Source organism: Schistocerca americana, chromosome 2 (genome assembly GCF_021461395.2).
Source record: "Schistocerca americana isolate TAMUIC-IGC-003095 chromosome 2, iqSchAmer2.1, whole genome shotgun sequence".
In the NCBI taxonomy this organism is placed as follows: domain Eukaryota; kingdom Metazoa; phylum Arthropoda; class Insecta; order Orthoptera; family Acrididae; genus Schistocerca; species Schistocerca americana.
This window is the reverse complement of record NC_060120.1, coordinates 488,331,003-488,403,091: the sequence shown is the minus strand read 5'-3', so window position 1 is coordinate 488,403,091 and position 72,089 is coordinate 488,331,003.

The following is a 72,089-nucleotide window of genomic DNA, read 5'->3' as shown; positions in this document are numbered from 1 at the left end:
TTAGAACTACTTAAACCTAACTAGCCTAAGGACATCACACACAACACGCCCGGGGCAGGATTCGAACCTACGACCGTAGCAGCAGCGCGGTTCTGGATTGAAGCGCATAGAACTGCACGGCCACAGCGGCCGGCCATGATGCTGCCACATGGCCGTCTGGAGCCCGGACTTCTTGCGTCCGTACATTCTCGTGACCACCGCTCCCAGTAATCACCTATGGTGTCTACATTCCAGTCAAGTCTTTCAGCAGGATAGCAGAAGGAACATGCAGCTTCTCGTAGCCCCATAACACGATCTCGTTCAAACTCAATGGTGTGTTGATAATGGCGTCTTCGTCGCCATAATGGCATTCTTGACTAACATCAATTCATCACGTCCAATCTCAGAGGTAACTAACGCTCATGACCGTTACAGTAGTACTTAAAGCATACCTTATTTACATGCTTATAGGTCCGCTACTAGCGCCACTTTTACGTGACTAGCACTAAATTTGGACAGGTATCATCTTTCAGATGTAGAAACACGCCTATCAACTTTCGTGTACGTCATACAACTTCTTCTTGGTGTTGAGACATTTTTTCCGTTTGGATTTGGAAAGTGGGTTAAACATTTCAAGCAGTCGTCACGTGATCGGTGTATTCCGATCAATGAACAATCTGGCTGGGTTGAGGTTTAACGTCAAGTCGCTGAAGTCAGCCATGCTGTTGCAAAGGAGCCACTGAAAAGTATGTGTCGTCACACGGCAGCAGATTGTGCGCTGCTGTTAAACAGCCTGGCGGTTTAAATCTGTGAGCAGGGCCAGGACTCGAACCAGGAATTTTTTCTGTCATGGGCAGTCTTCTTATTGACTGAACTCTCCAGAAATGACTGACAGATCGCTCACATAGCTTTGACGGCGGGTCATGTGTAGTAGCTCCAATCCCGTCTAGGAGCCAGGGTACAGTTATCTGCATGTAACTCTCGAAACAGGTTAAAACCTGAAAATGAATCTATAGAAGACACATTCAAGCCAGTAACATTAACACCTAATGGAACAAAATATTGGGAAAAAACTCCTTTTGAAATGAGAAAGAAAATGGACTTAAAATACACATGAGAAGGCAGAGGAGACAAGAGGTTTTTTTAGGTGTTTTATTAATTGTACAGTTTTCAATAGTTGTTAATCTGCTCTTTAAGTTTACTAATTATTACGTAAATAGTATGTAAACACGTCATAGGAAATTAATAAGCAAGAAGTAAATATAATTTGTTTTTAAATACAATTTTTAAAATAATTTCTGTCTATTTAACGTCAATAACTAGAAGGATGTATGGGTAATCATTTTTATGATATGTCGTAAATGCGTGCGTGGTTCATTCTATTTCAGAGAAAGTCAAATAGTACAGGTGATAAGAGCACTAGTCATGAAACACTAGATTCTCGGTTAGAGTCCTGGTTTGTCAACGAGTTTTAGTCTGCCAGGAACTTTCAGCAGTACAATATTTTGAACTGCCTAATTTAATACAGACATTAACGTTGTTGACATCACTACACAAGCCACCCTAAACACCAAACTTTAAAAAAAAAATGTTTCGGACCTAGTGACCAGCCTGGGGGCGAAAGAGATTTGTGATGTCACTGACAAGAACATGTGCAGTTCAAAACCGACAACAAAATACTTGCGACTGTTTGGATAAATGATCCGACGCGGTCAACAGTAGCCCTAGGTCGTTAGCATAAAGCAGAAAATCGTGCCGGCGGCTCTTTCCACGCGACGGAAATGCATGCATCTAGTCAGGCGATGGTTTCCATACGTTCTCTGTCGCTACTGCGAGGAAAGAACTTTGGAAGCGGAGCGCCAGATGGTAGGCGACAGTCTGTCCGGTGCCGCTCGGCCGAACTTTTAGGAAAACGGTTGTCTGCAAGCGCCGTGTCCGGTGGAGCGCGGCACAATTGGAAAGCGAGGAGTGACTGCGAATGGTGAGGGTGGGAGGAGATGAGAAAAAGGGGGGTGCAAGGGGTGCAGGTACTTTGAGAACGGGGAGCATGGCCGAATGTCAACCGCACGTTCGGCTCAGTTCTGGGGAGAGACGGAGTGCGTTGCATTATGGATGTGGCTGCCGGGGCGATACCCAACAGCGTCCCCGCAAACACTACGAATTCCAGAGGAAGCGTATTCGCAAACGAAGAGCCCGCACGGAGAAGCACTAGCGGAACTTCACGTCCGCCGCTGGGTGGCAGACAGAAGGCGACTGCTTTGAGCTTTACGTGAGCAGTTGCGTGGGCGGGCCGCCAGGGCGTCAGCTGGCGACAAGGGAAGCCGCGAGACGGTGTATCTGAATGTGTAGCGCGCACCGTTCTATGGTAGGCTGAAATGGCCTCCAAGGACGTATACTTCCCTATCTTACAAGTCCCATCATAAGCTCGCCGGGGAAAATATTGCGCGTCCCATTAAAAGATCATACTAGCACATTGGTGGCTTTGGAGAACTGGTACCAAGCGATCATGTGAATCTCACCCAGCTGACTAAGCCATGGCAGTGAAATGGTATTTGTGTGCCAGTCGTTTGTACAGAATCAGCGCAGTAAGTTGGTTCGATACAGTGCGGAGGTTATCACAGTGGGTTCGCATTCGGGTTCAAAGCCCCGTTAGGTCATCCAGATTTAGGTTTTCCTTTACTTCCCTTAAGTCCTTAACGCAAAAGCCGGGATGGTACCTTTGAGAAGGGCACGACCGATTATCTAATCCGAGTTTGTTCTCTCTCTCCAATGACCTCGTTGTCGACGATACGTGAAACGGATCTTCCTTCCATCCTTCCTTCGACATGGAGTCGTCACACAATGACAGAAAGGAGCTGTCGTCTGTGAACGTGCCCGTGACCAAATTGCGAATGAAGTAGCACGATTTGTTAGTGTAGCGATGCGGTCTGTCTAATGTGCAGACACGTAACACTGTGTAAGAACAATAGTCTAAAAAAGTCCTGCAGGCAGGGATGGGAACTACTCTTCGTCAAAGACGGTCCGTTTCAAATTGGCGCTATCAGTGAATGCAGGTCAGTCTCGACTAGTTTCCGAGAGTATATTCCCTCGGGAGCAGTATAAAATGAACATTTGGAGTAGAGTACCTCACAAAAGACCATTTCTCACAGCGGTACTTAAACAGTTATGTCTTTAAAAAGTCAAACAAGAAAGGAAGCAAATTTTCTGCATAATCTTTATAGAATTTCGCAGATATGACTTCCGCTCCAGATGCTTTTCAACTTTTAAGCATCTTTAGTTGATTTGTATTCCATCTACATATCTCCATTTTTGGCGTTTGTGCGGAGACTGGAAGCCAATGATTAACCGAGCGGAGACGTGTAGGCTGCGGAAGTGAGATGGGCACTACGTGTCAGACAGATGAGATTTTACACTGTTAGTACTAAGATGGCAAGATATTTATTCCGAACACAGCATGTTGACGATTCTCCAGCTAGCAGCAAACTGTTATTGATTCATCATCATGCGCAAACAACTTTTCGAAAGGGCAGACTACTCGAGTTAGCGTCACACCTTCAGAGACCAGCAAATGACCTGCTATTTTTGTACTTCTGTCGATACCTCAGCGTGCAAATTTAATTAGCTGTGAACGTGCAGATATTCACACAAGCAGTAAGGAAATGGTTGCGTGTCAGGAGTTGCCCGTTGCAATGTCGCGCAGTTGAGCTTAAATGAGTGGAATAATACGATTAAAAATTCATTACAGTATCTGGCTTCAGCAGCTATTAATCACAGAAATAAAAATTTAATCAGCGTTCCAATACATCATTTAGGATCTGACGTGAGCTAGGGTAGGGCTACAGTAAGCTGTCAATATGTGGAGAGTTGTGTTGTATCTGTTATAAATGGTCTTTCAGGTTTCTGTGTACTGATGCCCTCCTAACTAGTCTTAAATATTTCTAATGGAAGACAGGTTGTTGTGTAACTGTCTTGATTTGCTAGTTAATGTTATGCACTTGACTAGTTACGTTTTGCTATCGAATTTGATGTTGGGCAGAAAAAAGTATGGCTCTAAGCACTATGGGACTTAACATCTGAGGTCATCAGTCCCCTAGAACTTACAACTTCTTAAACCTAACTAACCTAAGGACATCACACACATCCATGCCCGATGCAGGATTCGAACCTGCAACCGTAGCGGTCGCGCGGTTCCAGACCGGAAAAAAGTATGTAAGGATGTTTAAGTAATGAAGATTAAGTAATCTTTGCAAATAAAAGATGGAAATAATTGTACAATTAGAGTAGTTAATAATAAATATGCAGTAACTTGGGCTACAAAATCTTGTTTCAACACAATTAGATTTTAAAAACGTGTAACAAACTACATGTTTATAATTTGAAAATATGATTTTATTCGATTAAAAATAACATACTCTGTGTCTATGAAAGAGAAACTATGGACAAAGTTGCATTTATTGAAAATGTTAGTTTGATATTGTTATTAAATATACTAATATGCATTTAGTGGAAAATTTGGTTTAAAAGTTATTATTTGCATAATTGATTGGCATTTTTAGGGGAGATGGCGACTTTGTTACAACATGGGAAAATGTCTTTTTGTCTGTGTTGCTGAAAACACTGCAAGAAGTTTACGTGATTCGTGATTCTGTAAAAACTATATAAAGTGAATGGAGCTGAAAGAAAATGTTCGTTGTGTCGTGCCCGATGGACTCTGATTCCTGATCTTGCCCCAGTGAATTATTTGCGCCAGACACACGCAGTGAATGTTAGTGTGCACTCGGGTAGGAGCTGTTGTTGAAGAACGTTGATTTATAAAGTTTATCAGGGAATGAGAAGTTACCAGGTGTAAGGATTTGGAGGTGTTGGTGGTAGTGTATCTCTAATGCAGTCGAGAGATACTTGCACTGTAAGTGTGGCATTGTATTTTAGGAACAGCTGATATTCGAAGAGGAGTCCAGGTGACCACAGTGGGAAGAAAATATTAACTGTAGAATTCACCGTTGGCATTGTAATATTGTGAAATCAATATATTGCTACCTACCCTCCAGAGGGTGAGTGCACATAGTTTATATGGCCAATCTGCAAATTATCGTTTCGGTTGAAGCATAGATTATTCGTACGACGTACCTAGCGGCCAGTCAGTGAACAGTTTACAAAAGCACATAAATAGATGAGTAGATTATTAAATAATGAAAATAAGAAAGGAATGCTCTCCCAGGATAGCGATGTAGCCTAACCACAGGATTAACCTTCACTATCAACTTACTGAGTTACTTCGAATGGTGACCTTTCACGGATTTATATTTAAATAAAAACGAGATAATTGTCGTGTCAGAGCAGGCGGAGCGTTCGCAGGAAATAACGAGTGTAAGCCAAAAGCGTTGTTCAGTGCAGCAAATTACTAAAGTTTGATTAGTCCGTTCAAGAGTATATGCAATTACCAAATACCATAGCAAAGTTCAGTCACTGATAGCTGTACTAACACCCACTGTTCAGATAATTCCAAAGCCTCCTCCCCTCCCCCCTCCAAAAAAAGAAACTAAGTCCCTAATAAGATCACATCCCTGTGTCAAAACTATCACTTAACGACATCGGCTTGCTGGTCACCCAGACCTTCCCAACAACCTTGCACTACAAGACACGAACATCAAAAGATTCTGACCATGCTATTGTCGCCTGTTTATAACTTCTCTCGCGTAACCTACCATTACAGTCAAGTAAGCGTCTAGGAAATAGGCCACCATTCTAACCAGTACATATTTTACAATCTTTACCTATCGCAAACGTATATAGTTTACATTCTTAGACGAGTTGCAGACAGATATTACTCTATTACACGTTGCACATTGTAAAATAAACAACTGTGATTTATGTTTTACACATCACAAAACGGAACTACATGTGCTAGCCAAACTCATAACATTATTCCGCTTGCCGCTGTCATGTTATGCTACTCAAATAACTCTAACAAACATTACTTTATTAAAATTCTTGTGAAACAGATATAAACAAATTGGAATAATAAGGCAAATCATTTATGCTTGTGCTAATCTGCTACGTACCCGTGAAGAGCTCTTCGGTTCGACACTGTTAAAAACTATTAAATAAACTGTTTATAACAATGTGTTCGTTCAGTATTAAGATAAATACGGTAATTTTATAGCTAACTTCAATATCTGTCTACGTCTGGAAGTGGGTTTCATATTTTTAATGAATATTCGAAAGCTTTTAATGTTGAGACTAGTTAGACCTACGTACCCTTGTTTACAAGTATTTGGCGGTGCAGTTCTACTTTACAGATACGGGAATTTCAAGTTACATCCACCCAGAGGCCACCCACCCTCTCTCGTGACTCACGGAGCGAATCGGGGCACTGTCCAGCTTTCGCTCACCTACCTGATCCAGCCACCTTACGGCAACCAGTCAGCTACGTGCTGCTCAGTCATACCTGCCGTTTTTAGGACACCTTGCATAGCGGCCACGTCTCTCAATGGCGTCTCTCCTCTGATAGCCACCTTACAAGGAGAGTGCTAAAGACAGACTTGCAGAGGTATGATTTAAGGACACTTATTTCTTGAATAAATTTCTTTTACTTCACGTCTATGGCCACAAAATTTTTTTATCATCAGACTACCTGTTTCGGTCTATAATGACCATCATCAGATCTGTTTTATAAAAACATGACCTAATACACTGGAGCCATAGTGGCATCGTCAAATGTTAAACACAAAATCTGCAGTATATTAGGACATGCTTTTATAAAACAGATCTGATGATGGTCATTAAAGACCGAAACCTGTAGTCTGATGATAAAAACTGAAGTAAAGGAAATCTGTTCTATATTCGGGTCACTGTTTTATTCGTGATCATGTCGCAGCTTGCGAAACTTTCTTATTGACTGTATAGTACGCATTTCTGTATGTTATTACTTGCTGCTCTTGTCTAATGAGACGTCGCCGAGAGGAGATTACATTCTTATCTTCCTCTGTTCTTGAATTAAAAATCTGGTGGCAAGGAACATCTTACTGTTAATATTTTCAGCTGTTTTTTCTCAGTTGCTGCCTTCTTTACCTCCTCGCAGATACGAACAAAAAACAAACTACGGGTTTAGCAACTGAATGTTTATTTAGTTTTCAATTAAATTTGTTTATTCGTATTAGATATCATCCATGGCCTATAAACAAAAGATAATTGTTTAGTTATACACATTTTATTATGAGACATGAAACGTTTGTTAATAATAAATTTGCATTATCTTACTGTCTACAAACAAAAGATTGTGATTTATTGCTTAGTTTTATGTTTTCTCTTCTTTTAGTGTGTCCACTGGCTCTTGTGTAGGTACTGCATAAGCACAACATAAGTTTGCGATTAACTGTTTGTGACAACTACGCATTTCACTGGACATAACTGTGCCAATTCAAAAGTAGCCACTGTTGCGACGCAGTCAACTCCCGGGCGCGCTGTAGGGCGGCGCTGTGGGCAGTGCGACTGTGGCGCCTCTAAACGAGGCTGCCCGCCGTCTGGTACGGTGTGACAGCAGCAGTTCTCTTCCACCACCAGCTTCGAACCTTAGCGACCGTCGATGGAGTCTGCCCCGCAGGAATATATTTGTTTTTCTGGCACTGCGTCGTCAAAGGCGGCGTCTACCATCGAGTGATCGTGTGTTAATGGTCGAATATTTGGGGTTGTGAGCCCTGGTATAGCTCGTTCAATGCGTGAAAGTGCTGGGTGGCCTTATTTGTTATTCAGAAAGGCTCTGACGGTGAATCATAAGACTATGGGAGTGGCTGGCCTAACGCAAGTTAGCTGTCATAAGTTTATGAGCGCGGTGGCTCCAATGTCGATTGTTTGCTACATTGAATCGGAGCTCAATCACGGGGACAAGTTATATGTATAATTTGTATTAACTGTGTTAATAAGTGCAGATGGCTGTTTGTGTATTTTTTCTATTTTATTGAGGCAGCTCCTATGGTTGTGTATGATATCATTGGCTCAATTGTGTAATAAGTATTTGGAAATGGAAGAGGGACCCAAGGAATGAAAAATCTCTAAGAAAGGGAATCGGCAGCAATGTGGAAATTACGGGGGCATAAGTTAGTTGCCATCAGTAGCACGATTACACCGGTGAATCTTAAAAGAAATAATAGAGATGTAGGCTATAATATGTGAAGAACAGAATGGTTTTAGTCCAGGGTGCCCACGTTTTGATGGAATATTCACATTACGGAATCTAATTCGAGAAGAGAATATATATGTATATATATACATACATATATATATATATATATATATATATATATATATATATATATATATATGTGTGTATGTATATTGGCCGATGACCTGGTCATCGTAGCAGGAGACCAGAATCGTTATGACTACATGCTTAGGAAGTTAAAAGACGAGTATGAGAGATGGTGTCTCACAATATGCATGACAAAAACTGAATATCTAAAGATTGGCCACAGTACCGGAGAGGAAGTGGAGGCTGAAGCGAGTAACATAGGGTGATGTGAGACGTAAGTATCTGAGGGTTATGAGGTCATCAAACGTAGAAATTGAAGATCACTTAAATAATAAAATAGGGCAGGGCAGAATAATAAAATAACAAAAGATGTCCAAACAGGTGATGGTTGGTTTGTTGGTTGGTTGGGAGAAGAGACCAAACAGCGAGGTCATCAGTCTCATCGGATTAGGGAAGGACCCAAACAGGTGAAAACGTCGCTATGTACGGAGCAGAAACGTGGATAATACAAAAGCGTCAGAGAAACAAGTTGCTCGCACTAGAGATGGACTTTTAGAGACGAAGTTGTAGCATCTCTGGGTTGGATCTTCTACCAGCTACCAACATAAGAGAGGCTAAGAGTGTCGATAGATCAATAATAGAAAGCAGAGATGAAAGGCCTGAAATAGCATGGGCATCTGGAAAGTATGGACGGTAGCCGATGGCCAAGGAAAGTGTTCCAGTGGACCCCAGTGGAAAGAAGAAAAAGCGTGGACGACCTAGGGGGCGCTGGAGCCGAGACGTCCGGGACACGATGCATTCCAGAAGACTAGAAGGAGGAGACAGGTGTGACTGAAGGAAGTGGCAGTATACTCGCAAAATGACGATGAGTAGTCTTAATGCCGTTCATGTCACAGCAGTATTTGAAATGAATGGATGATGCGGCATTTATAAATTTGTTTCATTATGGTGCCTTTCATAAATTATTGTAGCTACATTTTGTGATTGCCGAGGACGTTGTGGGATATATCCATTTTACTGTCTAAAATTGTCTATATATTGATTGTATGAGACTTTTGAATACTGTTACTGTTTTTTTTAATAGGAGTTTTTTAGTACAAGTTTAAAGTGTTCTTATGAAAAGTACCGCATCCACTTTATCCTAACCGTTCCACTCACTTATTTCATAGTACAGAAAAATTGTTACTATTAATTGCACTTAACATATTCCAGGGTTAACTGAGGGACCATGTGCACTGTAGAGGGAAGCAGTGGAGTGGGATATTGGGGTTGGTGGTGTGGTAGTGGGATTGTGTGTAACCTGTGCTTGCATTTTTTAATGTGTATAGTGGAAAACAAAATAAACATTCAGTTGTTGAAGAGAGAGAAATTTTTTGCAGTTATTTACTTGTTCGGCATAACAGAAGCATTTTAGTTCATACTTTGTAAGTAATCAGACACTTTTTAGTTCTCAAGTGTTACATACTCGAGTCTCACCCAATCTTTCTTGCACTATATCTCAGAAATCTTTTTACATGTTTCAAATAGAATAGAATAGCTACAGCAGATCACAATTTCCAGTGGGCTGGCATCGTTAGCGTTGGCGCGAATGAGCGGTTCCCCTACTTTGCACGGCTGGTTGCAGAGTCAACAGGCGCTCCGGCAGACGTGCGGAGGCAAACAGCGCCCGGCGCTTTCGCTCTCCGCCCCACCGCTGGCTGTTGGCGCGAGTCCCAGTTAAATGCCGAGGACGAACTCATTTCAGCTCTCGGCTCCCCAAGTCTGCAGAGATCATCATACCTCCTACTGTTCCTCATGAGCGCCAACTCCAGCAGTCATGTACGAAATACGAGCTGTGAAGGAAAACACGTTAATCGTCAGGGACGATTATTTTGGCCAGTGTACATGTCGAATAATGGCAAATAATTCTAAATAGGAATCATTGTGATACTGCACTACCAACTAACGGAATATGAAGAAGCTGATATAAAGTCAAAGAATCTGCTTTAAGTATTTGTCATTGTGTATCTTACGCAGAAGAAGATTGGTTTCCTACCGTTACAATACTTTTGGCCCTTTTTGAATCTTACAATTGCGGGATTTATGACATCTTTGTAGAAGATGACGACAACGCCCGGTGTTGAAAAATGTAAACATTTAACGTCTTCCAACAAGGGTTCGTAGCCTTCTGTACACCTGAACTATAGGAGAGCCGCCAAAGCCATCAGGCTTCACAGCTTCCGACAAACTTCCAGCTACCAACTTCAACAACAGTTCGTACTAAAAGAATGGACTAGCAGAATGACAAACCAATATCCTTAACGACGGCTGTTGCAGAATTCTTGAACGTTTCTAATTTCGAATGCACTAAATTTCCTTGTGAGGGAAAATCAATACGGACTTAGAAAGTATTTCTCGAGCGAAACTCAACTTATTTTGCAGGTCATGGGTGAAGGGCAGCAGGCAGATTCCTTATTCCTAGATTTCCGGAAAGCGTTTAACACAGTGCCACACGGCAGACAGTTAAAGAAGGACGGATCGTCTGGAAAAAGCTGACATAAATGTGACTGGCTCGGAGATTTTGTAAGTAATAGAACCCATTACGTTATACAGTACGCGGTGTGATTATTAGAGGCAAGGATATTGTCATGAGTGCCACATGGAAGTTTTATAAGACCGCTGTTGTCCTCTATCTACACAATAGACTGACGGATAGGGTAAGCAGCAATCGGCGACCGTTTGCTAATGATGCTGTAATGTTTGGCAAAGTATCATGTTTGGGTGAGTATAGGACGACACGGGATGACTTTGGTAGAATTTCTCTTTGGTCTGATGAATGAAAGCTTCCTCTAAACGTGGAATAATGTGAGTCAACGCAGATGAGTCGGAAAAAAATCCTGTAATGTTCGTCCACAGTATTACTGGCGTCCTGCTTTATACAGTCATCTCGATTACATGTGTACGAGTAACTCTGCAAAGCGACATGAAATGCAACTGGCACGCAAGGTAGATTGTAAGGTAGGCGAATAATCAACTTAACTCATTAGAAGATTTCTGGCAAAGTTTAACTCAGTTATAAAGCAGACTGCGTACAGAACGATAGTACGACCCATTCTTGAGTACTTCTGGAGTGCTTGGAATTCCCTCCAGACGGATCAAAAGAAGATATCGAAGCAATTGAGACACGTGTTAATAGATTTGTTACCGGCAGGTTCACTCAGCACTGAAGGAAATCGAAAAGCGCGCAGAGAGACGTCAACATTACTGAGAAGTGAAAAGAGAAAAAAAGTAACAAAAGTACTTGAAAATGTGGAACTGAATAGTCGAAAGTCGGATAGCAGAAGATGCTGCAAATGTGTGAAAACAGAAAGAAAAGGGTTCAATACAAGGACTCAGTACATCAGTGACAAGAATGGAAAAATGATTGTGGATGCTACATCAGTCTTAGAGTGATGCGAAGAGTATTTCATCGACCTACTCAACTGCCTTAACCCAGAGTTATGCAAACCAAGAAAAAACAAATGACAGAGACTGACATCACAGTGGAGGACATAATGAAACCATATGGAAGATGAAAAGTAATAAAGCGCCAGGACAGGACATCGTCTACGCAGGAATGTCGAAGTGTGGAGGATGCACACTACAGACCGAACTGCGCAAACTCGTTCTACTCATTTGAGAGACCTAGTTGTTACCGGGCAACTGGAAGACAGCAGTTCAAATGGTTCAAATGGCTCTGAGAACTATGGGACTTAACTTCTGCGGTCATCAGTCCCCTAGAACTTAGAACTACTTGAACATAACTAACCTAAGGACATCACACACATCCATGCCCGAGGCAGGATTCGAACCTGCGACCGTAGCGGTCGCGCGGTTCCAGACTGTAGCACCTAGAACCGCTCGGCCACACCGGCCGACGAAGACGGCAGTCATTTGTCCAATGTACAAAAGAGAAAGCAAGATGGATTGCTCTATCGAGGAATCAGTTTACTCAAGGTGGCATAAAAGGTCTTTTCTACAACTATTTTAGAAAAGCTAAAATCATTTCCAAAAAATGTTATGAGGAACGCTAGACAAGATTCCATTCAAACTGTTCAACTGCTGACAATGTGTATATTCTTAGACAAATTCCTGAGAAATATTGGGAAAGACATAGAAAAGCCCAAATATTTGTCATAGATTTTCAAAGATCTTATGGCATTATTCATCGGGACATCCTATATAAAATCCTAAAGGAATTCCAAATTCCAAATAAGCTCGTTGACATACATACATATGAGTGAATCAAGAGTGATAGTAAGAACTGGTGCAGCATTCTCACAACCTTTCCCCAAAAGAACTGGATAAAGACAGGCAGATGAACCGTCATGCGTACTACTTAATCTCACACTGGAGAAAGTCGTAAGAGGGAGCGAAATTAAAGAGTGTAATGGGCTACCGACGGAACGAGGCAGGTTCCAGATATTTATTTACGGAGACGGCATAGTGTTAATGAGCCAGAGTTAACTGTTGATGAGTTCAAGTACCTGAGAAGTTGGTACAATCGTTGTAATAAAGCACCTATAGATGTAAATGAAAGACTTTCTGCTAGCTCCAGACGTCTTTATTCCTTCACAGATACATTCATGTCTAAAGCCATACCATATTTTGCAAAAATGAAGATTTGCAATGCCGTTATACGCCCCATTGCCTTCTATAGGTCAGAAAGCTGGAGCGCAGTTATTAGCACATGGACTCGCAGTTGGGAGGACGACGGCTCAAATCCGTGATTTCCGTAAAATCATTTGAGGAAAATGCAGGGATGGTTCCTCTGTAAGGGCAACGCCGATTTCACTCCCAATCCCTCCCTAATACGAGCTTGTGCTTCGTCTCTAATGCCATGTTTGTCGATGGGGCGTTAAACACTAATCTCCTCCAAAAGGCTGGACGCTAACTAAAGGAAGACTCAAGAGCTTCAACATTTGAAAGAAAGGCGACGAGAAGAATCTGAGGCCCGGTGAGAGACCGAGATACGTGAAGACCAAGAAAGAATAATGAAGTTTATGAGATCATGAACCAGTGTAACGTTTTACAATATCCAAATAGTAGATGACTCTAGTGGGCAGTCACGTAATCCGTACGCCATCTTAGCAAACTTTCATTGCCCACATTACAACAAAAAGTCCCTTTTGTGGGCGAAGAAACGGTTGGGAAGACGAGGTAAAAAAAAAGTTGCAGGAGCTCTGAATGTTGTCGATTGGGAGGAACCAGCAACAGACAGAGTGCAAGGGAGATTGGTTGTCGATGCAGCGTGTGGTATATAGGGCCGGTGACCGCGGGATAAATGAGTAAGTGAGTGAGGTTCGATCAACACGCGAGTACTACGAAAATTCACAATGAACTCGAATGTGAATCTCCGGAAGATTGAAGACGCTTATTTCACAAAATGCTTTTGTGTAAGTTTAGAGAACCGGTATTTGCGAAAGACTGCATAGTGATCCAACTGCCATCAAGCTACATCTCACGTAAGGACCACAAAGACAAGATAAGAGAAATCAGCTTTTGCACAGACGCATGCAGACAGTCGTTTCTCCATTAATCCATTAGCGAGTGGAAGAGGAAAGGAAATTACCATCAATGGTACACAGTATCCTCCATCGTACACCATACGATGGCTTGCGGCGTATAGACATGTAGAGGTAGAAACTACTCTTTCCCTAATTTACATATCTCTCCGCTCTTCGTCAAACCTTCGCTCCAACCTTCAGTTCTCCCTTCTCCAAGCCAGAAAATCATTTTTCCTTTTTGATGTTTCCGTGTAAGGAGATATTTGAAGAGGATTAATTGAAAATTTGCCTCCTATCAGCAAACGGGATTAATTATACATCTATCAATAGGCCGCAGGTGGTAACATCTGCGATAAATAATGCACGAATAAATTAGAAGAATCTGTTGTCAAATGCAAAAGAATGTACATGGTAATTGGAGTTTAATATTAAACAGTTGAGACAAAGTATGATGCAATTTAAACAAAAGTTTGCACGCTTGTTAATAACAGCCGTTTTAGCGATAATTTCCTGATGTGCTACTACTGCAGCCTTGCAGGAAATCCTTTCAAGCGCTTAGAATATATCTAGCGATTTGAGTAACAACATCAAGCTTGGTGTTAGCTTTAGGGCGTGTTCAAATAGCTCAGTTGGTAGTGCGTTGATCCGAATTCCGATCAGGCGCATTTCAAGCCCTCACAAACGTTTAGTATCGATATCTCCATAAAAGCAGAACCATAAGGACCAGCTAATTTGTTTGTACTTTCTTCATTGTGTTCAATGTAGAGCAAACGGTTTTTCCAGTTCCAAGAGATGGATGGTCAAGCTGCGTTTGGATGGAGCCTGTATTTCCGAATTAGCGAAGTTAGTGACTGTTCTCTGGCATCTGTTCTGTGGCGACACAGACCTTCAAAATGTTACTAAACAAAATACAAGATACATATAAAATAAAACTGAACAGGTTTTGGTATCAATGAAAGACTTTTTTCATAAGTAATGGGCATATGAATGATTGCACAACAGTATGAGAGCTTCACATGTAAATACATTTACTTACAAAAATCCAAATAAATTTATCGTAGCTGCCCGGATTAATGAAACAGGGCTTGTTTTCCATGGAACAGGTGACAGTATAACAATCATAAACTAAAAGGCCACAGAGTGAATCTGTTTGAAGAGTTTGAATTTTTCAAGTGCAACAGAAAAAAAACGAACAGAATGTACTTAAAGCTGAGACAATGGGAACGTACTTTTATAGAAGGTTCTCGAGCATGCTAGGCGATACAGAGTAATTTATATCGCTACTTATTGTTTAATGACTTAAATTATGGAACCATAAACTCAATACCCAAAGCATCAAACCTATTCTGTGAGAAGAGCTTAAGGTGTAAAGGTTTTATGTACATTGTCTGTATCTTTGATTCGCAATGTAAGATCTTTGATTTACTAGGCATTGTATATGTGTTGCTCATAATGTACAACTTGTTTTTGATAATAAGTATCATATACTAACTACTGTGAATGAAATGTAACACAAGCCAGACAACTGGCTACATCCAGCAAAGGAAACACACATGTGAACCACTGATCCATCCAAAAATGAGAGTGTTAAGCCCTCTAAAACCATCGTGCTAGAAAATAAAATGAATTATACATATAACTGCTTTAATGTGCCTTTCAACTCATGCAAATAATGTGATCGGAGTTTGAGTTAATATAACTTGATAAACTTATACTCTTATTATTAGAGTTGAACAATTATTATTCTCTGATTAACTTAATTTGTAATATCTACATTTTATAAATATATTATTTTGTAATCATCGATGACGTCGTCTTTGATAAAGGATTTTTCAGTTATTGTGTCAGAACAATTTGTGCTGCTGATGTGAAAGAGTTTCTGTGGCACATTTTTCCTAGACTGTAAAATGGCGTTAGCTTCTGCTGGTAGTTCACTCTCACAGATTAAAAACAGAAACATTTCATAGTTTTAGTAGCAAAATGCATAAACGCATTGTGACATGTTGCAGACATTTTCAATGCACTCAAAAACTGATATTAGTCTTGATCACTGTATTTATTAATCTTATACTACCTTACGCGTTTCGGCCTTATCATTCTCAAAGGCTCAAAATATCTATAAAATATTCTTAGGCAAGAAGAAACTGAATTTATAAAACATGCATACAAAGTATCTAGGCTTAATTATCTGATGGCAAATGAGTGCAAATTGAGTTTACAGAAATCCACAGAGGACAAGATATTGAGGTGAGGACAGAGAAGCTAAAGAAGAAAGGAAGAATCGCTTCTGGGCTTCTAAAAAGATCAATGTCTGGTTTATCTAACCATTTGCTACACCAGTAAGTTCTACAGATCCTCGATGTACCCTCGGCCTGTTCTCGGCTGACGCTACAGATCTTAGCTACTATTATACTCAGTCATATCACCAACTAACTTTTAGTATTTATTCCAAGTAATTGACGGACTGTCTCTGACATATGTCATTCAGGTTATAACTGTTCTGAAATATCAGTATAAGATTTTTTCTCAAGTTATGTAACGCGATGCATCACTGTATTCAGACGCCTTCGTGTCTTTTACGTAGCGTCCAAAAGTAGACGGGACAGAAAGCCTGTCATTGGTGGGGATCTTAAGAGGAAGAGTCAAACAGCGTCTCTTTATGTTATTTTATAAACTCTTTAGCTCATAATAAAATATAGAAAATATATACTACATTTCAATAATATTCTGAACCATGCGAGGTTGTAAAGATATTAAGTAGATGAGTAGGTCGAAAACCAACGAGTGGAAAGCTTTTTGATGTGAGCAGGAGCTGCGGAGGGACGCGTGAGCGCGTCCTTTGTGACACTGAGGCAGGCAGAAGACTGCCAGAGACACAAGCACGACAATGCGTGTGAACGAGCTTTGCCGTGGCCGGGACAGCCAGCAATGGGCTGCCTAGCTAATGTGGCAGAGTGACCGACCACGCGGTCGGACACTGCTGCCGGAAACATTCTGCTGCCGTTCTGGAGATTCCAGCTAGAGCTACGAACTAAGTTAGCTCGCAGCGTCCAGGATGCGTGGCTGCTAGTCTCAAAAATAGAGATGACTGCCACTCGATGTGCCAGATAGAGATCACCATAGTCTTAGGAAACTACATGTAAATTCATTGCTGAAGCGCTATTCAGTAGCTGACATTATGTCTGAGGTAACGGTTCATAATTGATTTTTTATCTGTGTTAGGAATCTAATATTCGAAAAGATTTTTGAACCATTTATTTGACATCTTTCGAAGCCTTGGAAATCATTGGCTCTATGCGTTACAAACTTTTCACTAAAGCTTTAAATGAGGAACAATATCAGATGAGGAAGCAAACTGCCCAACGTTCTCTCGCCAAAAGTAGCACTGTAAACACCTCAAGCAGCGAATTTTATATAACTGCTTAAAACTTTGGTTATCGCAGTTACATACCAACAGACTTTCACTTTATTAATTACGTCACCACTGAAGCTTACTACTGGTACTAGGAAAGATAAAATCTCTCAGTAGTATTATATCAGTAACATTAACAGTAACTTTTATTACCTTGCTTTTCCTTATACAGGTAGTCTCGACTTCTTCAATGTTGAGAGTTGGCTTTCAGCGTTGTCCTGTAAATAACGCTGAGGTCTCGTTTATCTATTCGAAGAATTCGAATTTTCATTCGGAATAGAGAAAATGAACGGAATGTACTCGAAGCTGAGAGAATGGCAACGTACTTTTATAGAAGCTTCTCAAGGTTGATAGACGATACACAATGATTTATACAGCCATCTATACCAATGACTGAAATTATCGAAACCAGCACTCAGGGCTGTAATAGGATAGTTAATAGGGTAGTTAATGAATGCTTCAAAAGTTTACAAATTGTATGTTACCCGATACATGAAACGCAATCGACAGAAGTTAGAAAGTTTGTTTTTCCACCATTTTTATCAGAAAACTAAACTGTATGGCTAACTTATATACCGAATCAACATCATTAACATCATTTCAGATTATTTAGGTGTAATTGAAAGAAAGTTATAATTAGTTAAAAAATCTAATGTTATGAATGAACGTACTGTCGTAAATTTGAGCAAAATTTATAATTTCATTCGTGACTGCGCTATTACATTCCTATAGAAAGTTTAGGAAAAATATCTGTAACGTAATCAGGTCAATAATTACTTAGAAAAATTCGTGAATTTCAAATTACTCAAAAAACAGACTTTTGGAACATTTGTCAGTCATCTGATGTATTAACGTGACTTGTGCACTTTATGTGTCATGTCAGTAACGAAGAACCAATTAGATCAGTCGTAATGAACCTTTTAATGAACGATTATCGAAAATCCTGATGTAGACACTATTGATTTTCAATCATTTTGATACTACGAAATTATCATACGCAACTTTAACCTGAAATTCCGTTTTGGCATTTTGTACTGTTCTTCAATTAATTTTAGGAATAAAATCCAACATGAAATCGAAATGTAATTACTGATTTTACTGTAGATATTATCATTGTAACCTCATAACTAAATTTACATACAAAAATCAGAAGAAATATATTCAGAATGAATCATCATTCGTTTCCTTTAAAACTGTACTAACAGTCTGTCGTAAATCATTAACATTTCATTATAGATCGGCAAATCCAATTGTTTTTGACAACAGGCCAAAGAACATACATTGTTAAGATAGGGTATATATTGAGCGGTGCAAAGCACGAGAAGTCAGTTGCAGTTTGGCCAATGTAAGGACGCGAAGTCTTAACAGTTGATGGTTTGTGTGAACACCTTTGTAAATGGTTATGGAAAATATACCTGTTGTTAGAAGGGTTCATCAGCGTGTTGTAAAATATTATTTTAACATCCAAGTTTTTATCACGTCCGAAATCCAGGCAAATCTGCAATATACTTCCCCTAATGGACTTTATCGGTGGAGGAGATTCGACGGTTCAAAGCTAAATATTCCACTGCAGAAACTATATGACTCTCTTACTACGATGAATCTCTCATAATGAGAAGTATTTTAGCCAGAAATGCAGTCAGAGTAACATTAGAGTACCTAAATCATCAAACCAATTCTGTGAGAAAAGCTTATGATGTAAACCTCTTATGTACCTCGTTCATATCTTTGGTTAAAAATGTAAGTTCTTTGACTTACAAAGCATTATTTTTCTATAGCTTACAATGTTTGACTTTGGGATCACATTTTGATAACATTTACAACTTCATATCTGCAGCTGTAGTCTTAAGCTATAAATTTTTAACACGCTGCGACTGAGTTTGCGAATCTGAGGCAGAGAGTTAGAGAACGTGGCTACAGAGAGGGAATGTGCTCACGGACGCGGCCTGCTGCCAGGGACTGAGATTTTATGTGGGGACGACACGACTCTTAAGTGTGAGGTACAGAGAGATGCCAGCTGGCAGTTTAACGTGCGCCTTTCTGTCGTCAAAATATTTTACTGGAACATGCAAATATGAGAATAACATACAGAATTGTTGCAACCTGAAGGAAAAGAGAAGGCTGTTACGTGACAACAACTGTCTGGTGCATTACAGGTCGCAAATTACCTTATCCAAAGTGCTAGAGAGCGTTACAAGGTGCTTTGGGGTTGATGAAAAGTGATGAGAATAAGTATCCACTGAGGCTTCAAAATCGGAAAGGACGACTGAGCTCCGTGGTTGCTGTAAACGAAGAACTAAACACAGTGAAGAAAGATCACTGAAGTTCACTGCAATGCAATCTGTCAGGAGCTATAGGGCTCTTGAAGAATCAAAATTAGCGGCAAAAATGGAGTTTACGTATGGCTGCTGCGGAAGCTCTACGGCATGACATTAAAAACTTCAAAATAATCAAACACGCAAAAATATAAAACTGTAACGATTACCAAGAATTAGTGTTACATTTGGGTGGTAGCTGCATTTAGGAATCGAAGGTGTTAGAAAGATAGACAGAGAGACTCACAAAAACCATTGCTGCTGATTGTAATTGCAGCACTATGAAGGCACATGCAATACATTTCAAACTGGCGTTTAATACAGTCTAAAGCTTGATCTTCACACAACGTTGTGTCGTGAGTTTGGCATGATCATACCAAATTTGTCAAATTAAGCGTCACGTGTGGACGGAAGTTTGACAGTCTTGGATAAACTGAATGAAGTTGGACAAAGATCCAAACGACTGATGGGCTACAGCCTTCTACACATTCAAGACTCCCGACAAGTCTGTGTATGCAGACGCACATCAGTCTTATTGTTCAAATTTAGCACTACCTGCAGTCTACTTTCGCTGACTCTAGAGCTTCGTGTAGTGGCGAAAGAAAATGGCAGACTTACGCTACTGGACTCGTGAACTTTTCACTGAGTTCAGAGAGCTGTCTCAAAGTTTTCCTTGCTTTTGGCAAATAAAATCTAAGGATTACAGAAACCGAAACGTCAAAGACCAGGCTTATGACGCTTTGGTTAATAATAAGAAGGAAGTCGATCGTAAAGCAACGAAAGAGTTAATCAGCAAAAAGACCAACTCTCTTCGAACAGTTTACCGCAAAGAGAGTGCGAAAACAAAAGCGATCATGCGATCTGTAGTAGAAACGGAGGAAATTTATAAACCTTCTTTGTGGTACTTCGATTCACTTTCCTTATTGAACGTCGAAGACCGATACCAGAAAGATCACAGTGAAACATAGAATATTCTGAAAAAGAGGTAAGTATTTAAAATTAATTTTAATTTTTGTGGAGAACAACCATTATTTACTGCATCACTCATACAAAATTAGGCACTTTGACTTTTCTAAGTCCCATTTTAAGTATTATGTACAGTGTTAGTTTTTGTATGTTATAGTGGAGTTTCTACTGTATTTTTAACAAAAGAAAATTGTGTGCAGCGTAGTTAGCAAACAACACAACAGAGTCAAAAGTAATCTCTGCATCGATTTTTTCTAATTAGTTTCAAACTTTTTAAAGCAGTCAGACAATAGTGAAAATTAGATAGATGTTTCGTTTAGTTCTTGTTTTGAGTCATAGATAAAAACAAGTAGGTTTGTTTTATTTTATTTAGGAGGAAGATGAAAAAGGGTTGGTAAATGAAGAGGAATCGTAAATAGAGATTGTATTCCCACCTTCACTAAGAGGCACAAGGGGGAGAGAGGAAACTGCAAAGAAAACTGTATCAAGCACTGACACACCATCGTCCAGTGACCAGTCTTCTATTAAAAGTCAGAGAATCCATTTTAAAATCAGTGGTATAGACAGAAGTACTTGCACTAGGCGGACAGAAACTGAAAGCTATTCGTTCTAACGATTACTCTGATGACTATGGAAAACATATACCACATAAATTACTCGATCTTAAATGGACCCAAAATATACTTGCGCGTAAGCTCATTGATAAAGTCAAATTTTAAGCTGAACTGGAGGGATTTACGAAAGACTTCGCAGTGTCAACTGTACTGATTCTTCCAAAGGACAACCAACCTCTTCATGTCCTCGGTTATCTGCTGGATGTATTCCAGTCTCTGTCTTGTTTTCCAGTTTTTCACTCTGCAGCTCCCTCTAATACAATGGACGTTATTCCGTGATGTCGTAACAGAAGTCCTACCAACCAGACCCTTCTTCTTGCCAGTGTTTCCCTTACATTCCTTTCCTGTCCGACTCTGAGGAGAACCTTCTCATTGACCACCTTATCAGTCCACTTACTTTTCAACACTCTTCTGTAGCACTAAATCTCAAATACTTCGAATTTCTTCTGTTCCAGTTTTCCCATAATCCACCGTACAATGCTGTGCTCCAAACGTGCTTTCACACAAATTTGTTCCTCAAATTAAGGCCTATGTTTGATATTAGCCAAGAACCTTCTTTTTGCCAGTGTAAGTCTGCTTTTTATGTCCCACTTGTTCCGTCCGTCATAGGTTATTTTGCTCCGTAACTAGCAAAAATGTTCAAACGTGTGTGAAATCTTATGGGACTTAACTGCTAAGGTCATCAGTCCCTAAGCTTACACTCTACTTAACCTAAATTATCCTAAGGACAAACACACACACCCATGCCCGAGGGAGGACTCGAACCTCCCCCGGGACCAGCCACACAGTCCATGACTGCAGCGCCTAAGACCGCACGGCTAATCCCGCTCGGCTGTAACTAGCAGAATTCCTTAACTTCATGTACTTCGTGATCACCAGTCCTGATGCTAAGTTTCTCATTGTTCTCATTTCTGCTTCTTCTCATTACTTTCGTCTTCTTTCTATTTACTCTCAGTCCACATTCTTTACTCGTTAGACTGTTCATTCTCTTCTACAGATCCTGTAATTCTTCTTCACTTACACTGTCGATAACTATGTCATTAGTGAATCTTATCACTGATATCTTTTCACCTTTAATTTTAATTCCACTCTGGAACCATTCTATTACTTCCATCATTGTATCTTCGACTGAAGAGAGGAGGTCAAAGACTACAACTTTGTTTTACATCAATTTTAATCTGAGCACGTCATTCTTGGTTTCGCACTCATAGCATGCCCTCCTGGCTCTTGTACACACTGTATACTACCCATCTTTCCCTGAGGCTTACCCCAATTTTTTTCAGAATTTCGACAATCTTTCACCTTTTGACACTGTCAAACACTTTTTCCAGGTTAAGAAATCCTATGAAAGTGTCTTGACTTTCCTTTAGTCTTCCTAACGCCAAACTGATCGTCATCTAACACATCCTCAATTATTATTCTGTATATTATTCTTTTCAGCAACTTGGATGCTTCAACTGTTAAGCTGATGGTGCCATAATTCTGACATCTGTTAGCTCTTGCAATCTGCAGAATCGTGTGGACGATGTTTTTTTCCCGAAGTCAGACAGTATATCGCCAGATTCATGTTTTCTACACAACAACGTGAATAGTTGATTTGTTGCCACTTCCCCCAATGATTTTAGAAATTTTGATGGAATATTATCTATCCTTTCTGCCTTATTTGATCTTAAGTCTTCCAAAGCTCTTTTAAGTTCTGATTCTAATACTGGATCCCTTATCTCTTCTAAATACACTCCTGGAAATGGAAAAAAGAACACATTGACACCGGTGTGTCAGACCCACCATACTTGCTCCGGACACTGCGAGAGGGCTGTACAAGCAATGATCACACGCACGGCACAGCGGACACACCAGGAACCGCGGTGTTGGCCGTCGAATGGCGCTAGCTGCGCAGCATTTGTGCACCGCCGCCGTCAGTGTCAGCCAGTTTGCCGTGGCATACGGAGCTCCATCGCAGTCTTTAACACTGGTAGCATGCCGCGACAGCGTGGACGTGAACAGTATGTGCAGTTGACGGACTTTGAGCGAGGGCGTATAGTAGGCATGCGGGAGGCCGGGTGGACGTACCGCCGAATTGCTCAACACGTGGGGCGTGAGGTCTCCACAGTACATCGATGCTGTCGCCAGTGGTCGGCGGAAGGTGCACGTGCCCGTCGACCTGGGACCGGACCGCAGCGACGCACGGATGCACGCCAAGACCGTAGGATCCTACGCAGTGCCGTAGGGGACCGCACCGCCACTTCCCAGCAAATTAGGGACACTGTTGCTCCTGGGGTATCGGCGAGGACCATTCGCAACCGTCTCCATGAAGCTGGGCTACGGTCCCGCACACCGTTAGGCCGTCTTCCGCTCACGCCCCAACATCGTGCAGCCCGCCTCCAGTGGTGTCGCGACAGGCGTGAATGGAGGGACGAATGGAGACGTGTCGTCTTCAGCGATGAGAGTCGCTTCTGCCTTGGTGCCAATGATGGTCGTATGCGTGTTTGGCGCCGTGCAGGTGAGCGCCACAATCAGGACTGCATACGACCGAGGCACACAGGGCCAACACCCGGCATCATGGTGTGGGGAGCGATCTCCGACACTGGCCGTACACCACTGGTGATCGTCGAGGGGACACTGAATAGTGCACGGTACATCCAAACCGTCATCGAACCTATCGTTCTACCATTCCTAGACCGGCAATTTAACTTGCTGTTCCCGCATGTATCCCGTGCCACCCGACGTGCTCTAGAAGGTGTAAGTCAACTACCCTGGCCAGCAAGATCTCCGGATCTGTCCCCCATTGAGCATGTTTGGGACTGGATGAAGCGTCGTTTCACGCGGTCTGCACGTCCAGCACGAACGCTGGTCCAACTGAGGCGCCAGGTGGAAATGGCATGGCAAGCCGTTCCACAGGACTACATCCAGCATCTCTACGATCGTCTCCATGGGAGAATAGCAGCCTGCATTGCTGCGAAAGGTGGATATACACTGTACTAGTTCCGACATTGTGCATGCTCTGTTGCCTGTGTCTATGTGCCTGTGGTTCTGTCAGTGTGATCATGTGATGTATCTGACCCCAGGAATGTGTCAATAAAGTTTCCCCTTCCTGGGACAATGTATTCACGGTGTTCTTATTTCAATTTCCAGGAGTGTAGTTTTCTGTTTCTTCTTCTATCACATCAGACAAATCCTCCCCGCCTTCAGTGTACCCCTTCCGCCTATCCGGTCTTCCTCTGCGTTTAACAGTAGAATTACCGTTGCACTCTTAATGTCACCACCCTTGGTTTTAATTTCACTGAGGGTTGTTTTGACTTTTCTGTATCCTGAGTCAGCCTTACAACAAATACTTCTTTTTAGATTTCTTCATATTTTTCATGCTTCGTTTTAGCTTCCCTGCGCTTCCTACTGATTTCATTCCTCAGCGGCTTGTCTTACCCTATTCCGAAATTCCCTTGAACGTTTTTGTACTTCTTTCTTTCATCGATCAACTGAAGTATTTGCTCTGTTAGCCATGGTTTCTTCGCAGTTACCTTCTTTGTAACTATGTTTTTCTTTCCAACTTCTGTTATTGCTCTTTTTAGAGATGTCCATTCCTCTTCAACTGTACTGCCTACTGAGCTATTCCTACTGCCGTATCTTAGAGAGCTTCAAGCGTATCTCGTCGTTCCTTAGTATTTCCATATACCACTTCTTTGCGTACTGATTCTTCATGACTAACCTCTTAAACTTCAGCCTACTCATCGTCACTAATACATTGTGATCTGGTTCTATATCTGCTTCTGGATACACCGTGCAATCCGATATCTGATTTCCGAATATCTCTCTGACCATGATGTAATCTAACTGAATTCTTCCCGTATCACCCGGCCTTTTCCCAGTATACCTCCTCCTTTTGTGATTAGTGAATAGAGTATTCGCTATTACTAGCTAAAATTTATCACAGAACTAAATTAGCCTTTCTCTTGTCTCATTCCTAGTACCAAGCCCATATTTTCCTGTGATCCTTTCTTCTACTCCTTCCCCTACAATCGTTTTACAGTCCCCCATGACTATTAGATTTTCTTCTCCCTTTGCATAATGCATTAGTCGTTCAATATCTCCCCGTACTTTCTCTATCTCTTCGTCTTCAACTTGAGACGTCGGCATGTATACCTGAAGCATCGTTGTCGGCGGTGGTTTTGCTGTCTATTGTGATAAAAAACAACCCTATCACTTAACTGTTCACGATAACTCACTCCCTGCCCCACCTTCCTATTCCTACTTCTGTTATAACACTTTCTGCTGCTGTTGATATTACTCTTTACTCATCTGACCAGAAATCCTTGTCTTCTTTCCATTTCACCTCACTGAACCCCACTATATCTAGACTGAGCCTTTGCATCTCCCTTTTCAGATTTTCTAGATTCCCTGCCGAGTTCAAAATTCTAACACTTCACGCGCCGTCTCGTAAAACATTATCCTTTCGTTGGTTATTCACTCTTTTTCTCGAGGTCACCGCCCCGTTGGCAGTCTTCTACCGGAGATCCAAAGGGGGGTTAGTCCGGAATCTTGTTCCAAAGGAGCTACCATCACATTTTTTTCAGTTACAGGCTATATGTCCTGTGGATAAACATTATGTGTCTTTAATACAGTGATTTCCATTGCCTTCTGTATTGTGTCCTCATGCCGTTGATTACTGCTGATACAGTGACCTTTAGGGGCAGTTTCCCACCCCAAGTACAAGAGATGCCCTGAATCTGTGTCCGCTCCTCTGCCCGCTTCAAATAGCAATATAATAAATGCAGATAATTCCTCGAGCGTACAAGGAATTTCTAAGTACTTTGATAATTTCAGAACAATACCTAAAATCATGCGGACCATAATCTTCCTATAAAACACTTTCTACATATTTTATTACTTCGTTTGGTTTAATTTTTCAAGAAGATAATGTTTACTTTAAGGTTTTACTTAACGTTACGAGTTGTTAATTTAATAATATTTTTGCTAAATCTCCATTATTTTAATGAAACTCTTTTCGTTTAAAAAGCGAGACATTCGTCCGTTTTATTAACGTATCTTCAAATATTTCTTTTTCAAAACATTCTATGTAGCATCACAGGTTTCTAGCATGATGCGGCTAGAAGCTTGTTTCGAAAGAATAGTTGTAAATTCAGGGTCCTTGTAGCTCCTGCCAGCCACAAGAACCCATGCTTTAACGTTACGGCGAGTCTCTCGTGAGGGCTGATAGCCGCTCTCGTGACCTATCTTCTTTTTCAGTTTCTGGGGTTACAAGCGTTAACGGTTTACGGTACTTTCAAACGTTCATACGTAAGTAACTGCCCCAATCATCTGGTTCAAATGGCTCTGAGCACTATGGGACTTAACATCTATGGTCATCAGTCCCCTAGAACTTAGAACTACTTAAACATAACTAACCTAAGGACAGCACACAACACCCAGCCATCACGAGGCAGAGAAAATCCCTGACCCCGCCGGGAATCGAACCCGGGAACCCGGGCGTGGGAAGCGAGAACGCTACCCCACGACCACGAGATGCGGGCCAATCATCTGGTTCCTGCTGTAGTACTCGGAGAAGATTCCCTTAGAGAACGTCACCTCTTAAATGTCCAATCCGGGTGTAATATCCACGACACTATGTTCTAGCCACAAGATGTTAAAATGAACTAAGTGCACAAACTTCAACAAATATTATCGATAATACGTATAAAAAGACTGTATCGTATAAAAATGACGATAATTATTTCATTATTTCTGTAATAATTTAATTTCTGTGTGAATTAAAACTATTATCAGAGAACTACAACCATAGACAACGACAATTATAATTTTTTTTTTTTTGTTATCTGTGATAATTGTGGTTCAGTTATTCTTCCTGTTCGGACGTGAGACGTGTAAGTTCTGTAAAGTGAAAGCCTGTAACTATAGTGTTAATTATTATTTGAAAAATAGAGTCGCTATTGTCTAGACGTGGATTTGTATTTATTTCAATTGTATTCCAATCTAATTAATGTTTTAAGTGTTAATTTTCAGCTCCGCAGTTAGGAGCGCAGCCATTAGCGCTACAGTAACTTACATCGGAGTTTACTAGTAGCTGGTATAAAAAATATGAAGTATTTTTGATTGACAATAATTTTAAATGCTAAAGAATAGAGAGCAAAAGGCTTAAGGACTTATATCTAAATATATTAACTTGATATAAAAGGAATCGACAATAACAATCGACAAATTGACTATCGTTTGTCTGCCGCCGTCTTAGCAAAAATATCTCCGCGGCAGTTTTGAATCGAGAATTTTAAGAAACATAAATGTCGTTAGATATAAATGAATGGAAGTAAATGTGCACTGATGGTCCCGAATCTACTTTAAAAGACAGAATTCAACTCAGATTGAATCTTTAAACATAGTGCTCACAGCACGTTACATAATATTAATTTCTTATTTGCTGATGTATGAAGCCTAATTTTTTCGAACGATTTACATCAAATATTTTAATAGAAGACATACGTCAATGTTGTGCGCGGGTAGTTTTTGTGACTAGACGTTCCTTTTGCTAGAGAAAAGTGCTTCCATATTAACAGTTGTGTAAAATCTGATAAATGATATGCAATTTAGTGCCACTCACACGACTTTACAGACAACATTTCTACACAACGTCAAGGGGAGATCTCTTTTGCAGAGTGAAAAATGTTAGCTGGGATAATCATTTTTGAGATTAAACGAATTGTTACGCTGACAATAGGTAACTGGTTTTATATTTTTTTGATCTACCTGAAGTATCATTTTTAAGTAATTAGAGTTACTAAATACTATAAACCGTTTCCGTCACACGGGGATCATGGTGCACGACGTGTAGACTATACTTTCTTCTTCAGTTTAAGAGGAGCTAACACAAACGTCGACACTGAAAACACTTCTTTCTCCACGACAATTTCGGAACGACGGAATGATTGACTGAGAGAAAGACCGAACGAAATTTTGAATAGTGTAGCTGCGCGATTTGTGTCAGTCTTGAGAAAACATTACGCGTAAATCAGCCTTCAGATATACAAACGAATGGTATTTCTGTGCTTCACAAAGTGCACAGGGCTAACTGCATCTGTATTTCGAATATTAGGAAAGATTACGCAGCAGGCTTTCCGTTCAGAAGTAGCATTTAAATTTTTATTGGATGTGAGACAATCGTGGTATGTCTCGAGTGGGAAGGAGATTCGAATACCAGGAAATTTCGTATTGCAGCAGCGCTATGTTGTATAGCCTGCAGTTTACCATTTCCAGATATTGGTGTTTTTAATAGTCACGGGACCACAAGTGGCATGCAGATGTGGAATCTATGGGTCGAAGTGGGACGTAATCAATGCAATGAAGATCCTCAAGGGCACTAAGTGACTAGTGCCCGAGGAGCAGACATTTTGTTCACTGGGCCATCCAGGAATCTTCAGTCACATCCCCAACCTTGAGTCAGGAAATGGACTTGTTCGTAAAAATATAAGAATCAACACGGACAGTCTGACGACCTCTGGAATACAACGGACTGTCAAAGTGGCGACCATGATTCTGGCTTCAATTGACGTGCAGGCAGAGAGAGGCTCGCCGACAACATTACGCCCAACACAGTTATGGACACGGATGGGGCATCACGCCGTTTTTTCAGACGATTCCCTGTCGTGCATAAATTATCACGATGGACGTATTTTTGTGCGCAGGATCCTAGGAGAAAAAACGCTGTGGCATTGGATTCGTCACCGACACATGGACCAAGCACCGGTGTGTGGATATGCCGAGGGGTGTTGTAGGGTACACAGCACGATCACGTGCATTTTGCACAAGCAATAGTTTGAACTCTAGCTTCCTGATAGCATAAGGCCGGTGGTGTCCTATCCTGGAGGTCTCCAAGACGTTATCTTTCAACAAGATATCACAAGATCACAAGTTGCCCTTAGTGTCGACCTACAGAAGTTCTGTTGGCGTAGGCAGCGCGATCCCAAGGTCTCTCACAAATTGAAAAAAAAAGCTGTTGAGTTCCAGTGGGCTGCAACTGCACCACTCGCCACCCGCTGCGATTGGTGAATTCAGAGACAGAGCTGATGCAGCAAAAAAAATTAGTAGATGGGTTTTGCCATTTGCACACCAAAGTAAATGGCAATAACCAAAGTGGAGAGGATATAAAATGGGCCGGCCGGAATGGCCGAGAGGTTCTAGGCGCTACAGTCTGGAACAGCGCGACCACTACAGTCGCAGGTTCGAATCCTGCCTCGGGCTTGGATGTGTGTGATGTCCTTAGGTTAGTTAGGTTTAAGTAGTTCTAAGTTCTAGAGGACTGATGACCTCAGAAGTTAAGTCCCATAGTGCTCAGAGCCATCTGAACCATTTTTGATATAAAATGCAGACTGGCGATATCAACGAAAAAGTTCTGAAAAAGAGAATTTTTTAAAATATTGAATGTAAATTTAAATTGCAGGATGTCATTTGTCAAGTTACGTCTCTGGAGTGTAGCTTTGTAAAGAAGTGAAACGTGGACCATACACAGTTCAGAAAAAAAGTGAATAGAAGCTGCAGAAGAAAGCTGAAGATTAGATGAGCAGATTGGATAATGAGAAGGTTCTGTACCAAACCGAGAGAAATGAAATTTATGACCAAAACTGGATTAAAAGAAGCCACCGATTGTTAAGGCACATTCTGAGACATCAAAAAATCGTAAATTGGGTAATAGAGAGAACTGTGGGATTCGGTTACAGCAAGTGGGTTAAAATGCATGTACGTGGTACCAGCCATGCAGAGATTAAGAGGCTTACACAAGACAGAATAACATAAAGTGCTGCAGCAAACCTGTCTTCTGACTGAAGACCGCAACAATAATGTCACAAGAATAACAGAAATATCCCAGTCTTGAAGGCAGTCAACTTCGAAATTTGTGGAACCTAAGAAAAATTCTATCATGTAATTTGTGTCACAGAGGACTATTATGTTGTAGCAAGTAAATAGAATTTGCAAAGAAAGAGTAAAAGGCTGATTTTTTTTTTGTCAGCGATCAATGAAGCAACGAAAAAATCCAGTTTTTCACCATCTCCTTGCGACTATTCGTTTAAGTCAAAATTTATCAGCAATACAGTTAACCTGCAAAGCATACAGATGAGGTTATAGAGCTGGCATGCAAACAGGAATTAACAGTAGGTAGGGTTTAGAACGTGTTTTATCTTTAGCCTGTCAGATTTTTCCCCCTTCAGACATATCGTCCACTTGCCCCCCTCACCCCTTCCCGTGTCTGACGTCAATCAGATAGTTGTTCGAGGTGTAAAAAATAGGATGCGCAGTATTCTAAACAATAAAATGTGCAAGAAGAACAAGAAAAAATACGGAAGTGAGGGATTACGTGCTGCATATTTACTATGACATCGTGGAAGATACCGGGGCAACTCGTCGTAAGTTACCAGTAGGGAAGCAACGCCAGGAATTGCGAGCTATAAAAAAAGCGTAGAGATCCGCCAGACAGATTCCGAAGCCGTAGGGAGAACATCAGCAAAGCCTTGGCAGAAAATATCAGAAAAATACGCTTGTAGAGTGCTGGATAGAAAAGACGACACAACAGCCACAGGAAAGCTTTGTTTACGTCTCTCTAGTTAGAAAGAAAAAAATTATGGAGTTAATTGGAATCTTGCCGTATGACATAAACAGCACGCACGTCAGGCTCTAAAGCACAGTCATTGCTTAGAAAAATCCGTGTTCGAGCATTCCGAGAAAGGGAGCTGCACAAATAACATTGTGACTAATTCATTTGGTGATGAAAATAGCGGCTGGATGCAGAGTACAAATTTCGTTTGACAGTGTTCTGACAGTGAGAACGGATGCAGGGTATTATAAAATGACTCAAAATACGATATTATGAAAGTGCAATTTGCGTCCATCTATAAAATGGTTCTGCTTGCGTTAGATACATTCTTCGTTCGCGGAAGATAGAACGGTAAATAATGAACCAGTACAATAGTTTCCTATGTACAGAAACATGTGAAACAGTTGTATCCAACTGAGACGTTGAAAAACTGCCAACTTTTGTGTGTTCGATATAACGTTTGCCTAACTCTTTTTTGCGTGGTTAATATAATGGCTTTTACCAGTCCTTGATTCACGACACAAACAGTAATAACTTAGAAAAAGGTGAAGAAACGAACACAGAAGTAAAGCATGTTCTTACCATATACAGATTAGTAGCACTGTGATCAGCACCTACTACGTGCACGCACATAAGAGTATTTTGGAGTACGCCGGCTGTTGTTGGCATAAGAATAAGAAGAGACAGTCGGAATAATCAACTTGGTTAGGCGATTTTACAGCACAAACTATCAGGCGACCTGCAGTCGACTGCAGTTGGGAAATCGAAAGCAGGTCAAAATCCAGCGCAGCGTTCCGTGTGTCAATGTTCTAGCATAATTTCGGTACCTAGAAAGTATGGATTACCGGTACGCGACTGCTTATTGTCCAGTCGCTAGTATGTGTATTGTTTCTGGATACTTACACAGCCATAACAAAACGTTCCGAAACGTTCCTGAAATTTCAATGACGTCAGCGCTGAAACTGCGGTGGCTGCTTGAACTAACAACCGTAAACCACGAATGTGCATTCGACCAGTCAGCTATGAGCTGTCATGGTTAAGTAGTGGACGTGCGCACGTAATGTGTCAACGTTGTATCACAAATTGCTATGGGGCAACATCTCTAAATCAAGTGTTCAAGACTTTCTCCAAAAACTTTTGCAGAAGAGAAATTGTGCGCAAAGTTTGTACCACAGACCTTGGCTCTGAAACAAAAACAGCGATGCGTGGACGCTTACCTCAACTTGATTTAAATGAAAAACGCGGACAGTTCTTTTCCGAATAAAATAAATAAATAAATGACCACGGGTGACGAACCTACCAAAAAACGACAAAGTGCAGCATGTGTCTCAGATGGTTTACCAAGATCAAAGAAAGTGAGAATGTGACGAACGAGTTCAACAATATCCTGAAGAAGGAACTCTCTGACACATTCACGCGGTTGTATGAACGTTCTATGCATTGTTCTCAGTTTTGGAGTGAATGAAGGGGAGGAAGGGGAGAGACTATGTAAGACACCTGAAGCATTAAAACCACCATATGAACATATCTTTATTTATTATTAATACAGTCTCGAAACTTTTTCAACAAACAAAGTATTCTGTGGTTGTGCCCGTTTAAGGCTATGCTTTGTTTAAGCATGTGTTGCAACTGATTTTTGATGTGTACGTACGATGCTCATGTGTCCTGTGCTTTGCGGCGTCATTGGAGGTTGTATGGAGGAGCAAATGGCTCTCCCACACGTGTTGCAGACTTCCCAGAACGTCAAACCGCTACTACTCAGTCAAGTAGCTGCCCGATCAGCATCACGAGGCTGATGAGGGACTGACCCAATCCGACATGGCAAACCTACTCTGAACTTTTTTTATGAGGGAGGCATACAACGAAAGAAACACAATATCAAAGCTTTACTGCTAGTACACACTAGAAGTTTTTAAGAACGATGTAGAAAGCTGCCAAATTCATAGCTCGTCAGGTAGCTGGAGCAGGTACACTCCTACTAGGCACATAGCCATGATTACGTCACATCAGAAAGCAAATAACGTGATCGCAGTTCTTAAAAGCGAATTTCAGTTTTCATTGATAGTTTCTCTGACCCAGTTGTTCGCAGTTACTATTAACTAAAATCTGCAAGTCATTTAATATACATAATAATCAGCATCGTATCGCTAATTGCTAACGATGAAAACAAAACTGCTTTAATGTTCTTTGTTTTCTTTGTATATGGTGCTAATAGCGTCTCTCTTTGCACAGGTTGCAGAGTTTCACGGTAATGTGGAATCCAATTAATGTTTTAAATCTTGCAAAAGATGAAATACGAAGAACATGATATACAATCGAAATCATCTACTTCACCTGAAGACCTACATATGTATTATTTACTGGTTTATTTCTTGGATATTAATTCGAATGATGTCAACATTTAATTAAACAATGTGGAAGCATTAGAAGAAACAGGAAATGACTGACAAATCTGTGAACGCTTGTTCGATGCTAAGTAAAGTCCAAACCAAAAATACAGTACCTTCCTGGGCCAAAGAAAATATGTACAGTAATAGCTTTCAGTGATAAACAAAAAGCTGTAAATTTTTGGTTAAACGTACCTTGGAGAAAATGTTTGAAGTTACGCTGTGTACAAGGCCGATTTTGTTTCATAAAATCTGAGCGTGAATTGTGTAAATGGAAAAAAGATTTGCATAAGGTATGAAATATGTACCTAAATAAAATCGATTAAAGGTAATTTCCGAAGTACCCCAAGGAAGTGCAATAGTAATGCTACTGTTTACAAAGTAGGTAAGTTACCTAGTATAAAGCGTCAAATGTTTTTTAAGACAGCTTGCAAATGATGCGGTTGTCAGTAATGGAGTAGCAACGCCAGAAGACTATCGATTTGCAGAATGACTTGCAGAGGGTTGATGAATCGTGCAGGCTCTGGCAGTTGACCCTGAACGTAAATAAATGGAGCGTATTGTGCGTAGTTAAAAAAGAAATCCACCACTGTACAACTGCACTATTGATGACAAATTGCTGGAAACAGTAAGGACCTATAGGAGTCTAGTCCCAGACTCCTACAGTCGTCAGGAGAGAGCTGGGATGGATGCGGTGGTATAGAACCAGCTACGCTAGAGAGGACAAAGAAACCATCATTACAATAACACATTTCTTAGGCAGTAATTCAGGATTGTCTTCCGGCAGAGCAGCGGCATTATCAGCAGAAGAGGGCCGGTATTTGCTCGACTTGGAGTTCCATAACACAGCAAACTGCGAGTGGTGGCTGTTACTCATGGGGCGTCCATCGACCCGTATATTCCGGTGGCCTACAGCTCGACGTATCAGTATCCAAAGTGCTTTCGTTGACGTCAAAGATTTCCACTCAGGAGTCACTCCCGCAGGTCCACCTGAAGTACTCGCTGGCTCACTGGGGTCATCTCTCAGCCCACGTTTGGGAGACAGAAGCTGGCAGCGTCGGTGTTGGCCTCGGGATGGGGATGAGCAGCAGCAGTGGCACTCCCTCTCGGAGGCAGATGACAGACAGTATCCAGGCCACGCAGGTCAAGCCTCCAGCAGGCCTGTGGCTGACGGCGGCTTCCGCGCCACATCAGCATCGCCTCGGAAGTTGTCAGTGCAGCCGTTGGCAGCAGCGTCCTTCCAGCCAGACTTCTGGCTTCAAATGGCTCTGAGCACTGTGGGACTTAACTGCTGAGGTCATCAGTCCCCTAGAACTTAAAACTACTTAAACCTAGCTAACCTAAGGACAGCACACACATCCATGCCCGAGGCAGGATTCGAACCTGCGACCGTAGCGGTCTCGCAGTTCCAGACTGTAGTGCCTAGAACCGCTCGGCCACACCGGCTGGCTGTTCACAGACGAGAGAAGAAATCTAGGCGCCGGGGGGGGGGGGGGGGGGAGGGGGGACACACGCCCATAGCCCCCCTCTCAATGGATAGTTGCAACTCAAACAAGGGTTGAAGCTAGACGCTAGGTAGTCGGGAATCAGACATTTATTATAAGGTGTGGGATATTTACTTTGACGCTTCTCATGTGCTCTTCAAGGGCTTACCCTCGTTGTGAGCTCCCCTAGTGACTTCAGAGGTTCGCAACTTCATTTTCCAGAAGCTCTTTTCTACTGGTTCGGCACTGAATACTTATTGTTGCGAACACCTTTGTCTCCTTACGTAACTCTTCTTTTCGCTGGTATGACGCTATCTTTCTGATTCCATGGTGTCATTAAGCTTCGCTTGCAGATTTCACCAATCGGTCGTTCCCCCGTGCTATAATAGTTTAGTGTCTGCCGTAACTCGCTCACCAGCTCACCATTTCACCATAGTTGCCAGTCTACTGGTCATTATCACAGGCTGATCAGTTTCTGGGAGCTGTCAAGGTAGAACTTGGCCGAATTTTTGGTGTCCTCTGGGGATACTACACTGCAGAGTGACATAGCGTGAAGTATCTGCGAGTATCTGTGCGGAGTGATCGTAAGTGGAATGAGCACATAAAATAAATAACAGGAAAAGCAGGTGCCAAATTGAGATTCATAGCAAGAATCTTAAGGAAATGTAATTCATCCACGAAGAAAATGACTTACAACGTGCTTGTTCGTATTGTTAATCTGTCTAGGACTGATTGAGGAGATAGAAAAATGCAGTGAAGAGCGTCACGTTTCTTCACTGGATCGTTCGGTTGGCACAGAAGTGTTACAGAGATACTCAACAATATCCAGACGTTACAAGAGAGGCGACGTTTATCGCGGAGAGGCCTACGATTGTAATTTGGAGGAAGCACTTTCCGGTAAGAGTCGGACAATATATTAGACTACTACCTTCTACATATTGCTTGCAATATGACCATGATAAGAAGATTCGAGAAATTAGAAGTAATACAGACGCTCCACACGCGCCATTCGCGAGTGGAACGGGGAAGGGGGAATCAGATAGTGGTGCCAGAATTAACGGAGTACATTGTTGGTGTAGATAAATAAGGAACAGTTTCGTGGTTAGTAAATCTAACAATTATTATAAGATCTGTGCTACAGGAATTGTTATAAAATATTTCATGTCAATTTCATGTCATGTCTGTAATGTAACATTATACACTGCCCTGACTTAATTTCTTCTGCTAGTCACTTGTGTAACAATTATGTCTGCAACAGTTTACCTGCCTATATCAACAGCAAGTTATCCAAAAAGTTAATGATTTGAGACGTTTATGCTATAGTTTAAGCACTTAAAAATCAGCACGTGCGAGTGTGTGCACTTTTGACGAAGCGCTAGACGTCGTTACGTTCTCTTTTAACGGCTGCGTTCGCTCATTTGCCGATTCGCGCGCTTGGCGGAAAGGTTTATACAATCCCCTGCTGTAAGCGGGTCCTCGTGCGAGGTACACCAACTGATCGAATTTTGAAGGACGTAAGAGGTCCTTGTGGGACATAAAACCGGTGACGAGTGATGCCATCATGTGTACGTGTATGAACCGGTAAGTGGCGTAGCTCTATTTCTATGGTTAATTTTCCTAATTATATAGTTGAGCGATAAATTTCCTCATATTCATGACAGACTGATTTCTCCTCTAACGTAACGAGCCACTGGCAAGAATTTACGTTTGCTAAATACTGACTGTTCATCTTGAAATTTGACTCCCTCAGTCAAGTCATAAGGATTGATTCGATCTTAGAGGTTTAATGCTAGACCCAATACACATGTACTTCTAAAATTTATAGCTTATCTCTTTAAGTTTCTGGCAATGAAATAAAACTTTGAGTATGTAGGCTGATCAGAAACAGCCTGAAAAGCTTGTAAAGGTATTGTAAGCTATGTTGTTAAGGTTTCTAAGAAAAAAAAATTCGGCAGGTTGCGCCGTTTTCGAGTTAAGTAACATTGAAGTTAGCCAATCAATCCATTGAGCGGCTATTGAAGCGGCGCGCCAGGTGCAATTGTTGTCAGTTGTTCTCATACTCAGCCTTTGGCTTTGGTTCTATCTTTACTACCGAGCCATGTCCATTTTTTGTGTGGTTCTCTTGATCGGTTCTACAAAACCAAACGAGGAACACGTTTGACGACACCGTCTTTGGCGAGCCGCTTGAATTTGTTAATGCAACTGCCTGATTGACTAACTTCAACGCTAATTAACTCGGGAACGGTACTACGTATCGAAATTTTTTCTTATAATTATTTTACAGCACAACCTACGCTGAAACACCCTTACAAGCTTTTCTTTCTACGTCTGACCGCCCTGTGTAATTGTAGTTTTCGTACACATTAAGAGATTTTACTTAATTTAGTTTTTGAATTTCGTACGTGGCAATATAAATAATGTCTGATGAAAATACGCACGTTTGGGTACTTTATTGATTATGTCAGACAAATCCTACAATTTTATATAACTTGTGGCTTATGTATAGTCAGTAAAACTGATCACAAATTTAACACGATGTTATACCATCATGAGGTCGTATTTTAAAACCTGATACTTGCAGAATAATTAATAAAAACACGGTCGTTCTTCTTATTACAGAAGTTCATTCGCCCAGAATGCAAAATGGTCAGTGGTTTCAGAAAAATTAAATAGCTATCTTCAGACCATTTTTAGAGACTCTTTTCAGGGCCAGTCCATTTCGTCAACTACTCACATAAATTAGACATAATTTATAGAGACGACATTCCATTCTACGTCTATTGTCGTACGGTACAGGCAAAGGACATTCCTGGCCAAGAGAAGTCTGCTAGTATCGAAAAACATAGACCTAGTAATGAAGAAGAAATTTCAGGGAATGTACGATTGTAGCACAGAAATGTATATAGTGAAACATGGACTGGGAAAAAAAAGACGCAAAAGAATCGAAGCATCTGCAGATGTGGTGCTACGGTAGAATGTTGAAAATTTGTTGGACCGATAAGCTAAGGAATGAGGGGGTTCTCCGCAGATCTGCGAGGAAAATATATGGAAATACTGATAAGAATAACGGACAGGTTGATAGGATATGTGTCAAGACATTAGGGAACAACTTACATGGTACTAGAGGGAGCTGTAGAGGGTAAAAATTGTAGAGGAAGACAGAGACTGGAATACATGCAGCAAATAATTGAGAACATGGGTTGCAAGTGCTACTCTGAGATGAAAAGGTTGGCACAGGAGAGGAAATCGCGGCGGGCCGCATCAAACCAATCAAAAAAAAAAAATTACATTATTTCCAGTGCAGGATTTTCTGCACGAAGTGACCTCTGGATTGTGTTCCGCAAATTTTCGACGTGATTCACTTCGGGTGATCTGGATAGCCCAATCATTCGCTCGAATTGTCGAAAGTGTCCTTCAAAGTAATTACGAACAATTGTGGCCCGGTGACATGAAGCATTGTCATTCATAAAAATTCCATCACTGTTTGAGAACATAAACAATTCCATTCAATAAGAGGTTCAGCTGGACCAGAGGACCCAGTCCATTGCACGTAAGCACAGCCCACACCATTATGGAGCCACCATCAGCTTGCACAGTACCTTGTTGACAACTTTCATCCTGTGGCTTCGTGGGACCGGTGCTACACTAGAATCACCTGCACGACACTCCAATCCTACTATCAGCTCTCACCAGCTGAAATCGAGACTCATCTGACCAGGCTACGGTTTTCCAATCGTCTAGTGTTCGACAGATACTGCCACGGTCCAAGGACAGGCGCTGTAGGCGATGTGCTGCTGTTAGCAGAGGGAACGGTGTCGTTCCTCTGGTGCCAAGGCCATTAACGCCAGATTTCACCGTGCTGTCCTACGGATACGTTCGTCGTACGTCCCACATTCATTTCTGAGGTTAATTCACGCAGTGTTGCTTGTCTGTTTGCGCTAAGAACTCGACGTAGACGACGCTTCTCTGGGTCGTTAAATGATGGCCATCGGTCAAACCGTTGTCCGTGATGAGAGGTAATGCCAGGAATTTGGTACTTCTGGCACTCTCTTGACGCTGTGGCTATCGGAATATCGAATTCCCTAATGACTGCGTCTAGCTCCAACCACCATTCTGCGTTCATAGTCTATTAATTCCCATCGTGCGGGCATAACCACGTCGGAAACCATTTCACATGAGCTACCTGTGTGCGAACGATAGCTCCGTCAACGCACCGCCCTTTCATACCTTGTGTACGCGATGCTATGCCGTCTGGATACGTGCATATCGCTATCGCATGACTTTTGCTACCTCAGTGTACAGGGGAGATGAACTAAAAGGAAACGTAATAGAAAAAGAAGAAGATGCAGATGAAGATGAAATGGGAGATATGATACTGCGAACAGAATTTGACAGAGAATTGAAAGACATATAAGTCGAAACAAGGTTGCGGGAGTAGACGACATTCCGTCAGAACTACTGACAGCCTCGGGAGAGCCAGTCTGAACAGAGCTCCTCCGTCTGGTGTGCAAGAGGTATGAGAAAGCCGAAATACCCTCAGACTTCAATAAAAACCCCAAAGAAAGCAGATGCTGCCGAGTTAGCGAACTGTAAGTTCAGTATGACATGGTTGCAAAATACTAACACGAATTCTTTACAGAAGAATGAGAAAACTGATAGATCAGTTTGGATTCCGCGGATGTGTAAGAACGAATGAGGCAGTACTGACCCAATAACTCATCTTAGAAGATAGGTTAAGGAAAGGCAAATGTGAGTTTACAGCATTTGTAGACTTAGAAAAAGCTTTCATAATGTTGACTGGAATACTATCTTTGAAATTGTGAAAGTAACAGGGGTAAAATATAGGGACCAGATGCTAAGGAACGAAAGTGAAGCAATGTTTGAAAAGGGAGTGAGACAATGTAGCCCATCGCCGATTTTATTCAATCTATACTCCGAGCAAGCAGCAGAGCAAACAAAAGAGAAAAATTTAGGCCGGCCGCGGTGGCCGTGCGGTTCTGGCGCTGCAGTCCGGAACCGCGAGGCTGCTACGGTCGCAGGTTCGAATCATGCCTCGGGCATGGGTGTGTGTGATGTCCTTAGGTTAGTTAGGTTTAAGTAGTTCTAAGTTCTAGGGGACTTATGACCTAAGATGTTGAGTCCCATAGTGCTCAGAGCCATTTGAACCATTTGAAAAAAAAAATTTAGAATAGGAATTAAAGTTCACAGAGAAGAAATAAAAACTTCGAGCTTTGCCTATTGCTTTATAATTCTCTCAGAGCCAGCGAAGGACATGGAAGAGTAGTTGATCGGAACAGACAGTTATGTTGAGAGAATTAGACTGGGGCAGCCGAGACACTTAAGGTAGTAGATGAGTTTTCTTATTTGGCCAGCAAAATAACCGATGATGGCCAAAGTAGAGAGGATAAAAAATGTAGAATGGCAATGGCCAGGAAAGCATTTCTGAGGAAGAGAAGTTTGTTAACATAGGATATAGATTTAATTATATATATATCGTTCATGTTTCAGTTTCATACATGGTTACACTCCATACAAATACTTTTAGAAAAGACTTCCTGACAATTAAATCCATACCCGATGTTAACAAACTTCTCTTGCTCTCATATATATAAGGATACAACTTTCTACAACTTTGCTTCCGCAGTTTGTGATAGGTGGCGACAACGGTAAGTAGGGTCGAAAGAAACGGGTCGCAGACGTCAGGCAGTTAGCTTGGATCTCGGCCAACATAACCTCATTCAAACATTATTTGTGTCTGCATCATAAAGTTGTTCTTGATTGAAAATGTCAGTTTACGAGTCTAATTCTCGTCATTTACGGGAGGTGTTACTGTTTTGTTTCAATATGAAGAAAACAGCGGCTGAGTTTCATCGAATGCTCTCAAGTACGTATAGTAAGTACGCTGTTAGTGAAAGAACGTGCCGTGAGTGGTTTCACCGCTTCAAGAACGGTGATTTTTAACGTTGTAGACCGGCATAGTGGTGGAAGGGAGAATGTTTTCGAAGATGCACAATTGGAGACATTGCTGAGTGAAGACTCGCGTCAAACTCAAGAAGAATTGGCACGATTAGTGGCAGTGACACAGCAAGCCATTTCAAAACGTCTCAAGGCTATGGAAATGATTCGGATAAAAGGAACTTGGGTCCCATGCGTGCTGAAACCAAGAGACATTGAACGGTGTTTGTGTGTTCAGAGGCAGAAATTGGAAGCGATTTCTGCATCGCATTGTGACCGGGGACGAAAAATGGGTTCATTACAGTAACCCTAAACGCAAAAAATCATGGGGATATCCCGGCCATGCTTCCACGTCGACGGCCAAACCGAATCTTTACGGCTCCAAGATCACGCTCTGCATTTGGTGGGACCAGCTCGGCGTCGTGTACTATGAGATCTTAAAACCAAGTGAAATAATCACAGGTGCTCGTTATCGAACGCAATTATTGCGTTTGAGCAGAGCATTAATAAGACAAACGGCCACAATATAGCGAGAGGCACAATAAAGTGATTTTGCAGCACGACAACGCTCGACCCCATGTTGCAAAAGCGGTCAAAACGTGCTTGGAAAAGTTAAAATGGGAAGACCTATCCCATCTGACGTATTCTACAGACATTGCTCCGTCTTAATATCACCTGGTTATATCAATGGCGCATGGCCTGGCTGGCCAACACTTCCGATATCATGAAGAATTCACAAATTGGATCGATTCGTGGATCACTTCAAAAGATGAACAATTTTCGACGTGGGATACGTACACTGCCTGAAAGATGGGAGAAAGTAGTGGCCTGGGATGGAAAATACTTTGAATGATACATGCGTAACCAAATTGTTTCATTAAAGCCTCAAATGTTGGAGAGAAAATGGCGGAAGCAAAGTTGTACACCTTGTACAGGACTATTACAAATGATTGAAGCGATTTCATAAATTCACTGTAGCTCCATTCATTGACATATGGTCACGACACACTACAGATACGTAGAAAAACTCATAAAGTTTTTTTCGGCTGAAGCCGCACTTCAGGTTTCTGCCGCCAGAGCCCTCGAGAGCGCAGTCAGACAAAATGGCGACAGGAGCCGAGAAAGCGTATGTCGTGCTTGAAATGCACTCACATCAGTCAGTCATAACAGTGCAACGACACTTCAGGACGAAGTTCAACAAAGATCCACCAACTGCTATCTCCATTCGGCGATGGTATGCGCAATTTAAAGCTTCTGGATGCCTCTGTAAGGGGAAATCAACGGGTCGGCCTGCAGTGAGCGAAGAAACGGTTGAACGCGTGCGGGCAAGTTTCACGCGTAGCCCGCGGAAGTCGACGAATAAACCAAGCAGGGAGCTAAACGTACCACAGCCGACGGTTTGGAAAATCTTACGGAAAAGGCTAAAGCAGAAGCCTTACCGTTTACAATTGCTACAAGCCCTGACACCCGATGACAAAGTCAAACGCTTTGAATTTTCGGCGCGGTTGCAACAGCTCATGGAAGAGGATGCGTTCAGTGCGAAACTTGTTTTCAGTGATGAAGCAACATTTTTTCTTAATGGTAAAGTGAACAGACACAATGTGCGAATCTGGACGGTAGAGAATCCTCACGCATTCGTGCAGCAAATTCGCAATTCACCAAAAGTTAACGTGTTTTGTACAATCTCACGGTTTAAAGTTTACGGCCCCTTTTTCTTCTGCGAAAAAAACGTTACAGGACACGTGTATCTGGACATGCTGGAAAATTGGCTCATGCCACAACTGGAGACCGACAGCGCCGACTTCATCTTTCAACAGGATGGTGCTCCACCGCACTTCCATCATGATGTTCGGCATTTCTTAAACAGGAGATTGGAAAACCAATGGATCGGTCGTGGTGGAGATCATGATCAGCAATTCATGTCATGGCCTCCACGCTCTCCCGACTTAACCCCATGCGATTTCTTTCTGTGGGGTTATGTGAAAGATTCAGTGTTTAAACCTCCTCTACCAAGAAACGTGCCTGAACTGCGAGCTCGCATCAACGATGCTTTCGAACTCATTGATGGGGACATGCTGCGCCGAGTGTGGGAGGAACTTGATTATTGGCTTGATGTCTGCCGAATCACTAAAGGGGCACATATCGAACATTTGTGAATGCCTAAAAAAACTTTTTGAGTTTTTGCATGTGTGTGCAAAGCATTGTGAAAATATCTCAAATAATAAAGTTATTGTAGAGCTGTGAAATCGCTTCAATCATTTGTAATAACCCTGTATATATAAATGATTGTATGGCATTGTTGGCAGGGAGGCCCCATTTGGGAAGTTCGACGCCAAGCGCAAGCCTTATTGCAGTCGACGCCACATTGCGCGACTTGCTTGACGATGAGGAGAATGAAACGATGATGAGGACAACACAATACCCAGTCCACAAGAGGAGAGAAACCTCCAACCCGGCCGGAAATCGAACCAGGGCCCGCTGCAATGGGGACAAGCACGTTACCACTATTTTATTTTTTGTTTTCGTCGGACCGAGACTCGAACTCAGGACGTTTGCCTTTCGCAGGAAAGTGATCTACCAACTTTTTTTTAGTTAGTCACTTTTTAAATTTTTAATGCCCTGACCAGTTTTTTGTTTCTATTTTTTATTTTATTTTGCTTTTAATTGAAAAAAGAGAGGTTTTGTTCGGTATATGGCAAAAAACGATTCCTGCATACCTTCTAGATCTTCTATACGGAAACGGAAGAACAAATTATAAACAAATGCATCGCCCGGAGATCTAACCCGGGTTGTCGACCAACACCTCCTTTGTGGAATGGTAAAGTAAGAGTAACAAAACGGATCTTAAAAACGGAACTAAGCCGTGCACGGCTCATGTTCATCCCATTAATTGTTTGTCCTCTTCTTCACGGTTGTGCCGCCTCGTTTTCTTATTCCGTTTACTGATTTCACTACCTTCCTGCGTTACTTGGCCGTGAGTGGCAGCAGCAGCGCGTATCGATAAGAGCGCTGTCGTACCATCTCTGGAGCCACCGATAGTATTTCCGGGTCGTCGTGAGTCGGGTAGTCAGTGAGTGGGTGATGTACCAGCAGTGCAGTCGCGACGGACCAGCAGTCACGTCGGTCGGTTTATGTGGAGCAGTAAGCAAGCCCCCGTCGCGCGCTTGGAGTGTGAGGTGCTGCTTGCGAGTGCTACGAAGTTCGTCGCCTATCGATCTTGGACATGAAAGATCAGTCTTCAATTAACTCTTTATCGAGCCTCAACTGCTTACATTTCTTCGTTTGATCCTCGTTGTCGCTTTTGGGACGTTCGCGCGAGCAACAACGTGTGTGTATTTAAGTCGGCTAAGATTCCAGCAGTCTTCCTGTGAAATTTAACTTAATTTATTCCCTGTTATGGAAGTCCATCAGCGGTATCTTCTGCCTTGTGGCCGTTGACGTTCCGGTTACCTGCCCTGGTCCTTGACTTAATTTTAGGCAGTGTACTTTCCTCGTCTTGTTGTTGCTGTCCAGCGCGGCGTGTAGTTCGGCAGCTGAGGTGTTGTTGGCCGTTGTGGGCGCCAATATTCTGTGTGTCGTATATTGAAATCTTGTGGTCGTTTTGCTGGTTGCGTGGAGCGATACTGATTTGGTTGATTGGTCGGTCGGCTGTCTGTCGATTGGGTTGCCTCCAGATTAAGAAGTCGTTGGACAGGCTGCCTGTCTCACCTAGAGGGGCGTTAGTATTACAATCCCAGGCTGACCCTTGGAAACTTCTGAGTGCCGTTCCTTGTGTGTTATGTAGTAATTTCGCTGTTTGGATTTCAGTTATTTGGCTGATGTGTGGCATTCAGCCAAGTATCAGTATATCTTAAATTAATGTTCTTGTCTTGCCCTTAAGGCATGAGATTTATTCTTTATTTTATATGAAATGTTTCAAGATACGGCCTTCTGCCCTTTAAAATTGAAACTCTTCTTCTAGGGCTTAAGCCGTTAAATTATTTGTTGGTGAGCGGCATTCAGCCGAGTTTTAATATCTCTTAAATTACTCTTTTTCTCTTGTCCTTAAGGCATAAGGTTGTTATGCTTTTGAATGGGGCCTCCAGCCCAATTTGCATGAAATGTTTTAAGATAAGGCCTTCTGCCTTTTGATTGAATCTCCTCTTATTGCTTAATATGCGACCTCCAGCCTAGTTCCATTAAAATTAAATTGGTATGGCCTTCATCCGATTAAACTGAAGATTTATAAAATATTCTTGGGTGAAACCTCTAGAAGAACCTTGTATTTCAATTTTGTTTAAGCCTTGTGTCTTGGATTTTGAATGTGGCCTTCAGCCGATCTAAAGTTAATCAAAGGAGGTCGGTTAAAGTTTTGAGTGTTTTGCATCCTTGTTGTAATATTGCGTGTTGATAAATAAAGTTTGTATGTTGAGTGCAACTGACAGGAACTCATTTTGGCTCCTTACCACAACCTGATCTGTTCTCTCCTGCTGATCCAGGCATTTCACTGCCTGTATCCTGGAAGCTATCGTGTCTGTCAGCGGTATTATGTGGGCATAATTGTTAAGGTGAGAAGGCATGTACACATTGACGTATTGAGCGCGTTGCAAAATGACCAACGATCTGAATTTGTTGAGGCGAGGCTCAATGCGGAGTCATCATAAGACCTTCCGATACGTAAAGGCCGCCATATGTTGTATTTGTCGGTGGAGCGATATTCCTAAACATTTGAGCATTGGGACATTTGTCAGGGGTACATTCAGTTCTACAGTCATGCCTTGTCCCACATCATGTAGCATGATTTGCGGAGGTTGATCACGCTGCCTGCCACGGCCCTTACTGTTGGAGCCAGGAAAGCACCGTTTCTATTTCGCCACCAGTCCGTGCTAAGAACATCGCATCATCGGTGTATGCACCCCATCGAAAGGTCACGGACCGGAGGCTAAGTCCTTCCAAGCGTCTCCGCAGTCCGTGAAGAGTATGGTTCGAGGACAATAGTGAATAACATGGCAGAAAGAGGACAACCCTGTGTGACGGACCTGTTCACAAGAACAGGGGTGGACCGATAGCCGTTTACCATAAGCCTCGTGACCGCCTCATGGATCAAACGAAGCACAATAGATGTCGTCATGCGCGGGATACCGATGTGTTGCATAACTGCACGCAGGAAACCATGTTCTACGCGATCGAAAGCATGGTCAACATCCAGCGCAACAAGGGCGCCGTGGAGGCATCAGGTTTGCATGAGCGCCACCACGTCTCTGTAGGTGCTTAAAGTCGTAAACACATCAGTGTCGCCTCCGAGACAGGTTTGATCAGTGTGAATGGCAGCCATTACCGCAGATTTGAGCCTCTCACGGAGGATGCGTGTCAACAGCTTGTAGCCGGTGTTTAGCATTGTCAATGAGCAAAAAGCAAGTGGGCGACAGCCTCCTCAGGGCTTGGGTACCAGAACCGAGACACCCTCAGGAAATTCAGATGGTGCCTGAAAATCGAGGCTCAGGAGTTCTGTGTACATCCTGACCCACTTTGGGCCCATAAGATCAAAAAACCTTTAGTAAGATTCAAGAGGGAGTCCGCCAGGGCCTGACGTTTTGTTGGGAGCATCGCGCAACATAGCCTCTCCTAGTTATTCCAAAGCCACCTCCGACAAGAGCGTAGAATCATCTTGTGGATTCCGCGAGACGAGTAGGTCAGTTAGGATTTCCCTGACTCCTACATCCATGTTGTACTGTCGCTCGTAGAGAAGTGTACATGACTGTGTGAATACTCGGACGATGTCCATTTGCGTTACAGCTCGTCGTCCATCCTCTGTCTCGACCTCGGTATGAGCTGCCTCTTGCGTCTTCTCCTACCTTGAATGATATGGTGGAGGGAAGGTCGTTCTCCACTGACGTCATCAGTCGTCCTCGCTCGCACCCTCACACCCGCCAGACGTACGGCGGTGATACGTAGCAACTGTGCTTTGACGTGGTGTTCTGCCGACTGTCGTCCTGGCGAAGGCGGTTGCACAGCCAGTTCGAGGAACGCGTTTAACATAAATCAGTGGTCGCAATATACCAGCGCGCTCTATCTCGTCCATGGCTGGATAATGTTCGGCTCAAGGCGAGTTTCAAACATCATAACCACGTAAGGAACCGTAGGCGGGTAACCGCCAGTGGTATTTGCTCCATATGGACTCAACTTCGCGTCTGCAATTTACCTCATCAAGAAGGGCCACATTGAGGCACCATGGACCTTTTCTTCAGCGAGAGCGTTGGCGGGGGAGGGGGAGGATACACACATACGCTAGGTGATCCGTGAACGATTCCGGCCACATCTCAGCGCCAACAACTGCCGACCGCAGGCTGCGTGTGACGTAGACTCGATTCAAACGGCTCGCGGTATGACTAGTAAAGTAGGTGTATGCCTTTCGGTCGTCGTGTTGTATGACCCAAATCAACAAAGAGAAGTCCTTTACAAGTACCTGAAGTGCTGGGCAGGTGGTATAGTGCGGCACCTGCTCGGATGGTCTGAGCACACAATTGAAATCTCCGCCTACTACCAAGTGGTCGGCATTGCCCTGGAGGAGCAGAGCTATGTCTGCGGCAAAGAAAGGTGCGGCGTACTCTCCTTCTCTTGGTGCCGGAAGGAGCATAAAGGTTCAACAGACGAACTGTACCAACCGTGAGTGCGACCCGCGGGCCGACGGTGAATAGGATACATCAGTTGCCATAATCCCTTCCTTCAGCAGAATAGCCGTACCTCCTCCGCCCACAACTGTAAGCAAAGTGTAGGCGTTATATCCGTAGCTATCGGTACAGAGTCCTGATCGGACTTCTTGAAGGAAAAAAAATCCAGATCCGCAGCTCGTAAAGTATCTTGCAGCATACGGGTTTTGAGAGCAGAAGTAACGCCGTTGACATTGATCGTAGCGAGGCGGTATGCCTATCCCACCAAGTCGTGAGGTGTGCAGCCTACTTGGTATTATAGGTGGGTAGTAGTCGTGGTGTGGAGCGTCGTTATGGTGTAGAGATAGGAAGCGACTGGTGTGGGTCATGCCGACTTAGGCGTCTGTCGCCGGCAACGTAGACGTTGCCAGCGGCGTCGGTGTATCGCCATGTCCTCCATCTCCTGCGCCCAGTCTCTCAGGGACGGTGATACCACTGGATCTCGAGACACAGATGTAGTCGTGGGTGCATCCCCGGGGTCGGAGCTTCGATGATCTCCCGCATCCTCACAGTGCGTAGACCCAACGGTAGTGGGAGAAGACGTCGAACCGTGTGGTATTTTAGTATCGCCCGTGTCGGATCGGTTTATGGGGTGACGCACCTCATCATCCACCGTTTCTGTCTCGGGCGATCCACTGTGTCTGTTGTTACGCGCCGTTTCTTATGGCACTTTGGCGATTTCTGTTTACGCTGTCACGCTGTCCGGGGCAGAGCGGGGGGAGGACGCGGCATCCTGTTCTTCAACTTCCAGCGCACCGTCGGCTTGTTGTTGTAGCGGTGCGCCTGAGCTCGACGAGAGGGCAACAGAGGCATCGGCGCTGGAAGACACTGGGGGCTCCTGAGGAACAGGTCCCTCCAAGACTTGCACCAATACAGATCGGTCGTTATAAGGACCTGGCGTTTTCCGCCTCGCCGCCGCAACATACATAATCGGCATAGAGGTCACTATCGACGGTCGAATCTGATCGGTTGAGGGCGTCTGCAAGATATGGCGTTGCAGGTCGTAAATAATTATCGCCCTGCAACCAGCGATCGTGAGACACGAAGGTATGGCGGTGCAGTTCAAAACGGACATGTCGCACCCCGTTAAGGACAGGGTGAGTTTCGAAGGTCTTCCATTTTTCGGCCGTATGGCCGAGGACTGTGCCATAGGGTCGAAGAGCAATGGTGACCAAATCTGCTGGAACTTCAAATGGTAGCTCAAATATGCGCACATTTTGTATCCCCAATCCAGCACGTTTCCGTCAGAGTGGCAGTACCTACAACCTTCCGTCGAGCGTCTGAGAAGTTCGTCACAGGCCTCATCGTCAGTGAACTTAATATATACAACGCTGGAGACGATAGATAAATGGATACCTTGCAGCTCTTTCGGGTCAATATGTATCACGTCTCGTAAAAATCTCTCTAGTTCTTGGGCCTTGGGTCCAGAGTACTTAGTATCGAACTGCAGCTTGATCGTGGCTTTCCGATACGAAAGAGCCATCGGATTCCAGGAACGTAACTATAACACTAAACACTAGCGCGGTGACTCGGTAAACAACAAAACACCCGGATATGCGAGACGGAGCGGCCGGGCGTACCGCACCGCTCCACAGCCTAAGGCCGACTGGACTCAGCTAAGTAGGCGAACACATGAGTGATAAACAGTTTAGGCAAGAAGAGAACAGAAAATGGCTCAAATGGCTCTGAGCACTATGGGACTTAACTTCTGAGGTCATCAGTCCCCTAGAACTTAGAACTACTTAAACCTAACAAACCTAAGGACATCACACACATCGATGCCCGAGGCAGGATTCGAACCTGCGACCGTAGCGGTCACGCGGTTCCAGTCTGTAGCGCCTAGAACCGCTCGGCCACTCCGGCCGGCAAGAGAATAGAAGCTTTTGAAATGTGGTTTAACAGAAAAATGCTGAATGCTAAGTGGGTAGATTGTGGCGCAACCTGACTAGAAGAAGGGAGTGATTGAAAGGACGCATTCTGAGATATCAAGGGATCACCAGTTTAGTACTGGTGGGTAGTGCGGAGAGGGGAGGGGGGGATGGTACAACCTGTACACGCAGATGAAGGGGCTTGCACAGGACAAAATAGCATAGAAAGCTGCATCAAACCAGTCTTCAGACTGAAGACTTCACCAACACGTTGTCGCTTGTACCGCAATGGGTAGCGCACTGGACTTCTGAAGAAGTATTCGCAGTGTAGATCGTTTATCGGAGCAAGGTTTTTTTGTCTCAGGAGACAATACTGTCTTCTTGAGTTAATTTATTCGTAATACAGTTAAAATGGTTCAAATGGCTCTGAGCACTATGCGACTTAACTTCTGAGGTCATCAGTCGCCTAGAACTTAGAACTAATTAAACCTAACTAACCTAAGGACATCACACACATCCATGCCTGAGGCAGGATTCGAACCTGCGACCGTAGCGGTCACGCGGTTCCAGACTGAAGCGCCTTTAACCGCACGGCCACACCGGCCGGCGTAATACAGTTATTTAAGAGCAAAAGTTCTATATGATATTAGATTTTAATATCTATTTTCATTTATTAGCTTCATTTTACTCCTGATCAATCTGAGACGAATCACTAGGATGCTGTTAAGAAATCGTATTTCATGCCTGATATTGCTCTTATTCTGAGTGATCTAAGAAGCTATTTAACAAATACCAACCACATTATCATTCCCAAATAAGTCGTTGAAGACAATAATATGCCACTTCCAAGTGTCTCCATTGAGCCTATTGTAAAGCTGTCTAATTTTGACAAAGAGAAAAATCGAACGTTCTTGGAATGTACGAGGAAATGTAATAAGACCTTGGCATTACGATAAAATGATAATTTGTTCTTTCAACTCATAGTATTGCAACAGCAATTAAGTACGAATTTGAACAAGAGATACTTTAATGTTCTGCTACGTCAACTGCATATATTAAAGACATAATTTTCCCGCGGCTGAAATTAAATACATGGAGGAAGAGATAAACTGCAATGTGTAAGGCTGTTGAAGGCAAACACGATGGTGATCTGTAGTTACCAACGAGTGCGATTACGCTGTCCGAAAATTTAAAAATTGAGAAAAGAAGTACCTGGAAAACTTGCCAACAACCAAATCAATTAACACTCAGAATTGTGTTCTGAGTGAAAAAATTTACTTTGTGGTTTCTTACCCATGTTTTCACAAGTTGCCGTGGAAAACCATTTCAGCATTCTCCGAGCAAATAATCCAGTTCCAGATTCCCTCATAGAACAATAAATCCCATCATCTTTCGGAAGGTTTCCACTACCAGCCTTACCAAAATTTCGTTCCACTGTTACTTAAAATTTGTAAATGTGTTTCACATCCCTAAATAAATATAAATATAAAGATAAATCACGGAAAAAAACATTAGTAACTTTGGTTAACACTCCTACAACACACGTATGGCTTCGCCATACTTCTAGCCTGTGACGTCACCAGGCTGTAATAGACCGTTTTCGACGACCTGACCAAATCTTCAAATTTCATTATTTTTAAGCTTTAATTACATAAAAATAACAGACATTTTCTGAGAATATTGAACAAAAATGCTCTTCAAATGTTATAATCATTCAAAACTAAAACAATTCGAACCATATTTAACACAGAAAAATAACCTAGTCTCATTAATATGAACTTTTTTCTAGCTGGCTGCAATAAACGTAAGGTTTATGCTGGTGAAAATCACGTTCACGTGCAAATATTTCTTCAGCTCACTCGTTCTGGAAATCAGTGTGGACATGGAAAATTGTTTAGCCTTTCCGAATTTTCTTGAGGTAGTATTCCAGTGGCATTCGACATGAAAGATATGTCTAGATTGAGCTTATTTACAACTATCATTGTCCTAAAGAGTGCAACGACAACCTGTTCGGAGGCTGATACTCCTCTCTTTGACACATAAGCTTCATCACATTACGGCTTGTTTCATATCATTAAGTACTACACAGGAAACTAGCCATGTTCGTTTTATGTTTTTTTGTTTCACGGCGTTTTAAAATAAAATTAACTGACGATATCTTTCAGCCTTAGTATACAAGTTTAAGATAATGCATTGGAAGACAGTCAGAAAAGGCTTTTTTAAAATGACATATTACGTACCATTTATGTGAGATGATGTACAGAGCTGAAATCTTCTGAAATTCTTCTCTATTTCCTAAGGCGATTAAGAAAGAGACAATGACCAATTTACTTAGGAGACAAGGGGAAGATCGCCTTGTCAGATAGAGCGCTGCGAAGTCCGCAGTGTCCAGTTCTGTGTGACACTTCACAGTAACTCCAGCCCGTTGCTCACACGAGCAGAAAAGATCTTTCCGAGCGATAGCTGCGCTGTTTTGGAGCCGGCGACACATTGCAGTGGCAGAAGCCAGCAGCCGCCGGGTAAGACGCCGCCACTGCACGCCTTCTATGCAGCGCGCATGCGGGGCCGAGAGATAGCCAGAACCACTCTGCTACGCTCCACTCGAAACGACGCACTGCTGCTACTCCCGTCGCCTCAGCACCTCCATTGCGATGCTGCGTTTTCCAGGAAGCGGTCAGCCGTGCCTCAGCCATAACAAATATATGCCTTAGCCAAATAAATCATGGTGTCAGTACAGAATATTAGTTTGACTATGACGTGTAATGTTACAACGGCTGCAGCAGGAGAGGAAATGACTTTCAATGATTTTAAAATTAGATATATTTTGAATAAAACTCACACTGAAGGTAATCTTGCACTGTCCCTATTTGTGTTCCGATGATATGAATGCGGGAGGAAAATTCGCTGTTGTGTAGTTGTATGATGGTTGATGTGCGACTGCGAGAAACTGCAGTAGAATGCGAGGAAATCTGCCGTAGTGCACAGCAAGAAAAATTTTGACTTCGCATTTGAAACAATTCATATTTCTGTTTCTAAAATAAATGAAATAATGGCGCATAATGATCACATCACCGAACTTCCGCTTTAAAGCGGAAGCGAATAGATGAAACACGGAATGCGATTGCCGGCCGGAGTGGACGAACGGTTCTAGGCGCTTCAGTCTGGAACCGCGAGACCGCTACGGTCGCAGGTTAGAATCCTGTCTTGGGCATGGATGTGTGTGATGTCCTTAGGCTAGTTAGGTTTAAGTAGTTCTAAGTTCTTGGGGACAGATTACCTCAGCTATTAAGTCCCATAGTGCTCAGAGCCATTTGAACCATTTGAACAGAATCCGATTATGCAGGTAATTACAAATAATTATGGATACAGGAACAGGTGTATCTAATCAATATTAACTCATAGTATGTCAGAACTATGGCGCTTATTGGCAATTAGCTGATGAGTAACAAAATGGACATCCTCCTTTTAAGACTGCAGAAGAGAGAAAGACGAGTGTGAAGGACTCGAAGGTGCGTCATTTATTTAGTAAAACCAAAAAATGACGACTTAAAATAGCACACGGTTATTAGTAATTTTGTATCAGAAATACATCAGATATGTCTCATAATCGAATCAATGATAATCAATATGTTACAACTGCCATCTGCTACTTGATCTACTATAATGATCAAATCTGCTGAAAGAAAAAGACGCGTGATTGCTTTCCTTTACTTCGAAGTTAAGTTGTTAACCAGGTTTGGCTCAGTGGCCCATATCTGTCGTTCTTCGATAAAAGGCCTCTAGTTTTTGAAGATATGTTTACTGTTTTTCGTGAAGAGTCTTTGTGTGTTATTCCAATGCCCTAGGATCGTTTCTTCTTACTAGTCGCTATTGTGTCTCGTCTTTGCCCTTAAACGCTGAAAGATGGTGCACTGATGCAGAACATGCCGGATTGCATTGCGTCCGTTAGATAGCTAAGAACTGGGACTTGTGCCTAATTATGTTAAATACACTCCTGGAAATGGAAAAAAGAACACATTGACACCGGTGTGTCAGACCCACCATACTTGCTCCGGACACTGCGAGAGGGCTGTACAAGCAATGATCACACGCACGGCACAGCGGACACACCAGGAACCGCGGTGTTGGCCGTCGAATGGCGCTAGCTGCGCAGCATTTGTGCACCGCCGCCGTCAGTGTCAGCCAGTTTGCCGTGGCATACTGAGCTCCATCGCAGTCTTTAACACTGGTAGCATGCCGCGACAGCGTGGACGTGAACCGTATGTGCAGTTGACGGACTTTGAGCGAGGGCGTATAGTGGGCATGCGGGAGGCCGGGTGGACGTACCGCCGAATTGCTCAACACGTGGGGCGTGAGGTCTCCACAGTACATCGATGTTGTCGCCAGTGGTCGGCGGAAGGTGCACGTGCCCGTCGACCTGGGACCGGACCGCAGCGACGCACGGATGCACGCCAAGACCGTAGGATCCTACGCAGTGCCGTAGGGGACCGCACCGCCACTTCCCAGCAAATTAGGGACACTGTTGCTCCTGGGGTATCGGCGAGGACCATTCGCAACCGTCTCCATGAAGCTGGGCTCCGGTCCCGCACACCGTTAGGCCGTCTTCCGCTCACGCCCCAACATCGTGCAGCCCGCCTCCAGTGGTGTCTCGACAGGCGTGAATGGAGGGACGAATGGAGACGTGTCGTCTTCAGCGATGAGAGTCGCTTCTGCCTTGGTGCCAATGATGGTCGTATGCGTGTTTGGCGCCGTGCATATGAGCGCCACAATCAGGACTGCATACGACCGAGGCACACAGGGCCAACACCCGGCATCATGGTGTGGGGAGCGATCTCCTACACTGGCCGTACACCACTGGTGATCGTCGAGGGGACACTGAATAGTGCACGGTACATCCAAACCGTCATCGAACCCATCGTTCTACCATTCCTAGACCGGCAAGGGAACTTGCTGTTCCAACAGGACAATGCACGTCTGCACGTATCCCGTGCCACCCAACGTGCTCTAGAAGGTGTAAGTCAACTACCCTGGCCAGCAAGATCTCCGGATCTGTCCCCCATTGAGCATGTTTGGGACTGGATGAAGCGTCGTCTCACGCGGTCTGCACGTCCAGCACGAACGCTGGTCCAACTGAGGCGCCAGGTGGAAATGGCATGGCAAGCCGTTCCACAGGACTACATCCAGCATCTCTACGATCGTCTCCATGGGAGAATAGCAGCCTGCATTGCTGCGAAAGGTGGATATACACTGTACTAGTGCCGACATTGTGCATGCTCTGTTGCCTGTGTCTATGTGCCTGTGGTTCTGTCAGTGTGATCATGTGATGTATCTGACCCCAGGAATGTGTCAATAAAGTTTCCCCTTTCTGGGACAATGAATTCACGGTGTTCTTATTTCAATTTCCAGGAGTGTATTACCCTCCAGAAAAGAGCCATGCATTTTCCAACGTTTAGTGCAAAAAGTAATGTCAGGCAAAATAAGTATGCGTTACACTAAGGAAGATGCCCTAAATGAAGAGGCTCACTGCCTGTATTTAGAACTAACTAAAAATTTTCATGTTCAGTACAATTCTTAGATTGATGATTTTCAGATTCTTGTTAACGACAGTCTAGATAAATGTAAGCACACTGTTGTTAATAGGCACGAAAATAAATTAAGTAAACTACCTATCCGTTACCTGTAGAAAGGGCTTGTAATACTACTACATTTAGAAAAAGTGATATCAAAATTTATGATTGAATTTTAAATAAGACTGACATAAATTTTACAAAAGACAAAGTCTCTCTGCTTGAAAGAGGTTTAAAATACAATGTTATGCCTTAATTGTCTAACAAAAATGTAATAGAAAATATGGTTGTAGATTTGAAAACTGGCCTTGACAGTGCAAAAATAGATAGCTCCCATCGGATCAGAACAACACATGACGTGTGCAATATTGTCAGCAAAAGCTTAAGAGATTTCCATAATCCTGTTAGTAATGATATGATAATAATTAAAGCCATTAATAATAAACTTAAAGTAAACGATGCTTTAATAACAAAGTCTGATGCAATGCCATCGTCATTGCTAAAAAGCAAGAATATGTTACGAAAACCTTGGAGTTTTTCGAGGAAAACGATATTTCCGAGCTACATGAGGATCCCATTCCTGTTTTGCAAAAAGAAATCAGAGCCGCTGTTAACGATACTAAATTTTTGCTTGAACATTACCAAAAAAGGCAGTTAATTAACATGAACACTCAAGCTCCAAAGTTACGTGTACAGTTTGTAGTCCATAAATTAGGACATCCTGTACATCCCATTTCGACTAGTATGAATAGTGCCTACCATAACCTAGATTGATTTCTGCACGACAAATTGAAAAATCTTTAGTTTTCCAGAATAATTATTCTACATAAAACAGTCAAAACTTAGTCAATAAAGTTAAAGACATACATTGTGTTCAAGATACTAGGTTAAATTCTTTCGACATTAAAAATCTTTATACCAATATGCCAGGCAAAACAGCCTTGGACACAGTAGAAAAAATTTACTGCTCCTTAAAAAAGACATTACTGACGAACAAATTACTGATTTCATTAAATTGCTTCAAATCGTAGTTAAATAAGAGAGTTGGAACTTGAATAGTGGCAACTATTTGTTCCCAACCGATTCAAAAGAGTTACATGTTTACACCTGTTACCGTCCTTCAAAGTATTCATCAGCGTTGTGTAGAACCCGTTGCCAGCGACGTGGAAGGCGTAGTACACCGTTAGCAGAGCCTGTTCTGTTGCTGGTGCGAATTGAACGGTCTACTGTCTGTCGAATCTCTGAAACAGTTCTGAAGCGAATGGCACGAAGTGGTTCCTTCATCTTCGGAATCAAATCAAAGTCACAAGGACTTAAGTCCGGGGAGTATGGTGGATGGTACAGCACTTTCCAGTCCCATCGACCGAACACAGCAGCCACAGTTTGCGCTGTATGCGCCGCGCATTGTCGTGCAAAATGATGGTTGGGTTGCGCAGAAAGCGTCTCCGCTTCTTTCGCTAAGCTGGTCGCAGGTGATGCTCCAAAAACGAACAGTAATACTGTACATTGACGGTCTGCCGTGGAGGAACGTAATGCCTTAGGATAACACCATCACTTTCACCATACTGGGGCTCTGACTCACTTTCTACTTTCGCGGCGACCCATAATGACGCCATTCGTTGGATTGGCGTTTCAGTTTTAGCTCGTACGATGTGGCCCATGTCTCATCCAGTGTTACAATACCGCGTAAGAAAGCCTCTCCATCGCGCTCATAGCGTTCCAAGTGCGTCTCAACAGCCTCGTAACACATCCATTTCTGCATTTTCGTCAAGTCATGCGGAACCCATCCTGATGCAATTTTTCACAATCCTAGGATGCCTTCAGGATGTGAAGCACAGTCGTATCCGCTAATCTGGTGTCGTGGGCGCACTCGCCAATCGTATGGCACGATAACTGTCCACTAACGCGGCAACAGCAAGCACTTCTTCTTCAGAGACGATAGAACGACCTGCCCGATGCATGTCACAGTTTGCAGACCTTCGTTGAAGACTTTTAACCAGCGTGCCACTGTTCTGTACGGCAATGCCGATTCCCCGAACGCCTCTTGACGACCTTGATGACACTGTCGTGCTGTACGACCTCTGGCACATTCAATCGAGATTCAACTCCGTTGTTCCTTTTTCGAAAACATAGTGACACCGTTACGTTGGACCGCTCGCTCACAAGTTACTGCGTTTCCCTCGATTGTGTGCACGCCGGTGACGTGGAACGGACGAGTCCATTTGCTCGGTAAGGCAGGTATATCAACAACGTGTGCTATCAGCGACAACAATAGATTCCCTTATTCAACTGTCATTGTCAGTCTTCTACTTTATGTAAAACTACTTGCAAAAAGGCTGATTTATTATTTTTGCAAACTTTCATATTTGCCTGTTATCTGGGCCTGCGCCTTTAGCCCATACACAAACAGACTCATATTCACCTACTTTACGGTGATTATTAGTCCTTACAACTACAGACATTGAAGACATACAATATATATATATATATATATATATATATATATATATATATATATATATATATATATATATAGTATCTTTGGAATTTTCCTCACAATAGCGACGGGAATGTCGGTTTCCCTTATTCAACGGTCATTGTCAAACTTCTACTTTATATAAAACTACTTGCAAAAAGGCTGATTTATTATTTTTGCAAACTTTCATATTTGCCTGTTATCTGGGTATACACACATCAAAAAAGTTTTGCATCACCTCGGTACCGAGAGTACCAGAATCTGTACAGAAAACTGGAATAGAGCTCAACATAAAAATCATTTCCGCCCTTTTTATTCCTCACGAAAACAACACATTGCATGTTGTACCACCGTGCAGTGACACCTTCAGAGGTGGTGGTCCAAATTGTTGTACACACCGGTACCTCTAATACCCAGTAGCACGTCCTCTTGCGTTGATGCACGCCTGTATTCGTCGTGGCATACTGTCCACAAGTTCATCAAGGCACCGTTGGTCCAGATTGTACCATTCCCCAACGGCGATTCGGCGTACATCCCTCAGAGTGGCTGGTGGGTCACGTCGTCCATAAACAGCCCTTTCCAATCTATCCGAGGCATTATCGATAGGGTTCGCGTCTGGAGCGATGTCGTTATCCTGAAGGAAGTCATTCATAAGATGTACACGATGGGAGCGCGAATCGTCGTCCATGAAGACGAATGCCTCGCCAATATGCTACCGATATGGTTGCACTATGAGTCGGAGGATGGCATTCACGTATCGTACAGCCGTTACAGCGCCTTCCAGCCGGCGCGTGCGTCAGCCCACATAATGGCACCCCAAATCAGCAGGGAAACTCCACCTTGCTGCACTCGCTGGGCAGTGTGTCTAAGGCGTTCAGCCTGACCGGGTTGCGTTCAGACACGTCTCCGACGATTGTCTGGTTGAAGGTATATGCGACATTCCTCGGTGAAGAGAACTTGATGCCAATCCTGAGCGGTCCATTCGACATGTTGGACCCATCTGTACCGCGCTGCATGGTGTCGTGGTTGCAAAGATGGACCTCGCCATGGACGTCGGGAATGAAGTTGTGCAACATGCAGCCTATTGCCCACAGTTTGAGTTGTAACACTACGTTCTGTGGCTGCACGAAAAGCATTTTTCAACATGGTGGCGTTGCTGTCAGGGTTCCCCCGAGCCATAATCCACTCCAGTAGTAGCCCTTGGGCGGCCTGAGCGAGGCATATAATCGACAGTTCCTGTCTCTCTGTATCTGCTCCATGTCCGAAAAACATTGCTTTGGTTCAATCCGAGACGCCTGGACACTTCCCTTGTTGAGAGCCCTTCCTGGAACAAAGTAACAATGCGGACGCGATCGAACCGCGGTATTGACCGTCTAGGCCTGGTTTAACTACAGACAACATGAGCCGTGTACTTCCTTCCTGATGGAATGACTGGAACTGATCGACTGTCGGACCCCCTCTGTCTAATAGGGGCTGCTCATGCATGGTTGTTTACGTCTTTGGGCGGGTTTAGTGACATCTCTGAACAGTCAAACGGACTGTGTCTGTGATACAATATCCACAGTCAACGTCTATCTTCAGGAGTTTTGGGAACCGGGGGGATGTAAAACTTATTTTGATGTGTGTATATGTTACTAATGTATACCTACAGCTATGTAATTTTGCTCTTAACCGCAGATGTTCGTAAGTTTTCCATTTTGTTACTAGATGGCACTACTAATCCTCGCGTCCATCTAATGGCAGTGTCGGCTTACATGCCGTTTAGTCTGATGCCTCTTGCGCTATGTATGTGCCTGTCCCGGTCGGCTACAGCAGTTAACTTGTGCCGCCGTTAGCAACAATGATTCTATTATTCTGTGATAACTGTCTGTCTTTTTTTATTACGCCCTATATTCTTGACTCATGGAACAAATCCATGTCATTTGACGATAGCACTGTTGCTAAAAATTTACAAGTTGTCGTGTTAGTTCGTGTAAGTATAATTTTCTGGTTTTTATCTGAGAATTTTCGCATACGTAACTATTTGACGTATATTACCTGTACGTTATATATTTTCGAGGTAACTTTTACCATTCTGATGAAGAAATCTGGTTAATGTGTGTTTTTTTTTTTAAAAAAAGAAATGTGTGCAACCGATAGGCTGACTGTACAATCGCAGCAGGCCCCCTATATTCTGTATATCCAAGGTGGTCCATTGATCGTGACCGTGCCAAATATCTCACGAAATAAGCGTCAAACGAAAAACTACAAAGAACGAAACTTGTCTAGCTTGAAGGGGGAAACCAGATGGCGCCATGGTTGGGCCGCTAGATGGCGCTGCCTTAGGTCAAACGGATATCAACTGCGTTTTTTAAAATAGGAACCCCCATTTTTATAACATATTCGTGTACTACGTAAGGAAATATGAATGTTTTGGTTGGACCACTTTTTTCGCTTTGTGATAGATGGCACTGTAATAGTCACAAACACATGGTTCACAATTTTAGACGAACAGTTGGTAACAGGTAGGTTTTTTAAATTAAAATACAGAACGTAGGTACGTTTGAACATTTTATTTCGGTTGTTCCAATGTGATACATGTACCTTTGTGAACTTATCATTTCTGAAATCGCATGCTGTTACAGCGTGATTACCTGCAAATAGCACATTAATGCAATAAATGCTCAAAATGATGTCCGTCAACCTCAATGCATATGGCAATACGTGTAACGACATTCCTCTGAACAGCGAGTAGTTCGCCTTCCATAATGTTCGCACGTGCATTGACAATGCGCTGTTGTCAGGCGTTGTCGGTGGATCACGATAGCAAATATCCTTCAACTTTCCCGCACTGGCGGAATGTTACGTTATACCACGTAGTTATACGTTTGTGACTGTTACAGCGCCATCTATCACAAAGCGGAAAAAGTGGTCCAACTAAAACATTCATATTTCTTTACGTACTATACGAATATGTAATAAAAAATGGGGGTTCCTATCTAAAAACACGCAGCTGATATCCGTTTGACCTATGGCAAGCGCCATCTAGCGGGCCAACCATAGCGCAATCTGGTTTCCCCCTTCAAGCTAGACGAGTTTCGATCTTTGTAGTTTTTTCGTTTGACGCTTATTTCGTGAGATATTTGGCCCGGTCACTATCAATGGACCACCCTGTATACGGAAAGATTACGCACCAATTTTCACGTTCAGAAAACACATTGGGTCGTTGACTGTTCGTGAAAAGATCGTATTATGTCTTCCGTAATCAGAAGAAATGTATACGAATACGAGTCGAAATTAGACGGCTGCATGACCGTGGCCTGTCGAGATTGCGGTTTGTCGTTCCGTGATATTGCTCTACCCTTTAGTCGCTTTTCCACTACTAGCAAGCGAATATAGAATCGATTGTTTCAGGACGGCCATATTCGACGGCATGCAGGGTCTCAATGGCCTCAGGCGTCAACGGCTCCACGCGCGTAAAATCCCGTAGGACAGAAGTGTTGTCCGCTTGGCCGTTCTTCTAGCGCATTATTTTACGTTCCATGTTCCACCAGCGATGTAGCTCTGTTGCTCAGTGCCGGACTGGGTATCCAAAGATATCGGCTTGCGTCGACATCTGGTCCTAGAATTTTTATCTTTCGTTACTCCTTTCACCACGAGCAATATTTACTTATGTAAAAGGTACCGGGTTGTACCATCGTTCGGCGTCCACCTAAAAACTCTAGATCGCCCTATAACTGGCGGGGTAAATAAATTCAAATGTTGGAAAAGGTATCGGCGTCCAACTGTCAACAGGGCCACGCCTAGTAAAGTTAATCTTGTAACTGATGGTAGCTTTACCTTTTTTATCCTTATACCAATCACATTCAATTATGAATCACTTTTGTGTTCATACGATTTTTACCACTAAGCTCAAACATTATTTTAAAGGCGTAGATAGTATATAATTTTTGGACTGCGATAAGTAATTCCGTTTTCTGCTAGTATCTCTAGTCTGACTAGTTCAATACATCGTGGCACCAAAGAATTGGACAACTGCAGAAAATACGAGAGAATAGTTAATGTAATTTACCGCCTACTTTACGTTGCGTATAATGGAGAGGTATCAGCGCTGCACGCTTCATGGGGAGAAAGAACGGCCGACCTAAGAGCCGCAGACAGTCCGCACGTCCCAGAAGACTACCGTAAAGCGATTACCAGTGCGCTGGCTGCCTGCTACGGAGGCCGCGCGCCCAGAATACTAAGTGGCGCCTCTTGCCGATCCCTAACTAAAAGTACAATGTCTTTTCTCAACCAGACATAGTGGAGAATACCAGGAACAACTCTCCGCTAATTAAATGTCATTCTTATTAATTGGACATTGGTTGAACTCGTCTTCTCTTTATGATGATAACAATATTTCGTTCCTATTAACTTTGGAGTTTCAGAGATACTTTTGTCCGCAAATATCAAGTTCAGTGTATTTCTCGATGTTTTCTCTCAGTTACCTGCAAGAAATGATCTCGAAAATTTTCTCTGCCTTCAAAATGCAGAACTGGGTAAACGCCCAAAGACTAATGACGAACCTTGACGCTGGTGCAAGAGTGAATCGTGTGGCCAATAATCGGGCATACATTGAATGATGCTATGTACTACGTCTCTTTAACTTCATCTCACAGTGTTTATCTGCTACTACTATTCAAACCTCTACTATATGAAGGGCTTATTTCAATAGTGGTAAAAGTCCATTTCTGTTTTGGGATACAGAGTTTTGAGATACAGAGTCCTAAAGTTAAGGCACGCTGGCAAATCTGCAGTTGAGATACCATAAATATTCAAGCATATGGATTCTTGCTAGAGATGATCCTTTCTTTCTGTTTGTTTGGATCATTAATTTTAGAAACATTATAGGCAGAAAAGTGGAGGTAATGGACTTGTACCACTATTGAAATAAGCCCATCAGATATTGTGCAAGGCATTTACTCAAGAAATAATGGAGTGTCATTGACCCTTCTTACAAGTCTTTGTGAACTGAGGCGCTAGATTCGAAGGTAAAGGATTCGAATCGTAGTGGTGAAACTTATCTCGTACTTATCAGTAACAATGGCTATAGAACATGACTTTGCACAACCACACATTACCATCATTCGGATCGTAGAATAAAGTGTGTGATTTGTTTTCCACTGTTCTTAGAAAAGAGTGACAAATCACCTCCGCTTATTTTTACAAGTGTGTAGTGTAGGATTCTCGTTGAGTCCTCAGAGTACATGATCATTAACCAATTAAAGAAACTAAAATCTCTTTATCCATCTCTCCTACCTGCTAAATGAGATAAAAATTTCATTTCTCTTGCATATTTCTAATTTCATATTTCTATTGTCACTAATATTTTTGGCCCAGCTCTATATCTCAGTAGTCAGCGTCTCTGAATGCAATGTGGAAAACCTGTGTTCGATTCCCGGTAGTGCCAGGGATTTTTCCTTGGCGGAACGACTGGAACGGGGTGCACTCTGCCTCGTTCAGCCAACTGAGCATCTGCTTGATTGAGAAGTAGCGGCTCCAAGTTCAAGAGAGCCCACAACTACCGGGAGAGCGGTGGGCTGACCACATGCATCTTTATACTGCACCCAAAGAACGCCATTGGCAAAGGAGGATGACACGGCGGTCTTTGGTACCGACTGCCTTGTCTAGGACACATCGCGGGGTTTGTTTGCTTAATTGGCTGATGATATAATTAAAACTTGGTTTTCAGACAAACGTTAGAGACATTATGGTATCATAACGAATACTCATAGGATCAAGAATGTTTCGCCATAATTCTACCTGCCAAGAATAAAATTTATGTAAGTCGTTGGTCAGTAGACTCCTGGTAATTGTTCACTTCCTGAACACCACTGGGACGTTCTAGAGAAGTTTCTCTCAGAGGATGCTACGTTCACGTATCTAGAGACTGAGGAAACAATTTTTCCCTCGACCATGCTGTTTGATTGTACTGATATACAGAGTGGTTGTAATTGAAATTTTGCTGAACCGGTGAAGACGAAACTCTATTTGCCGGATGGGTACCCAACTTTGTAGGAATGATATTCAGACTTTGAACTGCAGGATTTTCGTTGTTAGTAGTGGCAGTATCGTGACTTGCCGCTAGGGTCTGGTACTGGTACAATGATGCAATGTTGAAACACAAGCATCAGAGCGCATTACAGTTTCAAACAGTCAAAACAGGTCTGGACAAGGTGAACAGGGCTTTGCGCGTACAGCTGTTGTAACAAACAACTACAGCAATAGTTCTGGTGCTAGTGATTACCGACGCATTAAAGGAATATGGAGGGATCAAGAGATCATCTTCAACACAGTCACTACGTAATTCATCAATGGGAAACTAACAAACGTTGGAGTTTGAATACGTGCATAGCGAGGGAGGTACCCAACATCCCACTTTAGATGTTATGGGCAGCAGTAGAGCAATCTCTAGTGCGGTTGCAGGCTGTCGTGGATGTAGATGGTAGTCTCACTGAGCAACCTTTGTAGCCTGCAACATAAACATGCTACAGAATTTACAAATGTTACCCTTCCATGTGGAAATGAAATGTGTTTCTTTCAATGTTTTATTCGGTATTTCTCCTTCACCTGTCCTCAAAAAGTTTCCTCAAACTTTCATTGTCCTATGGTCACTCGTTTCATATGGGGTCCCTCTCATGTAGCGAAATTTAATTATGATTTCCCTGTATTTATACATGCCCTCGAACGAATTTGTTTTAGTAGCGACGAAATCAATTTTCTAAAATTATCGTTACATATTCGCTCATTCTTAACATCTATAAATATTATTCCTTACGACTAAAAATATTTCTGCCGTAGAGACTGTTGTCTCGAAGGTAGTAGGAAATAACCTAACATCTTAACATACGAGGGCTATCCACAAAGTACATTACGTTTTAGAATTAAAAATAAATAAAGTATTGGAATTTTTTTTAATTATATACAGATGAAAGCCACACTTAAATACTACTTTTCTACATAGTTGCCATTTAAATTAAGGCACTTATCGTAGCGATGGACGAGCTTGGAAATTCCTTCGTCGTAAAATTCGGCCGCCTGCGCCTTCAACCACGTGGTTACCTCTTCTTGAAGCTGTGCGTCGTCATCAAAACGCTGCATAGCCAACCACTTCTTCATAATAAGTGGAAGTCGTTCGGTGCCAGGTCGGGACTGTACGGCGGATAAGGAAACAACTCCCACTTAAAAGATTCGAGAACTTCACGAGTGGCATTTGCCGTGTGGGCCCGGGCGCTGTCGTGAATCAGCAAGATCTTTGAGCCCAACTTTCCCCTGCGCTTGTTTTGTATTGCTCTTCTGAGGTTGTGCAGAGTTTGGAAATACATTTCAGAGTTTATTGTAGTGCCTCTTTCCAGGAAATCCACAAAAATCAATCCTTTTCTGACCCAAAAGATAGTCGCCATCACCTTCCTTGCCGACATGGTCTGCATGCATCTCTTGGGTTTTTGGGGGGAATTTGTGTGCCCCCACTGCATTAACTGCAATTTTGTCTCGCAGTTCACATGCTTAACCCATGTTTCGTCACCAGTAACGATGCGATCGAGTAATGAGTCGCCATCTTTCTCGTAAGCGTCCAAAAACGTTAACGCTGCAGCCATTCGCTGATTTTTGTGAATCTCTGTCAAGATTTTTGGTATCCATCTTGCACAAAACTTGTGGTAACCAAGCTTTTCGGTAATGATTTCGTGCAACAAACTTCGTGAAATTTGTGGAAAACTCAGAGAGTTCCGTTATTGTGAAATTGCGGTTTTCACGGACCGCGGCATCGACTTTTTCGACAATTCAGTGATTATGTTGTCCCCATTCACTTCACAAACCTGCCGATAGATTTCTATCGGTGTACAGTTTTTTGCAGTCAGAAACCTTATTACAGCACGCACTTCACACTTCGCGGAATTTTCAATTAACGCTGACATTTCAAACTGTCACAGTAACTCAACGGAGTACAGCACGAACCTCTCACTAGTACGGCAGGATGCCGACTGAGCGGCGGAATGCCATGACACCAAGATGGCCGCGCTAGCCCCGCCCCTAACGGACACAAACGAAAACGTAATGTACTTTGTGGATAGCCCTCGTATATTAGAATCAATTTTACTCTACAGTATATTTATAGTGGCTTTCAGTAATTTCAAAAGCAGTGTGACAATGATAAAAACGTTATACCAGCTGCATACTAACGGTTCTCATGCAGTGTGTTTATCAAATGAATGATTAATGTTAAGAAGGCGTAATAAGATAATAACGTTTTAAACCAAACATTTTCCTGCAAAAAAATGTCGCATGTGCACATTTGTGGTATCTCTCCTTTCTCAGCTTTACGTACACACGCTGTAATTTCACATATTATTAAATCGTACAGAAATAAAGTCATAAATTCGTTGCAGAGTTACAGCATTTTATGGTTTGTCTGTCACCCTGCTCAGATAAAATATTTAGCACACACATGCCACTTCCATACATACTACAGTCAATAACGGTTTTGTGTTGTTGCATGAATTAAAGTAAACATAATCAGTTCCTCTCCGATAATTTGGTATTGGGTTGGCATTGTATAGGACTGGTGTGCCAACCACCCTAAATGAAAAATGATGTAGATTTTCCCAGATTTCTGAGAACCGCTTCAATGAGCGCCATGTCGCATATGGCACAGCGCCCTACAGCGCGGCGATCTGCCGTCTGTGGTTCACTGCGTTGCAACAGAGCGGCGTTTCCACAGCCGCCTACGTAGCAGACGGCTACCCAAAGTCATGATGGACCTGTCTGGAGGGAGTTATAAATTCTCCCAGCTCAGCCTATTGCATGTTTCTTCCGGCGTCGTGCATTCGACCGGCACAGACTCCTCGCCAAGCATAAACAACCATAAATTGAACGTACAGCTAAGCTGCTGCAGCCTCATGGAGCAGCGTCACCAACTAGGCGAAGCCACTGATCTACAGGCCGTCATGTAGCTGTGATGGTTCTGGTACTCTAATCGGATCCGCCGAAGCGAGGCCGCCCAATGTGTGCCATCGCCGTTCTCCAGTCACTGTGATATACCGCTGTGCTCAACTTGGTGCATTGCAGAGTGGGCCTGCACGCTTCAAAACCCCAACACAATAGAAAAAGGATATAAAATCCTACAAAGCTGTATTATTTTTAGATTCTTCGGCTCACTGATTAGGGATAAATGTTGGAATTACAGAATTCAAAATGGCGGATCCAATTTGGTGGATCAAAAATTATAAATTTAGGGCATTCGTGTAAAACTTCGGGTATAAAGTATTGTGAAGTCGCTGATGACGATTTAGAAGTCAAAATTGCGGTAGTGGAATGTATGAGAGAGAACAAGTTAGTCTCTGACAAGTTTTTTGTATATCGAAAATCAGTAAAGATTTTCATACAACCTACACACCTTGAGCATGACTCTAGAAAGTTAACAGCCTGAGCAGACATTTATGGAGCTTGGTAGGGCGCTAAAAGCATGAGATATTCTTATGGGTCTTAGTTCGTAGAAACAGTATGTTGGAAGTTGAAAGCAATTGGCGGCGAGCCATCCCTCAGTAAATCTTTCTGGACAGGCCCACCACCGTACAGGGCAGACAGAGCCCCCTTGTCGAGACATTGGCGCCAGTTGAAGGCTAGGCTGGGGGCGACAGACTGAAGGGACGCATTTACACAGTGGAGTTGTAAACCAGGCGTTGTGTGCAGCACCATGCCTAATAAAAATTCACAAGTTTTCATATTCGCTGATGCTACGAATACGCCTGTGACCCACTTCCATCACTTGCCTCGGTCGTATAAGAACCTCTTGCGTCTGAGAAACATTTAGAGATAGAATCTTTATCACACCTCATAGCTAGGACTAACATGCTCCAAGGCACAGGCGATTTAGATAAAAATCATTAAGATTGTATCTGTTTGCTTTTTGCTCCAGGAAGCGACGCGACTTCAGAGAAAAACATCTTCTCCCTCCGTGAAAACTAAAAAAGGCCAGTAATTGGCGGTTTCTATATTTTCCGAGACGCAGATTTCTTAACTCTTGCATCCATCTGACATGATTTTGCGCTGTCGTGTAGGAGGGGAGATTGGGCGCCTCTAACGCCCTGTGATTGGTTCAAGATGGGGTAAAGTCGGTGTCGCTCGTGCAGTTTGCGGAAAAACGGAATTGTTTTATCTGGAGAGGTGCAAGGCACTCGTGTTCTGGACTTTGGCCTGGAAGCAACTTCTGGGAAATGCTCTGGCATGTTTGGTTGGTACTTGGGACCTGTCCTGAGACTGACTTCATTGCGAGTAGTTTAGACTGTGGAGCCTGTGGTGAGGTTCTTACTGTACTGACATCTACATCTACATCTACATCTATACTCCGCGAGCCACCTTACGGTGTGTGGCGGAGGGTACTTATTGTACCACTATCTGATCCCCCCTTCCCTGTTCCATTCACGAATTGTGCGTGGGAAGAACGACTGCTTGTAAGTCTCCGTATTTGCTCTAATTTCTCGGATCTTTTCGTTGTGATCATTACGCGAGATATATGTGGGTGGTAGTAATATGTTGCCCATCTCTTCCCGGAATGTGCTCTCTCGTAATTTCGATAATAAACCTCTCCGTATTGCGTAACGCCTTTCTTGAAGTGTCCGCCACTGGAGCTTGTTCAGCATCTCCGTAACGCTCTCGCGCTGACTAAATGTCCCCATGACGAATCGCGCTGCTTTTCGCTGGATCATGTCTATCTCTTCTATTAATCCAACCTGGTAAGGGTCCCATACTGATGAGCAATACTCAAGAATCGGACGAACAAGCGTTTTGTAAGCTACTTCTTTCGTCGATGAGTCACATTTTCTTAGAATTCTTCCTATGAATCTCAACCTGGCGCCTGCTTTTCCCACTATTTGTTTTATGTGATCATTCCACTTCAGATCGCTCCGGATAGTAACTCCTAAGTATTTTACAGTGTGACTTCAAAGGTCTCGGACTACTTGTTGCCGAGGGCACACTTATTCGTTTTTGGTTTACCAGTATTGACGTTTGGTATCCTTGTGCGCTCTGTCGTATAAGTGAGCCAAATTGGTCCTTGGTACGACCAGCGAACGGGTGTGTCACACACTGAAATCTACCATAATTTCAGGGCTCTGATAGAGAGTAAATTGCCTGCCTGATCGCTAGACCGCGAGATTTTGCATTTCTTTCGTGGCCCCGATCGATTCACAGGCGCCGCCTTATGCCTCGCCACTGTCGCAAACATCTCGCCTACTGCAAGTTACATCACTGCACGAAGCAAACAGGGTAACGTACTGCTGCTCCGGTTTTGTCAGGGCGTACAGATCTCAATTGCCACTTGCTCTCAGCTACACCAATATAAACTTCAGTAGATTTGAACAGTCGAAGTCTGTTCAGCATCAGATCAATTCAAACTGCGTTAGCCACATTTTTAGGGGCAGAGTACTTGACTCACTTCTGCCACCCAGGATCCTTGTCCATTATGGTCTTAAACCAAAAAAATGGTTCAAATGGCTCTGAGCACTATGCGACTTAACTTCTGAGGTCATCAGTCTCCTAGAACCTAGAACTACTTAAACCTAACTAACCTAAGGACATCACACACATCCATACCCGAGGCAGGATTCGAACCTGCGACAGCAGTGGTCGCGCGGTTCCAGACTGTAGCGCATAGAACCGCTCGTCCACGCCGGTCGGCGCCGAAATAATATTACGACTCACGAAAGCAAGATAGCGTTATAGATTATCTCCGGATTTTCGTCGTGCCGTAGTGAGCAATTCTGCCTAGCAACGTAACAACAACTACTGATACCGAATCGCAAATGAATTTTTCCTCGCTTCAGTGGTGTGAAATGACGACGGTGATGAATGATTCACTCAATACTGCAATAACTAACTAACCGGGCATAGCAAATCATCATAAAGCCATAACAGACAATTAAAATCAGCAGTTCGCATCGCTGGGAAGACTGTGCGGACTCGCAAACGGACTTTCATAAATGACGCGAAGAACAATTTTCTTTAGAGATTTTCGGGTGCTGTTCCACGTTATCCGACGGGGACAACCATCACTGCGCGTCGCGTCTCCATTACACCGACCGAGCTGCAGCAGTAGCGGCTCAACATCAACAGCGACAACAAAAGGGGAGAGGGGACGTCACAGCCCCCATGAATTGTACAGAAAACTTTCATAACATTTTTTTGTGCAGATAATAGTTTATGAGATGACTGCAGTAAAGGGGCACCCATTTTCACTGTGTGACACTGCCTCGCGGTGAAAAAATGGGCGTCCACTAAAAACTGGCTAATCGTTAACTACACTATTAAGAAAGTAGGAGAGTCATTTACAAAAGTGGAGGCACGAAGAGGAAATTTTCTGGCGTTATTACATCGGTCACAATATCATAAACATACCTTCTGGAGAGCTGTCTATCTTAATTTTATCCTTCCAACTAGGCAGTGTCACTGTTGTATATTAACATAAACAACATATGAAAAATATGCCGTTGTCCGATTCATTGTTTATCGTCAACTGTCACGGCACATATAATACCTACTTCAGACTTGAATAATACCGCAGCTTTGGGCAAATATGCACAAGTACAATTTTTACAAAATTTCGAAAGAGTAATGTTGCAAAGTGAACCATTATTCCATATTCTGTTCAGATTTTGAATCGAGTTGGCCCACTGTGTGCCGGTACGTTTCTAGCCGCCGCCTCGGACTGCGTGCATGGTACACCAACCCAGCTGCCAAACCCCACCGCGCCGCGGAACAGACAAACGACTTACGTGTACAGTATAAGGGCGCTGTCCGCCGTCGGCCGCCACTGCCTCAGCATACGCGACTCGTTTCCTTCAGCACCTTGACCACTAACACCGGCATGTTGTATCGGAGGCAACAGATAATGCTGTTGTTTAAGCATTCTAGACACCACGCTTGCTCCGTACTGGCAAACCGCCGGCCGAAGTGGCCGTGCGGTTAAAGGCGCTGCAGTCTGGAACCGCAAGACCGCTACGGTCGCAGGTTCGAATCCTGCCTCGAGCATGGATGTTTGTGATGTCCTTAGGTTAGTTAGGTTTAACTAGTTCTAAGTTCTAGGGGACTAATGACCTCAGCAGTTGAGTCCCATTTGAACTGGCAAACCCATCCTACAGCTTCCCGTCCACGCCACTCTGTGACCAGAAGTGGCCACACTGCAACAAAGGGAATACCATGATGATTCATTCGGCCCAATACCACTACTTTTCTATCCCATATTTCGTCTGGTCTAGTATTCCGACTACAGTAACATAACCGACTATAATAACTTACTTCCTCCTTTTTTGGCAACGGTTATCACTATCACTAACTTAAAACTTCGTATGTCAGGAGCATACCAACGTACAGTTTTCCAAAAATACAAACGTCACCATCTTTCTGTAACTCATAATTATTCCCATGTTGACTCAACGACATCGTCACTACGACAGCAGTACGCACGAGATTACCGAAATTCGACCGTGAATCAGTGGAAAGATGTCGTCTAGTCGCATGAAGCACGTTCATTGTTACACAAGGTCGGTGGTCGTGTCCGGATATGTCTTTACCCAAGAGTACGGTTGCTTGAAACATGCACTGCGCCATGAACGAACATCTGTGAGGACAGTGTTATAATATGGAGTACATATGGAGTACATTCACTTAGCATTCCATGGGATCTGTAAGCATCATGGTAGCCACCACTGCAACTGTGGACTGCATGAGAATTATAGTAGACCAACTGCATCTTTTCGTGTTTGGTGTCTGCCTCGAAGGCGCGGCACCTCGCAGCAAGATTACTATCCGTGTTTCAAGGCCAGTATCGGGTTTCAGAGGTTTGAGGATCTTGACAGTGAGCTCATGTTGATGTGTAGGTCATCATATTCACTTGATCTGAACCAAATGGTACACATCTGGGACGCTATTGGACGCCAACTCCCCACCCATAGACCAGCGGCCCGTAACGTCTGGGAATAACATGATCCGTGCGCAAATATCTGGGCCACATACGCCCGCAAAAGTAAAGCGGACTTCCATGCTGCGCAGCATCGCTCAGTATTGTGTTTCAAAGGTAAACCAGCACGCTATTAAGAATGATTCTTTGGCTCATTAGTGTATATCAAAAGTTTGACGGATTAAGCAGGCAAATACTTATGGAGGGGGCACAAACTATACTCTGAGGCGTTTGTGGCTTCTGGACAGTTTCGGGAAAATAGCAGCCGACGTGATTGCAACATTGTCTCCATCCATCCTCCAGTAAACAATGGTACACCATCTACTTGGACAGGTCCATTCAGGGCCCTATGCTCCAGTGTGGAGCTGACAAACATTTATAATCTGTTTCTGCCACGCAGCCAGGATGCTGGCCACTCCACGCTTCGGTCACATCGAGTCGTCCGTCACTCACTCGTCGCTTCGTTAGTCCTCCTTATATTTTGATGTCCCAAACCAGCAGCAGTACCGAAGCAGGGTTCCCTGCATGTGCCAGAATGTCACTGAGTCACAGAGCCATTTCCAGGAAACCAATCATTCTACTTCTTTCCGCCTGTCTCACAAGCTGGAACCCGTCACTGAGTGAGCTGGAAGTTCGGTTACTGAATGAAATGAGCCCTGGATGCGATACAAGTAGCAGAATTTCTTTCCAAAGAAGGACACGATGGTGACATACATCACGAAATAATAGAAGAATTGCTGTATTTGTCAGTTTCATTCATACGATTTTTTAGGATGGGAGCTCAAAAATGAAACAGCAAAATAATTTTTGATGTAGGTGTAATAAAAAGTTGGTGTTAATCACAGAGAGACATTATTTCATTGGTAAATCTCTCAAATCCAATGAAAAAAGGAAGTTTACAAAACATTCATTTGAAAATTTCATTCAGTGCGCCGAGCTATGGTAAGAGCGAGTTCCCATAAAGCAATCCATATGGTTCTCGCAAATATGATAAGCTTTCCTTACTTCCAGGTGCGCTTGCAATTATGAATGCCTCTTAA